The sequence below is a fragment of the Staurois parvus genome, unplaced genomic scaffold (assembly GCF_062004578.1).
Source record: "Staurois parvus isolate SC_StPar_1 unplaced genomic scaffold, SC_StPar_1.0 ptg000105l, whole genome shotgun sequence".
Lineage (NCBI taxonomy): Eukaryota > Metazoa > Chordata > Amphibia > Anura > Ranidae > Staurois > Staurois parvus.
In genome coordinates, this window is record NW_028317901.1 from 8,486 (window position 1) to 80,574 (window position 72,089).

Consider the following 72,089-nt stretch of genomic DNA (forward strand, 5'->3'; position numbering starts at 1 on the left):
GGACAGGGATGTCTCTTTGCTCAGCTGGGTCCAGAAAAGCGACATCCCAATCCAGCAAAGAGACAGCCCAGTCCAAGAAGGGACATCCCCACCCAGCAAAGAGACATTTCTGTCCAGCAAAGAGACATCCCGTCTCTGTGAATTGGGATGTCTCTTTGCTGGATGGGGATGTCTCTTTGCTTTATGGGGATGTCTCTTTGCTGGATTGGGCCATCTTTTTGAATATATAAGGGGCACTGTGATTAGATTTCTAGGGGCACTGTGATATAAAGGGGACTGCCCTGTGAAGTGCAGTCCACTTCATATTACAGTGCAGAGGACCGACTCTGTGAATATTCTCTCACCAACTGCCCCCACAAATGCCCTTGCACTGAGAAATTTATAGATGTTTCCCTTTTTAACTGTAAATTTGTTGGACTACATATCCATTTACATCTGTCTGCCCATAGACTAACATTGATCTTCCACTCAGATACAGCTATCAGTTTGTCTGGCAGATCTGATCAGACCGCCAATGTGAAAGGATCCTGTTCTGACTACCCTGTAAAGGAAAGATTTCTATACTTACCTATGCTGAGGGTGCTTTGGTATTGTCACATGACCTCTCCAGTGGCTGGTTTCAATGAAGAGGAAAGATTGCTGACAACGCCTGGGCAGTGACGTCACTCATTGGCTTACTATGGGGGCATCCATTGTCAGCTGTCTATCCTCAACACTGAAGCTGGCGCTGGGTCCTGAACATGTGATTGGATGGGGGCGCCCACAGAATGGATAAGTGTAGACTTCCTTCCTTTACATGGTAGATAGAATAGGCCTAGAATGGGGGTTGGGGTAGATTTAGGCTCAGTATTTGACTGGAATTCCACTTTAAGTCTACCTTACTTTGGAAAATTGAAGTTATTTCCCATTTTAACTGTGAATTGGGTTCCTGCTTCAAAGTGCATCTAAACACCAATTTTTATTCACTTTATGGGAGATACTAATCATTTATTTATGGTTATTTTGAAGTTTAGAAGATGTTTGTGCTATTAAAGTTGAACTAAGGGCTCATGTACACTGCAGCTGATAAACTGACGTTCAGGAGTTTTTCTGCATTTTTTTTTCAGCAGCCCCTGAACTCACCCTAATGTTTTCCTATGGGTCCATGTACACTATGTTGTGTACAGTCATTTACAGGCAGTTGAGTTTACAGTCATTTTTTTGAACGTACCAAACTTGCGTTTAGGAGTAGATTTTATCAGCGTTTCAAACGCCAAATGCTTGTAAACTTGGCTAACCGCATTTATAAGCGTTTGCGTTTAGAAGAATTTTTAACTGTTCCAGATGCTGTCCAGAGCCTTTTTTCATCAGAAATACATGCAAAGCATTTTCCATGTATTCAAATGGACCTAACACACCAGCACAGTCAGTTCCAGGTTTCACGTGAAGGAAAAAATGGTAGAACATGCCGCATTATGCTCATGATAGGATCCATAGTGAATACAACCAGAAAAGACAAGTCATTTCAACACATACTGATCTCTCTGCTTCTGCTCTCTCTATTTCTCTCAAAATGTCTCAAATAGTTAATTTTTTACTGTTTTCAGTGCATTCTGGGCATTTGGGAAGGTCTGCTGAGGTTATCTTAAAAAAAAATGCTTCTAGACGCAAATGTGCATAAATGCGGTATGTAAACGCGGCTAAACAGACTTTTTTTAACCTACATTTTCCAGCAGTCAGTTTCCATCGTTCAGAAGTGTTTTCCAAACGTCCCGAGTACACGGAGCCTAGCCCTTCTCTATCCTTTACAGCCAAGGAAGCTGCCATCTTGGCCTCTGTTTGATCCATAGTTGCCATGATGCTGCAGATGTGATCAGTTATGACAGCAGCCATGTAATAGCTTGACCCGTTCAGTTGAGAAAAAGCATTTGTGACCGTTATCACTCAAGGAATGCCTGGAATGTAACTGTTTGGGAAACAGTGAAATCAATAGGTTTAGTTCTGCTTTAAGCTGAGAATTTCTAAAAAGCCATTGCAGTGTTACAGTCCATTCGAAAATGATTGCAATGCAGATTGTTGCAGTTAACATAAAACTGTCTTTGTTCTTAAGCTCAATTACCTTTAATTTCATATAATCATGTACATAAAAGATCCTCTGCAGAGGGCCACTGGTATTGGTATTTGAATGATCATTGCTATTGATTCCAGCATGCGATACTCAAATTCTCCAGATTTGTCAGCACAGAAAAAAGTTCCATCCACAAGAGGGGTGTAGGGGTATCAAACCACCAAATCTGCCCATGTATGTACCCAGCTTTATTTACAATTGTTTCTACAATGTGCACTTTCGGATCTGTATCTTTTTGTTTTACTGGTAAAAAAGAAAACAAAATGCAACCTCAGGCATAGTGATTTTGGAGGAAGAGGCGGCAATACATGATGTTAATAAATTCTCATGATTCATGGATATTTCGAAAGAGTTGTTAAACTGGTTCTTAACCTAAAATGAATTCTGGTAGGCAGGCAAGGTAAACATATATATATATATATATATATATATATATATATATATATATATATATATATATATACACAGTATATATAAAAGTCTCCTGTTAAAATGCCCCTTTAGACAACTGCTTGCTCTGTTATACCTGGTACACATGGGTCGAATATCGGCCAGCATCAGCCAGTTCAACAGAAACTGGACAACATTCGGTCCATGTGTACAATACCCTGTTCAACAGAAGCCTTCTGAATGTCCGGCTTCTTCTGCTTTTGCAGGTTTGGCACAGTAAAAAAAAATTGTGCCTCCCTATTGAAATCAATAAAAAATGCACCTGCGGTGTGATTTTGAGTCATAGGTCCTGTAAAAATGCAGTAAAAATGTGGTAAAAGCAGCATAAATGCGGCAAAAACCCATATGCATTTTTCTTCAGTGAAAAATTTGAACATAGAGGAACCCTTGACATAACTTTCTGGTCTCGGGGAACCCCTGCTAAAAATGACTAGATCTTACAACTCATGATACATTAGTGTGATGGCCAGTGGGATCAACGCTCCTTACACTTGTGGTTATTGGGAAGAACGCTCCTTACACTTGTGGTCATTGGGAAGAATAACTTCCTTATAGATATCTAAAACGTTCAACGGTGTCAGAGGGAACTTATCTGAGAGGAAGAAATTGCTCATTGCTCAAGGAACCCTTAGCAACCTCTGGAGGAATCATAGGATTCCAGGGAACCCTTGTTGAGAAACCCTGGTGTAGACCCATTCACACCTAGCACACAGAACTATCTGAATCCAGCATCGATGTTCAGTTTATCTGAATCTTTGTTACCGAAGACATCTCATTACAATTTTCTTTCATTTTGATAATTTTTTTATTGAAGATTTTAAACGTACAATGTGGCAGTACCAACCAGTGATACAGAATTCAAGGCTTTTTATTGAGAATGGTTACAAAATCGTTTCAACTTGGAAACATTTATAGATGACCATTGATCGGGGCTTTTTTTAAGCCGGAACATGGCGGAACGCAGTTTTCTGGCTCTGGTCCCTTGCTCGCTGCTCACCACTGTCACTTGTAAATACAGAAGTGCAGCTGACAGGTGCAGGTGACAATGCTCCTCTCCTGGCAGCTCGAGCAGAAACCTCACTGCCCTGCATATCTCTGACAGCAGAGGAGGAAGGGGTAGCCCCTCTAATCCCAAATCAGTAGCTCCTCCTGAAGCCTGCGCAGCAACCTTCACTGATACTGTAAGCTGTACTCGCTCTTCTGCAATAGCTCCTGTCTCTGAAACTTTCTAAGTGGTAGAGAGAGGATTTGGGGAGGGAAGGAAGGGAGCTCTGGGTCGGGAGGGGGAGGGGAAAGGAGGGGGACTTTGTATTGGGGGTTGGGTTGGGGAGAATTTGGGGGTAAACCATTTTTGGTTTTAAACTAGCTTGTGAGATATGCACTCCTCAACCCTGCACTCTGTACATAGGGCACTCCTCAATCCTGCAGTCTGTATGCAGCAAACTCCTGAACCCTGCACTCTGTACATAGCGCAATCGCAAACCCTGCACGCTGTACATAGCGCACTCCCGAACCCTGCATTCTGTACATAGTGCAATCCCGAACCCTGCATTCTGTACGTAGCGCACTCCCGAACCCTGCACTCTGTATGTAGCGCACTCCCGAACCCTGCACTCTGTATGTAGCGCACTCCCGAACCCTGCACTCTGTATGTAGCGCACTCCCGAACCCTGCACTCTGTACGTAGCGCACTCCCGAACCCTGCACACTGTACGTAGCGCACTCCTGAACCCTGCACTCTGTACATAGCGCAATCCCAAACCCTGCACTCTGTACGTAACGCACTCCTGAACCCTGCACTCTGTATGTAGCACACTCCTGAACCCTGCACTCTGTACGTAGCGTACTCCCAAATCCTGCACTCTGTACGTAGCACACTCCCGAACCCTGCACTTTATTTATCAAGTGCAAAATTTCAGGAAAAAATACACTTTAATGAATTTTAGTGCACTGAAACACAATACCCATTTTTTGGTAAAATAATGTTACACCGAGCAAATAGATGACAAACATGTCAAGAATTTAAGTTGTGCATGCCTGTGAAATGGCAAAAAATTATGGTACCCCATAGGTGACACTTTAAAAGTATTTTCAGGTTATCAGTTTAGAATTAAAGTGGTTGTAAAGGCTTGAGGTTTTTTACCATCATGGATTCTATGTGCAGCAGTGCCTCCAGCCCCCTCAATACTTATCTGAGCCCCATTGAGATCCAGTGATGTGCAAGACAGCCTCAGCTGTCCCAGCTCTCTAGCTCTTCATTGACTGAGACAGCAAGCGGGAGCCATTGGCTCCCACTGCTGTCAATCACAGCCAGTCAGCCAATGAGGAGAGAGGGAGGGGGGCCAAGGCGCAGCTCCGCGTGTGAATAGAGCCTCCATAGTATGCTGCTTGCTGCAGGGGCACCAGACAGGAAGGAAGAGCCAGGAGAGCCTGTGGGGGACCCAAGAAGAGGAGGATCCAGGCTGCTTTGTGCAAAATCACTGTACACAGCAGGTAGGTATAAAATGTTTATTTTACAAAAAAAGCATGAGCGTTTAATATCGCTTTAATTGTGACTGATGGCCTTTGAATTATTGTCTCATTCAAACGTTTGTGGTGATACCTCACATATGTGGTGCAGTTGCCATTTACGTATGCGTGCTGGATCTACATGTGCATTTGCCTGTATGTGAAGTGGACAGGGGTGCGGATTTTTTATTGTATTTTTTTTCACTTAACTTTAATGCTATCACAAAGGGGCGAACAAGTCCCTTTGGGATAGTTTTGGGCAACAACATGTACTCGTCATGGAGACATCAGGGGTTTATAAGACCCCGATGTCTCCCCTGCCCTTCATAGCAGCTGATCAAGCACAGGCTGTGTTTGATCAACTGCTCCCTGCCTGCAACAGCCAGGAAATGACAGCTCTGAAAATGGAAGTCCTGAAATCCTTGTCACTTATGGGTTCATTTCACAGAGGAGATCAGGGAACAGATGTTTCTCCATCTCCTCTTCAGGCAGCTGTCTGGCCTGCCTATTGTGGAGTAAAAGAGATCGCTTTTACGTGAAAGTGATTGCCGGCTAAAAAAAAGCATGATGTCAGGATCCTGCAGCTGCAGCCATGATCTTAGTATAAGGCGCTGTTCACACTAGTGTGGGCCATGCCGCCTGACTTTGCTCAGGCACTGCAGCCCATTCATTTAAATGGGCTGCTGTGCCGCGTGTCCCGGACAAAAAAAGTTGCATGCGCTTTTTCAAAAATGTAACTGCAGGGAAACCACATGGTGTTTTTGACAATGCGGTTTACCTGTGATTCCCGTACCTGCGATTGCACTGCGGCTGAGATGCGTGGGGGTGCCTTCAGAAAGAGCAGTGCAATTCGGCTGCGGGTGTGGGAACAGGTGCGATTCCTGCACCCCAACCAGCCTGCAGCCTAGTGTGAACCCAGGGTAACGGCTTTCTGTGCAGGACGTTTATATACCCACGCTGGGCAGAAAATGGTTCGGGGGTGCTGCCATTTCCTCACGCAGGAGAAACCAATTCATTTTCTGTTTCCCTTGGCTGCTTATGGGGGGGTTGGTGATCACTGTGCTTTATCAAGACCCTGGTTGGCTATCATGAAAATGAATGTCAGTAGACCTACTTTTTGGTGCCACATACTGTATATGCGTCACACGGTCAGCAAGAGGTTAACACCCCGGTCGCACTGGGTGTGACTTGGCATGCGATTTGCAAATTGTATGCCAAGTCACATCCTACTGTCCGCAATTACAGCAGTCGTATTGGTGCGATTCTGACTTGGCCAGAGCCGCACCGATTTCTACAGTAGTACATGAATTACTTTTCATGTGATTTGTATAGACTTCCGCGTCAGATGTCTTGCAAATCGCACCTGAAATTGGTGTGTCCCCTGACTTTGAAATTGTGCGACTTCACCGTAAGGCGCGCAATTTCAAAGTAGGGCTTGATGTGACCGCATAACTAAAGGCAATATTTTTTTTCCTTCAAAGTTTGGATAGAGCAGAAAGGGATTAGAAGATCGGTCAGGTTTCACTGTCTGTGCCCAACCAAGTGAGATTCAACATTTCTGTTTGTCCTGTTTACTGGTATTGCTGAAAGTGGAAAAATCCCCATCTGTAGGTTGTCACCAGAAAAGGAATGGAGAGGAAATCTGCCAATGGGGACACTTGTTCCAGCGACTACCAAGAATAATGAAATCTCACCAATGGGACACCTATAGGGAAATAAAACCTGACCGAGATTCTAACACTCTTACTCTAAAAAAAAAAAAAGTGTTCTCTTTACTTCAGTTCCCAATCACTTTGTTCAGGAAAAATCACGATACTCCTGGAGGATGACCAGGTTAATCGGACTTGGCACACTACACCACCTTATTGGTGATGATGGCACTGTATATGTATGGAGATATTCTAATACACAAGACAGGACGGTGAGATCTCCGCTCCATGTACAGATGCTGCACCTTTCCTTTGTACTGGAGCTCTCCCCCCACTCTAAGTTGGAGCAGTCCCGATGGACAGCGGACAGAGAGCCCCGGATGCTCCATAACGGAAAATGTGGGGGGAGCCTGCGGCGGTGATCAGGGCGGGCACAGAGGGGTGTTCTCCGGAGTTGGGCTAGACTTCCACGTGGCCGCCTGTTAAATGCCACGCCCGGTGACAGGAGAGCTCAGAGCGCTGGTGAGACCGGAGGAGTTCCCATTACACCCGGCATAGTGCGGCACAGGAACAGGTAATACTAATCACACTCATCACTGGGACCAGCTGATACCATCCATGCTGATCACTGGGGCCAGATAGTACCACCCATACTACTCACTCATCACTGGGACCAGCTAATACCACCCATGCTGATCACGGGGACCAGCTAGTACCATCCATACTACTCACTCATCACTGGGACCAGCTAATACCACCCATACTGATCTCCGGGACCAGCTAGTACCACCCATACTACTCACTCATCACTGGGACCAGCTAATACCACCCATACTGATCACCGGGACCAGCTAGTACCACCCATACTACTCACTCATCACTGGGACCAGCTAATACCACCCATACTGATCACCGGGACCAGCTAATACCACCCATACTACTCACTCATCACTGGGACCAGCTAATACCACCCATACTGATCACCGGGACCAGCTAGTACCACCCATACTACTCACTCATCACTGGGACCAGCTAATACCACCCATACTGATCACTGGGACCAGCTAATACCACCCATACTACTCACTCATCACTGGGACCAGCTAATACCACCCATACTGATCACCGGGACCAGCTAGTACCACCCATACTACTCACCCATCACTGGGACCAGCTAACACCACTTATACTGATCACCTGGACCAGCTAATACCATCCATACTGATCACTGGGACCAGCTAATACCACCCATACTGATCACTGGGACCAGCTAATACCACCCATACTGATCACTGGGACCAGCTAATACCACCCATACTACTCACTGATCACTGGGACCAGCTATTACCACCCATGCTACTCACTGATCACTGGGACCAGATAATACCACCCATACTATTCACTGGACAGCCTGACCTGGGGGGAGATGTGGGGGTCTTGAAAAAAATCAATGTCACGGCGCTGTACACTATTTATCATTTCTAATGCTGTACGTGTGTGTCTGTTCATTGGTGGATGCTGCACCCTTCCTCCTCATCCCTGTCTGTTCTTCACATGTGTATACCTGTTGCAGTGCAGTGTTCTGTGTAGCCTGGTGACCCCAGGTCACTCCAGATTTGGGGTGCAGATTGCAGGAGGACAAGTGGTCCTGTGTGAATGGGGGGTGGGGGCTGTGACATATGAATCAGCAAATGTCTTCATCTAGTAGAAGGGATTGCCTTATTCACTCACCCCACCCTGATGTGTCCATTCATTTCTGTGTTCATTCATCAATCTCACATCTGGGGGCTCCAGAACTGTATAGTCTGCAGAGTTCAGTCCTGGAATGTGCAGAGAAAAGTTCACGGCAAATTGGGACTTTTATCAAATTTGAGAATATTGTACAAAATGATCTGATCCTCTAAAATATGCAGAAAACAGCGTTGGTGATTTATTACAAATATTTATAGCACCAGCAATGTACACATGCTGTCCATTCACATCATCACTAGCAGTGCCCATATCTAATAGACACTGGTCCTGGGCTGTCCTGCACATGCCTCGTCTCACCAGGGCTGGGTCATTCATTCTCATACTGGAAGTCCTACACCTTATACTGTCACCTTAAAAGCAAAGTGTGAATGATAATATGTGCCATGTACATTGTATGTGTCGGATTCTTGTCCCTTCATCTTTTATGGGTGCCCTCCATTAGTTTCATCAGGCTGCAATACCTCTGCAAAATAAATTGGGTGCCATCCCTACATATCCCTTTTTTTATTTTGGAAATTCTTTATTGTTTTTACTATATTATGTTATTATTTATTATTATTATTATCTGTCCTATTTGTATACAAGTTTTATACTGTTTACGTTATTATTATACAGGATTTTTATTTACTTGTATTTATACTATAGAAGTACATTTTATAAATAGATTTTTCCTGTATACATTTATGTAGGATACAGATGTGATGTCAGAAACCTGCTGATTACATGTATGCCAGTACAGAGATCTATGACCCATGCATGCAGGGAATGTTACCATGTTCAATAAATAACTCTATAATACATCACTGTTGATATGGTTTCTTGTACTTGAAATAGACACACCTCATTATCCATAGATCCAAGTGAGGTGGGGGGTGGAAAGTAGAGAAGATATTTAGGGAAAGAAAGAGGAAGCAAAAAATTATAAGGGAAGGGTCAAGGGAGAGTAGTACAAGTGCGGAAGGGAAGAGGGGAGGGGAGTAGGAAGTGGGGGTAGGGAAGGGTCAAGGAAGGATCAAGAGAAGGTGGTGGTAGTAGTAGTGGGGGGGGGGGGGGTGGGCGTTGGTTGAAGGGGTTGGGTGTTGAAAGGGATGGGGGATCTGTTTTCTGAGCTATTGTTAAGGGAGGGGTAAGCACTGTAATAGTACGCTGTGTTCATATGCCTGAGATCAGGAGCTGTATTCCTGGGAATGAACAAATTCCATCCAATAGAAACATGTCTGCATGTTATTATGATGGCCATACATGGTTTGAATTCCGAACAATTTTTAGTTCAAAAATCAGAAATGTTCACTCTGATTGGTGCCATCATTGATTTCGAAAATCGGCCGACCAAGTCATAAAGTTCACTCCATATAACATTCTTTTCGGAAAAATGATCGTACGATTTGACCATCATTGAGTTGAAAATCGGTCGTTTTTCACAAATTTTCCAACATGTCCGATCACCGAAAAGGGGAGGAACCATGAAAATCGGCTGGTGCCATTGACCCAGTAACAGAGCGAAAATCTGCCGATTTATTCTTAGGTCCGATTCTCGGATGAAAAATCAGTCGATCGACCCATGTATGGCCGGCCTTAATATATCATTAATTGCTATCTCTTTCATAGTAAAGCTGGCTATACACCGCTAGATTTCCCTCGTTCAGAAATCATAGTTTCCTCCATCCGTACTAAACTCTGTGTGAATGGAGGAATTTCCCTTGCCAGCTATTGTATTCAGACAACCACAGCTGTCTGAGTACCCAAAAATTGCCTGCATCTGATTGGTTGCAGTCACTGTTCTGCTGACTGATTTTACACCCTACTCCTTCAGTTTTATTTTCTTCACAATTGTTGAGCCAGGTGGTGCAGACAGGGCCACCCACAGCTCAAATTCTGCTCGATTCAGGAGGAATCTGCTGAAATTCAAGCTGTGTATGACCACCTTGTGTCCATCCATTAAAGTGTGGTCAGTGTACAATGCAGAGGACTTGCCTAGATATTTACATATATTGTCTCTTTCCCGGAAAGGAGGGGTGCACTGAATATCTTCGCATAGTCTGCCAGTGTTACAGAACCGCAGAGAAAAGTGGAGTGACTGAGCAGGATAGGTGTGGCAGAATGAGATACAAGCTGGCACTGTGCCTCCCATGAGCTTGCTTCACGTTCAACCATCGAGTGGGCGGTTTAACCGGCTCAAACCCAGAAAGATTTTCTGTAGATCTGATACCTTCGTTGATTATGCATAGGAGTTTATTACGTTGTGTTCTGAGCTTTTATACTGAATAATCATAAGGCGGGAACATTTTAACAAACAACATAAAAGTGCATGTATATAAAGTCTGCATCTCCTCCAAAATGTCTGCGTTTCGGCCTTCTGAAGACTTCTCTTTTTATTGCTGCTTTTGTGAAACTCTCTAGCAGCCCCCAGACTGCGGGACGTGAGCTCAGCTCGGCATGGATGGAGAAGAACAGACTATTATAGTAATGTCAGCCACACCCAAGTTACGAATTGGCACATTTTACCTCTCTGTATGAAGGGAGCTCACACATACATCATTTCCCATCGCAAGCGTTAACCCTCTTGGTAACATGCCCAGGCAGGATTCCAGCCACAGAATAGGAATATTTTAATGCAGAACTGTTCTAGAAGCTTCTAAACTTCGTGGATTTCTGGAAATGATTTGTGAGAAATCTGGAGCATTACAAATAGTTTCTGTGGGAGAATGATCGCTCAGCTGGTTTTCGGATGATTTGATTATGTGATGTTTGATATGTAGAAGGCAATGTACAGAGACACGGGGGCCTCTTCAAAAGCAGACTTACTACACTTACGGAAAAGAAAAAGAAAAAGAAAAAAGCCACCTAATTTGACACATATATCCATGTCATAGTGAGATCTCCGTCTCACTTACAATATAAATGTGGATTTATAAACTTATGATACTAAATAGAAAAAATGGCAGTATGACAAGTGCAGCACTGCCTACAAAAAGTGGTTAATTGAAAACCCATGCAGAGTAATGTAACTGCATAGATAATAGCTACAAAAATATTTTATTTGATCACATAAGACATTGACACAGTGAACAAATCATAATAAAATCAAAAATAAAATATTTTTGTAGCTATTATCTATGCAGCTACATTACTCCGCATGGGTTTTCATTTAACCACTTTTTGTAGGCAGTGCTGCACTTGTCATACTGCCATTTGTTCTATTTACTACACGTATGGCTTGCTCTTGCTTTGTATGAGTATAGATCAGCCCGGGCTGGCACTAAAGCCCGTTACTGCTGAATCGGCCCTAATCAAAGCAGTGGGTGGCCCTGTCCGCACCAGATATCTGGACATTGATCGCAGCCAGTCAGTGTTGGGGTATTCAGGTAGCCGCAGGTACTGGGGCTGTATGAATACAATCGCTAATAGAGGTGATTCCTCCATTCATGCTCTTTAGGAATCTTATATTCCATGTTATGTTAGTCCAGTCTGGGTGTATGGCTAGCCCACTGCAGCTATGATCTTCTAACCTAACGCCAACCATAGATTATGCAACTTTCTTTCCTTCAACCTCCCTGCCGTCAGAATACAATGATTTCTGCTGGCAGCTATAGCCACCGGCATTGATCGTGCAAAAATAAAAACCTGACAGGCTGGTTGTGCTGAAGTCAATTGGTAGATTGACTTCAGTGCAACCAGACTGAACATGGATGGAACCAAATTTGGCTGGTTCCTGCTGAACCTGCCTAGTTTCGATCTCTCTATGGCCAGCTTAGGACCTTGTATATCTGGGTATATGGGGGCTGTGTGAATTGCACAGGCTACATTGTATGGACCTTACTTCACACTCTGCATTACACGTGGATGCTCTCCGGCTACTCTATATCACATTTCTTTGGTCAAGCCCTCAATTCCCAATCTTTTGGGATGTTTTATTCACCACACTAGAGTCTACCCTCGGGTTTCTGGTCCCAGAACATTAGAAGTGTGCTTTCTTGGAATCCTGAATAACTCTGTCCAGCTGGATCATGAATGCATTATGTATCGGTTGATATGTTTTTCAAGCAAGGAAATTTATATTATTCAAAAGGGAAAATCTTTCCTTTTCATGTTTTAACATAGGTTTTCCGTATGATCAATGCAGAATTGCCAAAGTACAAAACAGAACATGCCCTAAAAAAAATTCATAAAATTTGGCTGGAATCATCCATGGCCTCTTGCTTAGATGTGCCCTCCTTAAAATATTGTCTCCTGCGGTGCTGCTCTATGTGTTTCTTTGTTTAAATCTTGGTCTGGAGGTAAAGGGGTGGGGATGTGTGTATGGTCATGTGTGTTGTGTATATCTGTGCCTTGTCTTTGTTCTTCCCTTTTTTTTTTTTGCCAATGCTGTATACGCCTTTTTTCTTTTTGCGTTTGTTCTGAACTCTCAGGCTCTCTTGTACTTTGTATCTGTGTGCTAATTTGCAGATTAATTAAATATAAATTATATAACTTTGTCTGCTGTACTGATTATGTGGGCAGCACAGTGACTAAATGGTTAGCACTTCTGCCTGGCAGTACTAGGGTCGTTGGTTCGAATCCCAGCCATGGCACCACCTGCCTGGAGCTTGCATGTTCTCCCTGTGCCTGCGTGGGTTTTCTCCGGGTACTCCAGTTTCCTCCCACACTCCAAAGACATGCTGGTAGGTTAATTGGATCCTGTCTAAATTGTCCCTAGTATATGTATGTATGAATGTAAGTTAGGGACCTTAGATTGTACACCCCTTGAGGGTTAGGGACTGACGTGAATGTACAATATATATGTGTAAAGCGCTGCGTAAATTGACGGCGCTATATAAGTGCCTGAAATAAATAAATTACGTTGGTAAACCAAGTATTTGTTGATTTCTCTCAATTATCCTCAAAAAGGTCTGGAATAAATCTCATAAATTTCATTTTTGGAAGGAGAGTGCAAAGGGTTTGGTAAAACTTGGTGGTCAGCTTAGTGTGATCTTCTGCAAACAAGGTCTGTTCCATAGCCAGGGGAGCCAAAGTAGGAATTGAGAAAGTTCCAAACTGGGCATGTAGAGCATTCTGTATAAGTGGATAATTGAAAATAAATATATTGGGGATATCTGTTCAAAAGAGAGGAAAGAGTTCCCAGCGTAGAGGTGCAAGATGTGAGTGACGCCCCCCCCCCCTTCCCCGGTAGTGGAAATCCGCCAAGAAAAGTCTGGATGGTCCAAAAGCTCTTAGTCAAGGGTTGTCCCCAAAGGGAAGTACAGGGGGAGATGCCCGCATATGTAGGTGAAAAAAAAATGTGATCGGCCGTAAGCCAAGCCAAAAAAAGAGATGTCCAGTGGGGATCTTCTGTTGCAGAAGTGGGTAGAAAAGCAAAGTAAACGGTCTATGAGGAGCTAGAGAGAACATTCTCAGTATTATTAAATAGCAATTCCAGGTTAACAAATGAAACCAAACGGTGAACTACAAATGCTACCCAGCAAACAATGCAGCTATGCTAAATTCATAAGTGAACTATTTACCTTCATTTAAGTTTCTGAGTCCAGAAAGGACCTCAAAGTCAATGAGGGTACACTTCCTAAACCAGTGCATCTCTTTCTGCATCCTGTACTAACAAGACACGTTCAGACTTTCAAAGCTGGTTTTACATATGTAAGGAAGTCCCCAGTGAGTGTTTGAGAATTGCTATTATGTATTGCAATTTACATTATCAGTCCATCCGATTATTCCCAGGGAGTTGGGCAGGTACACCAAAGCAATACTGGATTAAAAAACAAATTCTGTGATTAAACAAAAAGCAACCCTTTTGTTGGTGCCCCCACAGTGCAAGGGTTAAATGTTCATGAAAGGAGAACTTGACCCCCCAAAAGGGCGTTGGTTCTGTTTAAACACCCTCTTCCCTTCCCAGACAGAATTACACTTTTTTTGCCAGCAGCTAACCTAAGAGAACCAAGATGGCGGCACAGGACCCGGTATATGTCACCCAAACAGTGGATTTCAGTGGGACAATACTGGATTCTCCTGGTGTTGTTTCAAAAAATGTGTTTTCAAAAGACTGCAGTACTACAGGTAAGGGGGAATTTAAGTATGACGTGTGGTCTAGGGGAAGAGGAATAAGGTGTAATGCTTCTCGTATTCCTCGATCCAGCAGGCTCCCCTCATCTGTGTCAATAGTCCCTGATTTCTCTAAGGTGCTCTGGCCAGCAGTCACACGCTGATGTCATCAAGTACAATGCAGGACCAATAGCCCTGCATTGTACATCAGGACAGCAAGAGCCCACACCCTGGAACATTAGGTAAGCACCCAAAGCCCGCTGGAGCGAGGGAAAAGGCAAGTATTACAACTTATTCCTCTACCCCTAGACTTAATGAGGATATATCCCTGCAGTCTGGAACTTGCCCTACTATAAGGGTGTGTTCTGTGTAACTTCCACATTCAGCCTTAGGTCTGTTCACCGTTTTAGACCCAGTGCAGTCCCTAGACAAAGATGAGGCAATTTGCCCAGCAAATATCATTCTCTAAACATGATAAATCTGACCTGCAAAATTGTACAAAACCTTTCTATTTTAGTAGAAAAAATCAGAATGATCTCATATCCTGTCTATAGTCCAGTGTACTTACCCAGCAGATCTAGAAAGTGATAGTGAAGTGAGGGGGGGGGGGGGGGGGGTCTGGGTGCATTCCAAGTGATCAGTGATTTTATACTAAGGAAATCCATAATGGCTTTCCGGAATTCCTGAAGACAAATGATGATGTTGGGCCATCACATTAGTGCATAGCTCTTTAGTGCTGAATTTGCTCCACTCTGCTTTTGGTATGTCAGTTGAAGTAGTGAATGTACAGTATGTAAAAGCTCTGTGTAAACTGCCTACACTCTAGAAATGCCTGAAATAAATAAAATAGTATATTTCTTCATGTAGGGGCTCCCTGTTAGGGGTTTCTCCTTTATTGTCCATGCTATATCTGCCTCTATGCTGAACCGATCACTCTCTTTGTGTACAGCAAAGAATTGGCTATGATGGGAAAAGAAGTGTGTTGGGTGTATACACTGGACTTGTTCTGACAAATCCTTAATGAGAACAGCGCCCGTTCTGTCAAGGTCTGTCAATCATTTACTAATTGCACTGCATCCTGAACACTCTGGAGTTGATTTACTAAAAGTGTAGTGTGCTAAATCTGCATGGTAGCCAATCTGCTTCTAACTTCAGCTTGTTCAATTGATGGATAAGTTCACCTTTCATAACATGTTACACCCATATTCAGAGTACAACATGTTATGAAAGCACCTGCCCCCGTTCCCCACCAATCCCCCACTTTGACAACTAGTGGGGAATCTTCTCCTCCCCGCCAACTGTCATATTTTTAAAAAATATGGTTCTGTGAATGAATGAACTCCAATTTACGACCGCTTTAATTTGCACGGCGCTCATTGAATCTTCCTGTCGGTGTATCTGCTTGCCCATAGATCCCGTACAGGAAAGCAGATACACTGACCGATCTGCAGGAGACCTGTATGGCATCTGTGATCCGCTGATCGCCGGTGCAAGGCTTTCCTGGCTCCTGCAGCAAAAAATAATAAATGCACGTTTTTATTTTGTTTTTTTTACCTGCAAAAATATGTGCATTTATTATTTTTTATCAATATGTGAACTTATCCTTTTGAGCTTTGACAATAAAACCTGGAAGCTGATTGGTTTCTATGCAGAGTCGCACCACATTTTGCACTCTCCAGTTTTAGTAAATCCGTCCCTCTGTCTTCCTGATCACTGATTTCTGAATAGATTCTGATTGCTGAAATAAATATTTTATACCACGTGGGAAGGGTTTTGTAAACAGCCCTGTAGACTTTCTATACTATATAGACATTTTCACCCAACTATTGTAAAAAAAATAAGCAATGATTTGGTCTGCTTTATCATCTGCTAACATTGCTTATCATATGGCAGCATTATAAATAATGCTCACCACACACTGCAATCTGGTTGTACAATCTACTTTGGATTTACTAACAACTATGTACTGCAAGAGCCTGCCTGATTGTTCGGATAGTTTAGGTTGCTCCTCCATACGACATAGTTGTGGTAAATCTAAAGTTGATTTCATGTTCAAATTGTAACATGTATGATGGCTTAAAGCAACCCATAGATGTCATTGTATAAAAAAAAAAAAAATATATATAATTTTTTTTATTTTTTTCAACCAGCAGGTTGAATGAAAAAAAACAGACTCGATTTTCCCATCCACACACTTGATGTGGATGGGGGAATCCTCCTCACTGAGTTCATGCACTCTGACTCCTGGGATACTTCCTTGCCATCAGAATATTCTGATCAGTGCTGCTGGATATGGCTGCAGTGCTGATCAAGTGGAGAAAATCCAACAGGGTGGTTGTACAGAAGTTGATCAGTAGGTCAACTTCTGTACAACATCCCTGCCCATACATGAACCAAAATTTAGCCGGTCCTTGCTGAACCAGACACATTTTGATCCATGTATAGCCAGCTTCAATTAAAGCTGGATAATGGAGGGCAACCAATAACTTACAGTACAAAGCATTTGGCTGGGTTTGGAATGCTTTGCTATAGAAAGAAAAATCTCCTCCATGGCTGAGCTCTTAATCAAATTAGATGAAGTGGTGTTCATAGTCAAAGCTGAGGCCACGGTGGTGTTCCTAGTCACAGCTGAGGCCATGGTGGTGTTCCTAGTCACAGCTGAGGCCATGGTGGTGTTCCTAGTCACAGTTGAGGCCACGGTGTTGTTCCTAGTGTTCATAGTCACAGCTGAGGCCACGGTGGTGTTCCTAGTCACAGCTGAGGCCACGGTGGTGTTCCTAGTCACAGCTGAGGCCACGGTGGTGTTCCTAGTCACAGCTGAGGCCACGGTGGTGTTCCTAGTCACAGCTGAGGCCACAGTAGCTGTCTTGTATTTGGAATCCAGCTATAAGATATTCCCCAGAAAAAAAAATAGGAAAAAAAATCGTGCTTGTGCTGAATGGTCATCTGTGAATGTTTATTGTGAGGAATAGTGGTAAGACACTCGAGACACCACCAGTACTAATAATCTAGGGGAAAACAATATTGATCAGTCGCATTTTTCTATCCAATCATCATTTCCCCTGAAAGTGGTCTATGATGTGTCCTGAGGGTCCAGACAAAATGAGATTATCACCCACTCCAACCAAAATGTCTGGAGTAGATGACTATTGACCTCATTACTCTCGGTAATTGTAGTGAAGGCTCTATGTACAGTAGTGGTTTTTATCAGCTCAAAAAAAACCACTAGAAGGAAAAAGCTGGATGGAAAACACTGGTAATAGCGTTTTTGTGCCGGCTTGTAGTAGTGTTTAGGAGCGTTGTCCTAGTATTAGTGTTTTTACAGTACATGTAGAAAAATAAAAAGGTAGAAAAAAAGTTGTCCAGCATTTTTTTTTTTTTTTTAATTTTCTGCTGGAAAAACTCTCCCAAAAACAATACTAGTCTAAAATATTGAGCAAGGACATATAGGATAACACTGTTTAGCTTCAAGGAGCAGAAAAATAAATGCTGATAATTTCTAGGAGCTTAAAGAAACGCTAGTGTGCATGGAGCCATAATGTAGAAGTATGGGTAGTCATTAATCTTTGTTTTGCAGATGAGGCAAACCGCTGTAAGCTTTAATGGATTAACAGGTTAGCCTTGTAGTAGTATATGGTTGGGAGAGTGCTCATAAGGACACTTCCACATAGCAAACAAGTCCTGGCAGAACATAGGTGTCATATCCTACAATAGGTACTGATAAGGTCACACCATTCATAGGCACTGCAAGGCTTTGGTTGTGGTATTGGGCTCATTACATGTAGAGTATGTAGGGTCCTGGCAGATATTAACCACTTCAAGTCTGCACACTTTCACCCCCTTCCTGTCCAGGCCAATTTTCAGCTTTCAGTGCTATCACACTTTGAATGACAATTGCACGGTCATGCAACACCGTACCCATGTGTTTTTATTTTTTTTTTTTTTTAAACAGATACAACTTTATTTTGGTGGTATTTATTCACCACTGGGATTTTTTTGCTATATAAATGTAAAAGTCCAAAAATTTAGAAAAAAGTGTTTTTATTATAAAATTTTGCAAATAAATAGTCTTTCTTCATAAATCTTGGCCAAAATGTATTCATCTGTCTTTTTAGTAAAAAAAATAACCCAAATTTAGAACCAAAAATTATAATTTTTCAAAACATTTTTTTTAAATTTTTTTAAATGTTTTTATATTTTTTCTTAATACTGTCACCCTAGCAGTACAGTGTCACAATAGTGACACTGTACTACTTGTGGGTGATGAAGATTTTTTTTTTTCACACTGATTGCTTTTACACCCATAAAGGCTGTAAAAGCAATCATTTCTCCTTCTCTCTGGCTGCATTCCTGCATCCATTGAGAAATACTGTCATCACTGTGGTGTTATTCACCACTTGGATTTTTATATTTTTGCTATATAAATGAAAAGGTCCAAACATTTTGAGAAAAAAAAAGTGTTTTTCTTATAAAGTTTTGCAAATAAATAATCTATGTCACCATAATGACACTGTTCTACTTGTGGGGGGTGATGAAGATTTTTTTTTTTTTTTTTTACTACACTGATTGCTTTTACACCCATAAAAGCAATCATTTCTCCTTCTCTCTGGCTGCATTCTTGCAGCCATTGAGAAATACTGTCAGAGCTGTGATTGGTCACAGCTTGTCACATGGTACAAGACTGTTGTAAATAGCCTTGTACCATGTGACCTCTGTGATCATTCACAGATTTCACTAGTAGTAAGCAATGATGTCAGGAAGTGACATCTTGTTTACTACTATTCATGTGATCACTGACTGGTCAATCAGTGATCACATGAATCGGGATCTCACACAGAGGTCCCGTACAGCAATCTGTGTTCTGCTGTGTCTGGAGGACACAGTGGGAACCGATTGCGGTGCCGTGCGCTCCCAGGGTACGCGCCCAGGCATTAGAAACATCCACCCGCTTCGGCAGCGCTCCCGTCCTCCCGTTTATCTACATGGGCCAGACTGGAAGTGGGTAAAAAGGAAAATTTAATGTGGTTATGGATTTATTAAAACATTTATTTTTTTGCATACAGCCAGCAAGAATAATCTTGATGTTCGCTTCCTCTAACCTTCTATCAGTATATTTGTAAGCTGGTCAGGCTCTGGTATATAACACAGTGCAGCCCATCATACACAAGAGCTTCTGGAGAGGGATTAGTGATGATTTCTTACAGGATCATTGATAGTCCTATAACCATCCTAGACCAGGCTGTATTATTCAATGACAATGAAGTCTGTAGAGATCGGGAGTACCTGACCTTTCTGTGCTGAATGAATCACAAAACGTTCTGAACAGAATTACAAATTCTTTGACAGGTGAGGGAGTTTTAAAATGCATATTTCGCATGTAAATGTAACGGTTTGCCTGGAGTTCTGCTTTAAGACTAGGTTCTCACTATTGTGGGTGAGGGAATCACAGTTGTTCCTGCACCCGGAGCCAAAACGCATTGCTCTTTACAGATGCACAGGGCTGCCATTCAGTGTTAATGGCAACCACACACATCTAAAACATCAGTGCGTTTGTGGGTGCGGCGGGAACCATCAATGCAATTTCTTGGCCACTGTGGTTTAAAAATGGTGCAGGAGCCTTTTTCCTGCATGAAAACCAGGCCTGGCAGCCCATTCCATGAATAAGCTGTCATGCCCGAGCAAACGTGGCTCGCAGAGTTGCACCGTGTGAACGTAGCCTAATAATGGAAGGGATTTCCTTGTTGCTCACCTTTTCTATGGAGCTATTACCCTGAATATCATGAAGCACAGGATTCCAGCTTATTTTCCAAAACCATTTCTGTGAATGAAATGGGATCTATGAATGGAAGTCGGGGGGTGGGGGGTGAATGAAAGGTCTGCCTTTTCCATTCATAGAAGCAATATTTCAGCTTCTATGATTGAAGAAGGGGGGTGGAAAGGGCGGACATATCAATACTCTTGATGAGTGCCTGTCACAGTTCTGTCAGCTCTGTTAACTCCTGCAGCACCAAGATTATGATGGCAGAGGCAAAGGTTGAGATTGGAGGTGAAGATTTGAACTAATCTTACAGCCAGCAGCACAGGGGACACATCCTATTGACTGTAAGCAATGCCCCTTGTGCTGATTTTTGTTTTATTTGTGACTAAACTTCGGCTCGTGCAGCAACATAAAAAACATCTTGGCCAACCTTTTTCTTTATCAACATAGATCAAAGATCTCATTTATTAATGACTCATGCTTTATGACATGCAGCTTCTAATGACCACGTAATGTAAAATAATCCTGCAGAAAGGAAGTATAGATGAATTCTTGTTGCAGTGGGCTGGTCATAATTGGGCAGATGACTTAAAGTGTTACTAAACCCATGACCTTGCATTCACTATACTGGATCTGGTGTCTCAAAGAACATTGAAATGCAATTATTATAGTAAATATAAACTGCTAAATCCCTTTTTTTCAACAGCAGTGTATAACAGTCTTGTGACTTCTATCAGTGTCCAGCTGAACACTGGGTAAAGCTTGTAGGAGGAGCGTTCATTCTCCTCTGACTGTCCTATGAGGCTGCATAACCCCTGACACCCCCCCTTCCCTATCTGAACAGTGCTGATTGGCCCTGTGCTGATCACATGCACCCTCCCAAAGGAAAAAAAATGCTCTAGCAATACACACTAAACTGAGCATGTGCAGAATGCCTCCTAGATCTCTGTGCCATCAGCAGATGGATAGGGGACAGTGGAAGAAGGGGAGGATCAGAGAAGACAGGATCAAACAACCTTTTTACACAATGCAGAGGATTAACCCCTTAGGTTCCACAGTGAGTATAACAAGCATGCTTTACTGCATATACAGATGGATTTTACTGTTTAGTAACACTTTAATGCAGATGGCAGACAGACGCCCATGGTCTCCTCTCACGTGGGTACCCAACATGTTGATATGGCCCCTGTACAGTGTTTTTTCCATTTCTCAATGGGAATAAAATGTTTATCACCTAGTTGTGTAGAGTATTTGTAACTAGATGAATAACCTATGTACAATAGCCAGCATTCCCAGTGCTCAGAATCACTTGTTCTTCTACTGAAGCTCTATAAAGCCTGGGAGTTGCTAGCGATGCTGGAATTATTCTCCTCTTTTTCATGTTATTGGGGCATATATGTCTACTTTGTGTTTCATCCAGTTTATGTCCGTCAGCTGCTCCATCATGGCACCATAACTCATTCCCAGGGGAATAGCTGCCTAGTCTCAGCAGCAAACATTACTGGATTATCATGACAACTATCCAGATAACACAATACAATCAGATGCTTCCTTTTTCCTAAACCAATTATAAGGCAGTCGGCATCTGAGTGCGGCATTTCTTTTTTCTTTATTTCTGTTTTTATTATAATATGATTTTTTTTTTAAAAATCGCACCATTTATGCCAAGGTAATAAATATTATTTATTTGTACTTTTAATGTAGTATCTTCAGCAAATAGAAGAGAAAAAACCCACAAAAATGTGGACTGTAGCTACAACCACCGGTTATGTCTCATTCAGTGCAGGGAAGAGAAGTGCCTTCTTATATCAGACATTATCTACATGAGCACTGGGGGGGGGGGGGGGGGCATGATTTCCCTTTTGTATGGAGTGTATTTCACAAGAGGTGATTGCAAAAGAAGACAGAAGATCGGGATTTTATGTAAAGACTTTTGGTTTCGTTTGTATCTGCTCAATTCAACATTGTGTATTGGTTATGTGAGAGCACAGATTTTATGAAACAATTATTTATACTGATGCACAGATTTCAGAGAATTTTGCACAGATTGTACTGGAATTCCTTTGCTATATAGTTTTCATTGGTGTTTTAAAGCACTTTATTTGAGCAGCATCTGGTGTTTTACTATATATTGTTTGATAGCACAGACATTTTTATGTATTTTATTTATCTGCATGTCACATTTGAAAAACAAATCCAGAAAATAAGGGGGGTCATTCCTAATTTTGTGTGTGGAATCCTTCAGATAAATTCTGTACGTCCCTGGGCTAACTGTACATCAGAACATTTTACAGTATGACGCAACTGTTATATATTATAGAGCCCTTTACTCATAGTAATCTGTGTGGTTACACTTTCTCATCACACTGATCAGGCAATCAGCAGAACACTAAGGCAAGCCATAAATGATACAATTTTTTTCTTCCATGGGTGAAAGGAAAGAAAATAGCTAGATTCCCCCATCAACACAGTCAATGCTGTTGGGGAGAATGGGAATCCCTCCCTCAGCAATATTGTATTGAGACAGCAGGAGGTTTCTCTGCCACCACAATACAATGATCTCTGTTGGTGTCTATAGCCCCTGGCAGTGATCTTCGAAAAGAACCCGACAGGTTGGTTGTACTGAAGTTGATCGATGGATTACCTTCAGTACAACCAGCCTGCCCATAGATAATAGAAATTTGTCCGGTTCCTGCTGAACTGTGATCCATCTATGGCTGACCTAAGGCAAGCAATGCTCACATGGATTCTCTCATTCAGCCCACAGGCTGAGCAGAAGAAAATGTATTATTCCATCTAATCTAAGAAACTTGGATGGAGGAATCTCCACTTCTAAAACTTGCAGCTGCTTGATACCAAATCAGTGTTTTTGTTTTTTTATGGTTGGATGCAATGGCTGAAAATTGTCCTCTTCGATGCTTTAGTTGAAGTTTGTTGAGCTGGCAGTACCAGCAAGGGCACACCGAAGGCTCAAATCGTATGATGTAGTAGGAATCTGCCAGCATTTGAGCCATGTATGGCCAGCTTTGGAGGACTATCAAGTAGAATTATTCATGAAAACCTCTTGGGGTCTATTCACACCAGCAGCTACACTACAACACAGCTAGTGGTGTGTGATGTAGTGGAATCCCTGCAGTGCTGATGAGACAATTGCGGTGCATCACAATGTTCATTTTTTTTTTTTTTTCTTTAAGCAAGCGTTAGTGAAATGTCACACAGTTCTATCGGCCATGGTGCGGTATAAGGCAGTGGATTGCCTTGCACTACGATGGGAAAAAAGTACACCCTGCAGTACTTTTTTCAGTGCTCTCCACTGCAACACAGTCGGTGTGAACCGGCCAGCTAAGAAGACAAGGCAATATGCCATGTCTTGTGGGGGATTGTACTAGAATAGTCACCCAATTCAGTCCTGCACCTGGTGTGAATAGACCAGTAAGGACTATACATTGTCAAAATGGACCAGCTTTCTGTGAAAAAAGCTGGCCAAAGATGGTTTCAATCTTGGCTGGTTCAGCAGGGACTGGGCAAGATTAGAACTATCAATGAGCAAGGCTGATTGTACCCAAATTGGTTGTCTACAACTTTGGTACAACCAGCCTGTCAGATTTTTCATGCAATTATTGCCTCTAACAGTCACTGTGCTCTCCTGGCAGGGTCAGCATCCCCCATGGTTGCAGGAAAGAAAATAGCATCATCTATTACTGGCTTCAGAGCTGTCATTTAGCCTGGGTTCACTCCGGAATTTGCAGCGTTTTCTGTGCCAATTCCGCACTGCATCAGAATCGCACCCCGTTCATGTGATCAGCTGCAGGTGTGTATGTTAAGATAACAACACCCCGAAAACTGTCCACAAAACGCGGTGCGATGTGTAGAATTGGATAGCATAGGTGTGAATACCCATGCAATCTGATTCTAGTGTGGACCGAAAAAAGGGTCCTGCACATTTTTGGTGAGGCTGCAGTGTGATTAGAGCCATACAAAATGTATGGCTCCAGTTGCACCACACACAAATTGCATGTGATTTGCACAGGAATGCGGTACAGTTCCTGTGTCATCACATGCGATGTACCGGACCGCATGTATGTGAACCCAGGCTTACTCAGATCTGACATATTACGTCCTGTTGCACAACTAGGAGAACAGAACAATGTGGGTTTGAGAAATCTGGCCAGGCACCGCTACTATGATTGGGGTCTTAGACCTGTAATAGAATTTGTTAACATAAAACAAGTGGGTGTAGTGGAATATTTCTGCCAAAACTGATGATCACACCAACATTGATTTTGATGGCGCACACAGGCATTGTTTTAACAATAATATTCTCTATAGAGCTTTTGCACATACATTTTATTTGATTGGGTTTCTGTATAGCTTTGTGAAATCCTTTGATAAAAACAATAATTCTGTGGATGGATTCTACACTGTTCCATAAAGGGATATTTAGTGTGCATATTAGGCAATGGGTGGGGTGTGCCTGTTAATACTTGAATCCGTGTAAATGATGCTGTAATTTCTGGTGATCAGCAAGCAAGTCAGTGTGTAGTATTAACTCTCAGCCATGTGATTGAAGCATGCAGGTAGGGAGGGATGGCAGTTTTTACCATAATTACAATGTTCCATGTTGGGTGTGGTGGATTTGTTATTACCGTAGTGGAGATGTCAAGTTTCCTGTCTTTTATTTATTTTATTTTTTCTTTGTTCCAGAACCTGTAGCAATGTCTACTATTCATGAAATCCTAGGCAAGCTAAAACTGGAAGGAAATGTAAGTACCACGCTGTACAGCTTTATACTTCCTTTTTTTTTTTTTTATGAGGCCGTGTAAATCTGTGTACTACATTGAAATCTTTTCCGACTGATTTCTCTTTATCCATCTAATTCTGACATTCTAACTCCACCTGCAGCAATCCAGCTCCACCCAGCAAGCTCTTGGTACTGTCAGACCTTGCAGCAACTTTGATGCAGAGAAAGATGCTGCCGCCCTGGAAACTGCCATTAAGACTAAAGGTTGGTGTCCAGAGCTGATCTCGCACACACTGAGCAGTTAGTGACGCGTTTAACTCCGGGCCTGTGGCATGTAATAAAAGCATTTCTCCGACAGTGTGGAAAATGCAACCAAAACCTAATCAGCATTGGACTTTGTATTCAACTGTAGATAATGGATTGCTAAGAAAAAAATCCTAGTGTAACTTCAGCTGGCCATACATGCTTTAGATTTTCCTCCTTCAGCCCAGGGGAGAAAAACACTTGATTTCCTCATCCATGCTAAACAGCAAGATGGAGGAATCTGCGCTGCAATCTGGGTTTTCAGGCAGTCATGGATGTCGGCTGTCTGAATACAATAAACAGTGACCGCATCCGATAAGAGGCAGTCCCTGTTTGGTCGGCAATTTTCTACCCGGCTCAGATGATGATGATTTATTTTTTACTTTTGTTGAGTTGGGTAGAGCCAACAGGGCTAATTCTGCAGGAATTCAAGCTATGTATGGCTAGCACTAGGACTGATATGGCATTATGTGTCCTGACTACTGTGGTTACAAGACTCATTGTTGACATTACAAGAAACGCATGATTCATTGATAGCGATGTAGGTGACCAATACTGATTAAAGCATATGTAAGTCCAACATTTCATATTCCTGATATATGCCTGCTGTACCATGTACGTGTATGAAAAAGGATCCTGTTCTCTTTATATTGCTTCCTCTGTGTTAAACCCCTGGTGTTTCTGCCAGTCTTTCTGCTTTCCTAATAAAAACCCGACCACACTAGGCATGAGAGCACAGCATGGTCAGTTTTTGCTTTTTGTTTTCTAGCTAATCCAATGATCATGCTTGTGCTGATGTGCCCCTCCCCCTTGCACAGCCATTCACTGGGAAGATTAGTGTACTGCTGTTTCTCCAACCACACCTCTCTATGCAGCTGAGAAGAGAGGGTGTCATCCCTTTTTATATAGATGTAACTTTTTTTTCCTTTTTTTTTTTTTTCTAAATGTCTTGCCTTTCATTTATATTTTACACTGAATGGGATGTTTTACAAAGTGAGGGTTTACATATACTTTAACCACTAGTCTACAGGGCACTTACACCATGTTCTAAATTATTATGCAAATTATATTTTTCTCATTTACCTAAATAATTGATGTAAATAACAGTCAGCATAATTCTCATGTTATCAACTATTAAGAGTACAATTCACATTTTATTGAACAAACCTCCTAATGATAACAGGATTTTTGTTAAACATAAAAAACTTCCAATGCACTGTTCCAAATTATTACCACAGTAAGTTTCAAAACACTTTATAGGTTGTAAAGAACTGAAAATTGTCATTTGTTCTGTTTGCAGCATATTTACTGAAATCAAAAGCTATTTCAGTCAAACTTTTAACAACATTTTAACTTTTTAAACATTTTAACAGGTCATGTTACATTGTAACATAGGATTATTTGATAGCAGCTTCACAAGTCTTGCATCCATTGAACTTGTGGGTTTTTGGACAGTTTCTGCTTGAATTTCTTTGCAAGATGTCAGAATAGCCTCCCAGAGCTGCTGTTTGGATGTAAACTGCCTCCCACCCTCATAGATCTTTTGCTTGAGGATACTCTAAAGGTTCTCAATAGGATTGAGGTCAGGGGAGGATGGAGGCCACACCATGACTTTCTCTCCTTTTATCCCCATAACAGCCATTGATGCAGAGGTATTCTTTGCAGCATAAGATGGTGCATTGTTATGCATAAAGATGATTTTATTACGGAACGCATAGTTCTTCCTTCTGTACCAGGGAAGAAAGTGGTCAGTCATAAACTCCACATACTTTGCAGAGGTCATCTTTACACCTTCGGGGACCCTAAAGGGGCCGACCAGCTCTGTTCCCATGATTCCGGCCCAAAACATGACTCCACCACTGCCTTGCTGACGTCACAGCCTTGTTGGAACAGGGCGGCCGTTCACCAACCATCCACTACTCTATTCATCTGGACCATCCAGGGTTGCACGGACTGTTTGAAAATTAGTCTTCATGTATTTTTCTGCCCAATGCAGCCGTTTCTGCTTGTGACCATTAATTAGGGGTGGCCGAATGGAAGGTTTATGCACAGTTGCAAGACTCTGGAGGACTCTACACCTTGATGTCCGTGGGACTCCAGAGGCACCAGCAGCTTCAAATATCTGTTTGCTGCTATGTAATGGTATTTTTGCAGCTGCTCTCTTGATCCGATGCATGGATCTGGCAGAAATCTTTCTCAATGTGCCTTTATCTGCACAAACCCGTCTGTGCTCTGAATCAGCCACAAATCTCTTAATAGTGCGAGGATCACGCTTAAGTTTTCATGAAATATCTAATGTTTTCATACCTCGTCCAAGGCATTGAACTATTTCACTCTTTTCGGCAGCAGAGAGATCCTTTTTCTTCTCCATATTGCTTGAAAATGGTGCGCTGCTTAATAATGTGGAACACCCTCCTTTAGTAGTTTTTCCTTAAATTGGGCTCACCGGCCAATCGAATTATCACAGGTGTCTGAGATTGTTTTCAGTGATCAAAAGAGCCCTGACACACAATGCCATCCATGAGTTAAACTGAAAAACAAAATATTTCATCTTTGTGACACTTAAATAGAATTTGCATAATAATTTGGAACAGGGTGTATACCCCCTTCCTGCCCAGGCCAATTTCCAGCTTTCAGCGCTGTCACACTTTGAATGACAATTGCGCGGTCATGCAACACTGTACCCATGAAATTTTTATCATTTTTTTTGAGACAGATGGAGCTTTCTTTTGGTAGTATTTAATCACCTCTGGGATTTTTATTTTTTCTTAAACAAACCAAAAACCACAGAAAATTTTGAAAAAAAAAAAATGTTTTTTCTTAGTTTTTGTTATACAATCTTGTAAATAAAGTGATTTTTCTCCTTCACTGATGTGTGCTAATGAGGCTGCAGTGATGGGCACTGATAGGATGCGCTGATGGACACTGATAGGTGGCACTGATGAGGAGGCACTGGTAGGTTGCACTGATGGGCATTGACAGGCATCACTGATGGGCACTGAAAGGCAGCACTGATACATGACACTGATAGGCGGCACTGATAGGCGGCACTGACTGGCACTGATAGGCGGCACTGACTGGCACTGATAGGAGGCACTGATAGGCGACACTGACTGGCACTGATAGGTGGCACTGATGGGTGACATTGAAAGTCAGCTCAGATGGGCACTGATATGTGGCATTGATGTGCACTGGTATGCACTGATATGTGGCATTGATGTGGCACTGATGGACACTGGCACGTGGCACTGATGAGCACTGACAGGTGGCACTTTTGGGGCCACACTGATCATCAGGGCACACCGATCATCAGTGCCCTGATGATCAGTGTACATTTCCCCTCTGCGGAAAGCCGATTTACTGCGTGACAGCTCAAGAGGAGAGAAATGCCGATAACTGTCATTTCCGTGTTTACATGTGATCAGCTGTGATTGGACACAGCTGATCACATCACCGAGCCGACATCTTCGGCTCTTTCCGTGATCCGCTGTGTCCGAGGGACGCAGCGCACCGGCAATCGCCGCGCTGCGCGCTCCCTGAGCCGCACATGCGCAGTGAGAATGGTAGGACGTCATATGACGTCCTATCAGAACGAAAGAAACACCTTGCGCCCGTCCTTGTACTATAGGGCGGGCGGAAGGTGGTTAAAATACAATAGTTATTATACATAGTCTGGCTGAAAAAGACAAAAGTCTATCCAGTTCAACCATTAAAAAAAAGTTATAATCCTATACCCACAGTTGATCCAGAGGAAAGCAGAAAAACCCAGCAAAGCATGATCTAATTTGCTCCTACAGGGAAAATCATTCCTTCCTGATCCCCTGAGAGGCAATCGGATATTCCCTGGATCAACTTTACCATAGTTATGAAAATGTATTTCTGATTTGATTGCTGCTAATGATGCTGACTGCAATTGATCGCATGAAGCTCTTGACTGACTATTCTGCTATGTCTGGTTTGCTCTGTACAAAGTTCAGTGGACTGTGACCCCCATCCTCTGCATTATTGCTGCAGAAACCAGTTCAGGCGCCTGGACTTGTTATCAGATGTCAGGGTTAACCTTCCCACAAGTATAAGTAAATAAATTCCTGCTAGATGCAATACTTCTGGGAAATATCCCCAACCCAGTACTGGTGTCACTTTTCCTGAGGTTACAGTTAGGAGTTCTCACACGTCTGTGTTGATTTCTTCTAATATTTTATAATCTTTCTGATCTCAGTAGTGTGTCTTGTAAACCCCAGGAATTACCTATGGAAAACGAGCAACCAAGGTGCTGGATCAATGAAAAATGTCTAAAGTTTATTAAAGCAGCACTTGAGTGGCTTACACTGTGCCTTAGGGCATTGTTTGTTTTATTCTGGTTACCCAGGAATTGCCTGTTTGATACTGGAAAAATGCTTTATTTATTTATTAATCAGTGGAGCTTTGAATCATAAGTCCTCATGCACACTGCACATTTTTACAGCTGCTGTTTTTGGCTTTTGACTTTTTTTTTTTTTTCTTTTTTCTACAGCCAGTAAGCTCCCCAGCATGTTATCCTATGTGTCCATACACACATAGACTGTAATCAACGTTTTTCGGAAGGGGGTGTTTTTTGGCTGGAAATAAACCCAGAACTAGTGGGTTTCTAGAGGAGTTTTTTTTTTTTTTTTAGCTGTAAAATCGCTCGAATGCTGAAAAATGCGGTAAATTGCGGCAAACCACAGTTTTTGAATTTTTTTTTAGCAAAATTAAATATTATAATTAAAAAAAAAAAGCCAAAAAACCACAAACGCGGCTGAACGCTAATGCAAAATTGCTGACAAACTCGCATTTTTAACGTGACTTTAAACAGCTAACGTTACCGTGTGCATGGAGCCTAAAAATAACGGTCTAGGTGTGATCAATGGGCACATATTGAGGTGATTTGGGCTTTAGACATGGGTGTAGCCTCCTTCTTTTTTTTTTGTATGTTTTGTGCTCCATTCTCATACCTTCCTTTTTTGTCTATTCCTCATATTTGCTCTTGTTGGCCGCAGTCTGGTCCCCTCCTTCCTCTGCATTCCAGGTGTCCTCTATGATGGGAAATGACCGCAATTGTTAGAGGTCCTAAGAGAGCCATATCCAGAGCACTTGTGAGCGAGATGTGTACACAGAGGAGCCGCTGTACCTGGGCCAGGAAAACCATAATAAGCTCCAGGAATAGAGGAAACTGCTCAGATTTCCTCTTGGCGATGCTTTTACTTATTTATATCATAATGGAACAATCCTGAATAAATAAAAGTTTGATCTTCTTTACAACCAATAGAGCCCTGGCTGTGGTTCTGCTATGAAATGCTGCTAGACTTTCATTTTCTTCTATTTGCGGCTTGACGCATTCTGTACTGTCCTTGGATGGCATTAATGGCTGCAGTTTGAAACCTAATTAGAGAACTTGTTCCTGGATCTGCTGCAATCAGGGATGTTCAGTGCCTCGAGATAATTGTATTTATTTGTTTTCTTCAGAGACATGTGAGTGCAGAAAGTGCGCAGGCAATGTATTATTCAGATGGCTAAAAATAAAGCCCATTATATTGCAGGATATGAAGCCTGTACTTCACCCTAAGTGGTCTTCCACCAGTCTGACCTCACGTAGGGTCTGATACATCCATCCCACCTCCGGGATAAGCCGCCTATCATTGGACATCACTTTATTGCATTCATTTTCATTGTGTTTGCCCAATGTGCTTATGCCTAAGGCAAACACTTGAAGAGGGTTCTAACCCCTCTTTCTGTTTCAATGTCAATACTTTCCACCTGTGTTTTTTTTATTTTGGCTTCGTAAATAGTGTGGTAGAACATTGCAGACATACATTTGTAATCTGTGATCATGAATGCCTTTTCCATTTTCTATTTTTTTTTTTTTTGCTATTATTATTTATAATCATAAGCAACAGTGTATATATTGTTCCATAAAGTTCTGAGTTTTTCCATGTATTTCAACGAAACGGGGAGATGACAATCAGAGTGAGTAAATAACAGTGTTAAAATAACATACAGTAACAGTGGTAGGGGGTGTGCACCCCCCAAGGGGGGAGTTATTTGTCCACAGGGTTCCACAAACACTCCAAAGAATATGCAACTGTATTTTATGATGTCAGTGCAGGACTAATGCCATAACATTTCATTTCAGGCGTGGACGAACTAACAATCCTCAACATTCTAACAAACCGCACCAATGATCAGAGGCAGGACATCGCATTTGCCTACCAAAGGAGGACCAAGAAGGTAGCTCTTCATGAAATATTTAAAAATATCCTCTCTGAGTATATGAGGCTAGATTTACATTATTGTGGATTGGGAACGTATGCAAAATTTCGTGTACTCAACCCACAGGTAAACATGCTGTGACGTGTTTTTGCTTGTGCTGAACTGCAGCACCATGTGGGATAGTGCAGTATGGATTTTTTTTTTTTTTTTTGGAGGCAGGGACTTCTCTCTGTTTCTGTGGGAAGGCCAGCCTATTAAAATGAATGGGCTGCCTACAGTAAATGCAGATTGCACAGATCTGAACAGACCCTAAATCGCACACTAGCACTAGAAATGTTATTTTAATTTTATTACAAGACAGACTTTCAGGTTATTGGAAATGATATGTGAGCAATATGGTCTTAGGCTAAGTGTACACTTACAGCTGGAGGGGGGGCAGTAAAAACAGGTGGTTGAGACACTTTTTATTTATTTATTTTCTTTCTGTTGCCTCTAAAGGAAACCATATGGTGTTGTTTACTTGCTCCAGCGGGCCAAGAATTATAGCCACTGTCACATTTGGCAGATAGTGCCACCCACTGAAAACAAACCTCCAGTGAATGGGGCCAAGCCGCAACTACCCTGCAACTGCGTGCAATGCAAAATCGCTGCACTGCTGTGGTGCGGGCCTTTTGGGGTCAATACAGACAGTGAAGATGCAACATATCGCTTCCTCACCTCCTTCTATACACCTTCTGTAATGCGCTCACCGTGGATCACTTTGTTATTTAGCCTTTAGTGTTTCATCTGTCACCACCAGTCTAATTATAACACAACCATGATGATACATTGCTGCAAATGAAAATGAAACAATCTTTCTCTCTAGGATCTCCCCTCCGCACTAAAAGGTGCTCTCTCCGGACATCTAGAGACTCTGATCCTTGGATTGATGAAGACACCGTCACAGTATGATGCCTCAGAGCTGAAAGCTGCAATGAAGGCAAGTGAGCAGGGGTATACCTAACAGCATGATGGTGTCACTAGCTCCAGTTCCATTATGTTTTCTTTCCCCAGCAGATATTTCATATATATAAACTCAACACATAAAAGTAGATACTTCTGATTTTCCAAAGCATGAAGTATATTGCTGCTGCCTGTTGCTGTTAGTGTGCCCAGGACCTTTGTGGTCTGTTTTTATAAATGGAAGGCCTCTCCCTAATTTAAATGTCCAAACAACCCAAAAGTGACATTTCAGCTCCAGGCTTGGAGTCAGGTAAGTCGACTACTAACATCTTAAAAGCAGTTCAGTGAGGAAATCTTCCCACTGTAGCACCTGGCTCCTTCCTGACACTCGTCCTTTAATATCAAGAATAAAGTAAGTGGAGTGTGAGCACCCAGACATCTAAGATGAGTTCACCTTTTATTTAAAAAAAAAAAATAATAATAATAATACATGCACATCTTTTTGTAGGTAAAAAAAATTGCATTTATTATTTATACACTGGAACCTGATCGTGGGTGCAATGCCAGACTCCTGCAGAATCAGTACACAGTCTCCCGGGCAGGCAGTTGCTGAATTGCAGGAAGAATCAATGAATTACAGGAGCGCTCACCATGCCCTCCTAGTTCACTGAGAACTACAAGCTGTCGACCTCTATGGCCGACAGTAGTTGTAGTTCTTTCATTCACAGAACTCTGTGAATGAATGATGCAGCTGTGTGGGTGTAGCCCTGCACAGCCACACTATTTTTTTGAATTGTGAGAGTGGGTGTAGGGAGAAACTTCCCCACCCACTGTCACAGGGATGGGGGTATCGGGGGGGGGGGGGGGGCAGGAGGTGGAACATCATAACATTTTCCAAAGGTAAACTTGTCCTTTTTAACCACTTCCCATCCGGCCCATGCACATGAACGGCCGGACGGGAGCAGTTCAAGAGTGGGTTGCCATTTATAAACGGCGCCCGTATTCACAGCCTGTGCGCACTCCCTGTCCTCTGGACACAGCGGAACACCGATCGCTGTACAGGACCTCTGTGAGGTCCCAATCATATGATCACTGATTGTCCAATCAGTGATCACAGGAATAGTAATACGCAAGATGTCACTTGCTGACATTGCTTACTTGTAAAATGTGTGAATGATCACAGAGGTCACATGGTACAAGGCTATTCACAACAGCCTTGTACCATGTGATTAGCTGTGACCAATCACAGCCCACACAGTATTTCTCAATGGCTGCAAGAATGCAGCCAGAGATAAGGAGAAATGATTGTGTTTACACCCATAAAGGCTGTAAAAGCAATCGGTGTAAAAAAAAAAGAAAATCTTCATCATCCCCCACAAGTAGTACAGTGTCACTATGGTGACACTGTACTGCTAGGGTGACAGTATGTTAAAAAAAAAAAACAAATATAAATAATATAAAAAAAGAAAAGAAAATTGTAAAACAAATTATAATTTTTAGTTAATTAATTTGTGTTATTTTTGTTTTACTAAAAAAGATAACTGAATAAATTTTGGCAAAGATTTATGAAGAGGTTATTTATTTGCTAAATTCTATAAGAGAACTTTTTTTTTTTCAAAATTTGTGGACTTTTTTTCATTAATATAGCAAAAAAAAATTAAAAATCCCAGTGGTGAACAAATACCACCAAAATAAAGTTTTATCTGTTTCAAAAAAATGCTAAAAAAATTCAGGGTACAGTGTTGCATGACTATGCAATTGGCATTCAAAGTGTGATAGCACTGAAAGCTGAAAATTGGCCTGGGCAGGAAGGGGGTGAAAGTGTCCAGACTTGAAGTGGTTAAGAAATAAAAAACAAAAAATTAAAAAGTCCAACAGAGAAAGTGTTAGATGGTCATGGCAGGTGTAGGACTTCTAGCACAGATCTATACACCCAAGTCCCTGAGATGTAATTATATTTGTTACCTAGCCCTTTCAGATTTTCATGGACTTGGAGGGTTTTCTAAGACATGTCTACCAGTGCTGACATTTCACCTTCACTGGAACTGATGTAGTGAATGCTGGACATATGTTTGGCCTTCTCTGAGTAGCTTGCTTACTGTGTCACAAAGATAAAACATATTTTTACTGTTAAAGGATATTTTATATGTTAGTACAAGAAGATTAAACCGTGTTAGATGTAAGGATAAGCTGTAATATTTATTTGGAGAATTATTACACTTTTTTGAGATGAATTTGTCTTTGCAGTGATGGCATTATTCTGCAGTAATTCATCTGGGGCTGCTTGGCTTAAGGCCCATTCACACCATTGCGGTGCATTAGTCTATATGTGTGTTATGTTGTGCTTTTAATGCATATTGTATTCATTTGAATGGGCTGCATAATCAAATTAAAAGGCACCAAAAAGGGGCATGTACCATTTCTGGGAGCCCAGGGCAATGTTACCGCAACCCATTAGTGTGATTGGCCCTTCGGGAAGCCTTGGAGTTGTCTAATGCAACACCAGGTTTAATTTTATATCGTATTTTTAGTCTGTCTATAGTTTAATACATTTCTAATGAAATGCTGCCTTTTTTCATTTTTTTAGGGCTTGGGTACAGATGAAGACACACTTATTGAAATCATCTGCTCACGAGAAAACAATGAAATCCTGGCAATCCAGGCTGCATACAGAGAGTGTGAGTGCTGGCAAACTTCACTAACATCATTAAGACAGACATATGTTATAGAATTATTACAAACTGGAAGATACAAAGGTGAAAGCCGTGCCGATACATGCTATTCATTCCATCTGTCATCAATCCATTGCAGTTAATAAAATGAAAGTAAACATTTCAACTGTTTTCTTGTAATAATCCTGTCCTTATGACTTTCATCCCTTCCAATGCATCATATCAAGGATTAAGGTTGGATTAGTGTGACACCTAGTGGTATGTAGATAAAAGTACATTCTGTACATGTAGAACTGGGTCTCCAGCCTTTCTACACAAAGGGCCAGTTTACTGTTTTTCAGACATTAAGGGGGCTAGAGTGTGGCCAGTGGGAGTAGAAATTGTCCTGGCATCAGTGGGGGTGAATGATGCCCCATCTTTGGTATTGAGCGGGGGGGAATAGTGCCCCATCAGTGCCCGTGGGAGGAATAGTGCCCCATCAGTGTCCATGGGAGGAATAGTGCCCCATCAGTGCCCGTGGGAGGAATAGTGCCCCATCAGCGCCTGTGGGAGGAATAGTGCCCCATCAGCACCCGTGGGAGGAATAGTGCCCCTTCCGTGTCAGCGGGAGGAACAGTGCCCCTTCCGTGTCAGCAGGAGGAACAGTGCCCCTTCCGTGTCAGCGGGAGGAACAGTGCCCCTTCCGTGTCAGCGGGGGGAACAGTGCCCCTTCCGTTTCAGCGGGGGGAACAGTGCCCCTTCCGTGTCAGCGGGGGGAACAGTGCCCCTTCCGTGTCAGCGGGAGGAACAGTGCCCCTTCCGTGTCAGCGGGCGGAGCAGTGCCCCGTCAGCGGGCGGAACAGTGCCCCGTCAGCGGGCGGAACAGTGCCCCGTCAGCGGGCGGAACAGTGCCCCGTCAGCGAGCGGAACAGTGCCCCGTCAGCGGGCGGAACAGTGCCCCGTCAGCGTCAGCGGGAGGAACAGTGGCCCGTCAGCTGGCGGAACAGTGGCCCGTCAGCTGGCGGAACAGTGGCCCGTCAGCGGGAGGAACCGTGGCCCGTCAGTGTCAGCGGGAGGAACCGTGGCCCGTCAGTGTCAGCGGGAGGAACCGTGGCCCGTCAGTGTCAGTGGGAGGAATAGTGCCCCAAGGTGTGGATAAAGGCAAGCAAAGGGCCGCATCTGGCACCCTGACCACAGTTTGGAGACCCCTGATGTAGAATATAATTTAGCAATTGATTTCTTCCAAGTGTTTATATTGACCAGAATATTTGTTTTTTTTTTCTTCCAGTATTCAAGACAGAACTGGAGAAAGACATTGTTTCTGACACATCCGGGGACTTTAGGAAACTGATGGTGGCGCTTGCTAAGGTGAGTGGCACAAGTTGACCTACAGTAACACAATCTTTTTCATAAACCTAAAAATGGTATTTTAGTAAAAGGTAGACTTAATTAACTACTATTCTTCTAAAAAAAAATGTATATACATATATTCTGCACATGCTCAGTTTGGTGTGTATAGAGGAGTTTTTTTTTTCTTGGGAGGGTGCATGTGATTAACCCAGGGCCAATTAGCACTGTCCAAACAGAGGGTCAGGGCTCATGCAGGTTCATAGGACAGTCAGAGGAGAATGAAAATTCCTCCTACAAGCTTTAACCAGTGCTGGACTCTGATAGAAGTCAAAAGACCGCTATATAGTGTTGATGAGAAAAGTTTATATTTACTAAAATAATTGCATTTTCATGTTTTGTGCACTGTGGTAGACCAGATATAGTGAATGCAGGGTCCAGGGTTTAGTGACACTTTACGTCTATGTGAAACTGTCCCATTACTGGTAAAAGGCAGTGTGTAGAAATTCTGGAACACATTTAAACTAGGAGAATAGATTTGATTAAACAAACACATTTGTAGCAATCTGCCTACATGGGGTGTCCATTTTATGTCCTCCCCACACTGTCTTGTATGTGATTTTACAATGACTGATTCCTATGTGTCATTTGTATCTTATCTCATGGCTTTCCCTTTAGCAGAACTGAACAGAAGTAGGACATTTGATGTATTATTATTTTTTGTGTCATTCCTTCTTTGAAATATAACCCCAGAAAGTCACCAGTGATCTGGTATGCTTGTATGCAGGGTAAGAGGCAAGAGGACTGTTCAGTGGTGGATTATGAAAAGATTGACCAAGATGCCAGGGTAAGTCAATTTATACCAAGCAGCAGAGATTATACACAGAAACATTTGTTATTTATATTAAAGTGTAGCTTCCCAATGCCTCAGTAATTTATAATATTATTATTCAGGATTTATATAGCGCTGATAATTTTGCTTTACAACATGAGGGCAGACAGTACAGTTTCAATACAGGAGGAATTAGAGGGCCATGCTCATTAGAGCTTACAACCTAGGAGGGAGGGTCAAGTGATACAAAGGTAATGGCTGTGGGGGGTGAGCTGATGGAGAAAATAAAACTCCAGTTTTCAGGTGGGGGCAACATAGGTTTCTCTGAAGAGGAGGGTTTTCAGGGATTGTCTAAAAGCAAACAGTAGGAGATAGTTGGACAACTTGGGGTAGGGAGTTCCACAGTATGGGAGAGGCTTGGGAAAAGTTTTGGAGGCCAGCATGGCAGGAGGTGACTCAGAAGCTAGAGAGCAGGTGGTCTTGGGAGGAACGAAGAGAACAATTAGGTTGGTATTTGGAGACTAGGTTAGTGACGTAGCTGGGGGCAGAGTTGTGGATGGCTTTGTATGTTGTTGGGTGAGCAGAAGCCAGTGGAGGGAACGGGAGACAGGGGTAGCAGACACTGAGTGGCTGGTAAGGTGGATGAACCTGGCAGCAGTATTCATGATGGACTGAAGGGGGGCTAGCCCATGTAAAGGTAATGCCACGAGGAGAGCTTTGTAGTTGGCTCCCAGTTGCCTGCAGCCACATGAACAGCCTCATTATACTATTATACTGCCCATTGTAAAGCATGACTCTTCTGTTTTCATCACCTCTATCCAATGTACTAGTTAGTGAAACTTTGGATTGGATCTGCAATATTCAGATTTATTTATGGTTTATATTTAATTTTCAGTATGGGTTCGAAGATTTACAATGATATATTGACCTTCAGAGAGGATTAAAATATATAACAAGTTCTGCCCTGATCTACCAGGACACATTTTCTTGTTACTTCTAATATATCCACCTACCCACCCTTCCATAACATGAGACTGAGTACAGCCTCCCTAGAATCAGGATCTAATCCTTCTGTGATCTCCTATTGTGGCACAGGAACTATACGAGGCCGGAGTAAAGAGAAAGGGAACAGATGTAAGCAAATGGATTTCAATCATGACAGAAAGAAGCATTCCTCATCTACAGAAAGGTATGGCATTGTTGTAAAGCTGTACTGCAGGCTGCTGAACTTCAAGTATTAAACGTGGGGCAAACTGTTGACAAACAACTTCACACACAGTTACAATTCATTTATAAATATATTTTTATTTCTGGTTAGTGATTCCTATGATCCAGGCACCCCGGCCAGACAGAACAGTTAAGTCCTGTCCTTTCTGTAGTTTTACATTACATGTGAACAATACATTACATATGAACAATGCAGCCAGGACAAGGACCTGCCCCAGCCTGTGACTGGACAGTGGGGTAGCAATTCACTTACAGAGTTATTCCCAATGTTACATGAATGCTACTTTGCATCTATGACACTACTAGTACTGGTGGTTATCAGTGACTTATAGTGTGTCTGTGATAGTGCGGTGGGCAATCTGGCGCTAACTGAGACTGACTGGACACCGACATTGTTAGTGACACTGAAACAGTGACCATAAATAACACTGTCACTGTACTAATGACAGTAGCTAGGTGAAAGGGCAATCATACGGTTTTGCTGTGGAGGGCAATCAAGAGGTTAACTGTGCCTAACAAGTGTATGCAAGTGTATATGTGCTGCTTGTACTCACACAGAATCTGACTGGCTTCTCTCACTAAACAAAACGAGCTCAGGGAGGAAGTAACTGTGTGTTCTGTGTTGTGATTGTCCACAGATGATCAGCAGGTATACAGCCATAATATATTGACTGTAACCTTCTGACAAACACATGCTGTGTCCAATCACAGCAGGGGGCACAGGCAACCGGAACAAAGTAGCGACCATACAGGTGCATCGCCTAGCTTGCAGCATGGTAAATGTACTGTGGATGGCAAGTGGTTAAATGCCATTTAAATGTCACAGTTTAGACCAGTAGATGCCCATTGACTGGTGACTGGTGTACGAGGCATCCGAGTGTTTTCTTGAATTGTGGATTGAACCCTGAAGTCGGTAGGCGCTAGAAGGGACTACTTTATAGTGTCTTAAAGTGGAGTTCCAGTCAATCTGTAAAAAAAAAAAATCAGCAGCTACAAAAAAAAAACAAAAACAGCCACTCACTTGTCCCTCAATCCCCGTTCACAGACCGCCCTGTGTTCCCGGTGCTGGTATCTTCAGTGTGGGTCCCCGGCTGTAACCGCTTGCGGCTTCACAGCCGGGTGCCAATCATGCATGCGCGAGTAGCACTGTGCTTTGTGAATGGTCCCGTAGTCTTCTGGGACCTGTCACATGTCCCAGAAGACTATGGGGGGACAACTTTCGTTTCTGGTTGCCTAGGCCAGTGGTCTCCACACTGTGATGCGGCCCTTTGCTTGCCTTTATGTGGCCCTTGAGCAATATTCCTCTCATTGATACAAGGCATTATTTTCTCCTACTGACACTAATGATGGGGCATCATTCTTTCCACAAACACCAACAATGGGGCACTATTCTTCCCACTGATACCAACAATGTTGCACTAGTCCTCCTACTGACACCAAGGATAGGGCACTATTCCATCCACTGACACCAACAGTAGGGCACTATTCCATCCACTGACACCAACAGTGGGGCACTATTGCTTTGATTGATACCAACAATGGGGCACTATTCCTCCAACTGACACAAATGATGGAATTCTATTCTTTCCACTGATTTCAACAATTATTATTATTATTATACAGTATTTATAAAGCGCCAATAGTTCACTCAGCGCTGTACATTACAAAGGGGGACAGAACATGTGACAGAACAATACCAATACAATGCAAAACATGAGGGGATTGAGGGCCCTGCTCTTTCGAGCTTACAATCTAGGACATGGGGCATTATTCCTCCTTCTGACCACAAGTGCTATGCAATTTTTTTTCTCCCACTGAACAACAAGCCCAAGGCATTTTCTACACCTATGCCAGTGGCCCTCCTAAAGTCTGAAGGACAGTACACTCGCCTTTTGTTTAACTCCTTGGTGCCTCCCGGCCCTTTAAGGGTTTCAGGAGGCGGGGCGGGGTTTAGGGTCATGTGACCGCCATGACACGCTGTCACAGAGTATAAATATATTAAATACTCTAAATTTCCCTTACGAAAAGTATCACTCTCACCCTTGAAAGTGCAAACAAAATGTAAATAATATCTTTTCGATACTCCCTCACCTCCCACCAGTGCAAAACAAATACCAACAAATGTCCACATATAAGTCCAAAAAAATGAAAGTCCAAAAATACAGTGCTTTCCAATAAGTAGTGTTTTTCAAACGTTAAAGAACACTCCACTTTGCTGAATTCCAATCCAGGACCTCAAAATCAGGATACCCTCTTGCAATGCAGACCAAGCAGAATTCCTTCAAAGCAATCCAGAGTTTCCCCCTCTTCGGAAGCTTCTATTTGCTTCCAATCCACCTTCCCAGTTCCTCAAAAGGGGCAGATAGTACACAACTCAGTGAAGTATATATAAAAGGATTTCACAATTTATTAGTATCTTACATAAAAAACGCCAGCGTCCATCCTCTCCCACAGTCCATGTATCTGAATTCCAGTGTTCAAGATGGCCGTGCCGCTACTTCCGGTTTGAAATCGTATAGTACGTCCTTACGTCCTTGACGCGTTTCGTCACTTCCGACTTGTTCACAAGGGAACCCTTGTGAACAAGTCGGAAGTGACGAAACGCGTCAAGGACGTAAGGACGTACTATACGATTTCAAACCGGAAGTAGCGGCACGGCCATCTTGAACACTGGAATTCAGATACATGGACTGTGGGAGAGGATGGACGCTGGCGTTTTGTATGTAAGATACTAATAAATTGTGAAATCCTTTTATATATACTTCACTGAGTTGTGTACTATCTGCCCCTTTTGAGGAACTGGGAAGGTGGATTGGAAGCAAATAGAAGCTTCCGAAGAGGGGGAAACTCTGGATTGCTTTGAAGGAATTCTGCTTGGTCTGCATTGCAAGAGGGTATCCTGATTTTGAGGTCCTGGATTGGAATTCAGCAAAGTGGAGTGTTCTTTAACGTTTGAAAAACACTACTTATTGCACTGTATTTTTGGACTTTCATTTTTTTGGACTTATATGTGGACATTTGTTGGTATTTGTTTTGCACTGGTGGGAGGTGAGGGAGTATCGAAAAGATATTATTTACATTTACACGCTGTCACAGAGGTCACATGATTGGGAAAGGTCCTGATCGAAAGAGGAGATTGGGACCTTTCTGTGAGTACCGGACATGTGTGCTGGGGGCGCGCGCTCTCAGCACATATGTTTTTTTTAAATAGAGCGCAAATGTGCGGTCGCTCGGCGTCTAGGCCCAGAAAAAGTTTGGAGACCCCTGGTCTAGGCGATCGCAGTGGAAGTGAGAGCGAGTACTTGTCAATTTCTGGTACCTGCTTCGACACTGCCCCCCCCTACTCGGGGGACCAGTCCTTAAAGCAGAACTTCCCCAATTCTCAGTCAGCTCCGAGTGGAGAGCAGTGACTGTCGGTCCTCTAGCACTTGCTAGAGAGGGGGTGGGCCCATCTGGCTTCGGCTGTCAGCCATGCGCAGAGAACCAGAGCTCACTGTCAATCCAGACATTGGTGTGGATCCTGACGACATGGTTGGGATCTGTCCAGGGTCTGGAGCCCATAATTAGCTGACTCTGGGTCACAAGAGAACAAAAGTGCACTCCTGTGACCCAGAAGACAAGTACAGACAAAAACTGCTTTGGCCACACTTTACTTTTAGATTGGGAGCTGATCATTGTACATGGAGGTTGTAAAGCAGTGTAAATAGATGTCTTGCTGTCTCTGTTCACGGCTTTCAGTCAGGATGTGTACTTGAAAAGAGCAGAAAAGAATGCTTCTTCCAACACAAATACCATCTCCCTAGAGATCTGCTTGAGACTTCTTGTCTGCTTTTCACTCTGTGCTTTTCTCAGTAGACCAGATTATTATTGATTTATCATCTTGTATGCAGCATTGGCTGTTTAAAGCTGAACTCCGGGCATATACAAAAGACGCAGATTGGTATGGCGAAGTATTAATAATTAATTTAAAGTACATTTCTAAAGTGCAAAAGGTGTAAGTAACAGAATTTTGACTTGGTGTCTGTATTCTGCAATATCCTGTAAAACTGTGCAGTCTGTTGTGCTGCATTCAAATATGCTGGCAAAGAACAGACTGAGGACTGAGGACAGACTGAGGACTGAGCAGAGAGATCACCTGATCAGTCTGCAGGTCTGTCACTGTCCAATCACAGGGAGGACACTGTTGGATGAGCAGAAATATAAATACTGAAGAGATGCAATTATTAATGATGTGACTTCTCTGCAAATGTAGGCTTTCAAGAGTTTTTTTTTTTTTTCCGTTTTATAAAATGTTCCAAAGCTTTTTTTTTTTTGCTGTTCTTATATATTAATGTTGATTGTTTCATGTCTAGTGTTTGAAAGGTACAAGAGCTACAGTCCATATGACATGCAGGAGAGCATAAAGAAAGAGGTGAAAGGTGACCTGGAGAATGCATTCCTTAACCTTGGTAAGTGGTTTTCTCTGATATTAAACTGTGATCCTTAGTCCTTTAAAGAGTATGTAAACCCAACATCGCATATTCCTGATATGTGCCTGCTGTACCATGTACTTGTATGAAAAAGTATCCTGTTTTCTTTGTATTGCTTCCTTTTTGTATAAAATCCCTGGTGTCTCAGGGAGAGGACATATTTATCTTTTATGAGTTTTGTATCCTCTTAAAGTGGACTTTCAGATTGTTAACCACTTGCCCTCCTGTGGATTTACCCCCCCCTCCTGACCAGGCCATTTTTTGCATTATGGCGCTGCATTACTTTAACTGACAATTGCACGGTCATGCAATTCTGCATCCAAATGAAATTTATGTCCTTATTTTTTTTTTTCCCACAGATAGAGCTTTCTTTTGGTGGTATTTGATCGCCTGTACATTTTTTTTTTTTTCTTTAGTGCTATAAACAAAAAAATATTTAGAAATATGGAAAGTGCCACTAGGAACAATATTAAGAAGAATTTGTATGAAAATTATATCAGATGAGAAAGCTATATTCGGAAGAGCAGCTTATGTCACCTTTGAAGGACAAGGTGCATGTCAAACAATCACTAAAGACACGTTCCTCAAAAATAATAGATCTCTAAATATGCAAACTCAGCAGATTAATATTGGTGCACAAAATAAAATAATATAAAATAATACACTACATAATACCATACAGCGCATACTTGCTCTGTATGGTATTATGTAGTGTATTATTTAATATTGGTGCACAAAATAAAATAATATAATAAATAATTATCGAGACTGCGAATGGCGGCGCGCATAGGACTCGCTCCTTACCCGGAACTGCAAAATCACGTATATATACGCCAGAACAGAGAGCTGTAAATGACAGTCATGTGATGGTCATGTGATCACTAAGTCCTCACACTTAAAGCTGGCGAGGGACAGATGCAGCATTAGACCAATGCTGCATCAACCTAGGTAAGTATGATTTTAAAAAAAGAAGCAATCCCACGCTTCTCTTTTAATAAACCCTTGCACTAATTATTATTATAATACAGTGTTTATATAGCGCCAAAAAGTTTGCTCAGCGCTGTACAATATAGTGGGGGACAGTACATGAGACAATACAGTAACAAAACAATATACGAGAGGTTCGAGGGCCCTGCTCACTAATATTATGTGACATAAAAAATTGGAACAACCACCATTTTATTCCCTAGGGTCACTGCATTCAGAAATTATATTCTGTTTGGGGGTTTTGATTCATACTCAGGATCAAAATTATTCTAATGTGTGCAAAAAAAACCCCACAAAAACAGCTCGGACAACAAAAAGGTTAAGACAATCTGACAAGTTGAGAAAACAAATTAGAATATATGTGTAGGGCAGCGCTGCTAAATACCTAAACAAATCACATAAACCCCCCTACTTCTCAATCATACATAAAATGGTGCTAAATATCCATAACTTCAGTGATAAGAGGACACAATTGTAAATTAAATGCCATTAATCCCAAAAAGTGCATCAATATGTTAAAAAAAAAAAAAAGCGTAAATGGATAAGTAAATGACCACTAGCCCTTCAAATCAGATGGTACTCAATATAATAGACAACCCCACCCCCCAAAAAAATACAATGTAAATATACCAAAAATGACGTGAAAACACTCAGCTGACCACCAAACCCAACTATGACCACCAAACCCCTCAAATAAGCAAATCGTAAATGAATAAATATTGTAATAAAAAATAACAAGCAATCTCAGAATAAATCATGAGAATGTAAACACCAAGCTGACCATCAAATCCACAGTGGAAAATGTGCAGGATAAATGACCCAAAATGTGTAATAAAAATAAAGATCAGTCAATAGTGGAAGATTCAGAATAGTGTTGTAATCCCACTGTAGCAATATAAATCCTTAAAGTGACTCTTCAAAGAAATCTACCACGGTGTTCATTCCCCACCAGGCGTGCACGCTCACCTCCTCCTTCTCCTGACCTATATACTATACAGGTCAAAAAATGCTCACAGTATCCATGATCATTCCAACATGTTCAATAGTTTCCAATGGCAATAAGGAGTATGATCCCTCCAGATGACTCGCTTTAAATTAATGGATGGATAGTGAATGGATGCTCAGAAAATAGCAGACCGAAAGCTTCCCATAGTGTACAAGACTCTAACAATAAAATACAATAGAATAAAACTCACAAAGGCAGCGAGGTACAGGACATACATAGCTCCTCTCACAGACATTGGGTGTACCAATATGGCGACTTCCAGTGGTGTACCGGAAGTGACAGCACCATGTATTTCCACTTGTGTCCTCCCGTGAAGGAGGTCTGAACAAGCCCAACAATATTTTTTCTTTACAAATCAATTACCTGCAGACACCAGATTTTTGCAGCTGGATTGACAGGTATATGTGAATGTTGGCAGATGCTGATCCTGTATGAAGTAATGACAGATATGTCCAGGCTGGGACATCCATCCTAACTGCAGGTAACTGCTTGTTGTGCTGATACATGAGAACAGTGACAACTGCTGTCAACCTGTCATTACTTTGTACACACCACGGCTGTTCCTCCCATTTCAGCCACAATAATCTGCTCATTCTTGCTGCTGGAATCCAGTGTCTGCAGGGAATTGCCCACGTGACAGAGGCCTATTGTTAAAAACTGTATTATTTTTAATTATTTAAAAAAAATGATTTCATTTGTAGGTAATGTAGCTTTACACTGCTTTTGTAGCAGAATTCTAGGTGTCTATGGAAACAAAAAAAGGGATTTGCAAATGAGACAAACGCTCTTGTTTTGCCTAATGTGATTATTTCCTAGGATCGTTATGCCCTCTAGTGGTCAAAATGTGATCCCTCCTTTAGGAAAATGCAGCTTTGCTAGATGGCGCTGATGATTGAGGGAAATAAAGATTAGACGAAAAGGGAGACTTTTTGTTGCTTCTGTGCCAATATTTTTCCCTTTTTTTCTTTTTTATACTGTGTTTTTTTGTAAATCAACCCCCTAAACTTATATATTAGTGTCCTTTTTTAAAACAAGGCAAATTATGTAGTGAAACATACTTTTTATCTACAGTAACAAAATTAACCACTTCAAGTCTGGACAATTTCACCCCCTTTCAGTTCAGGCCAATTTTCAGCACTATCACAGTTTTGAGTGACAATTGTGCGGTTGAGCAACACTGTAACCATATGACATTTTTATAATTATTTTGAAACTGAGCTTTCATTTGGTGGTATTTGATCCCCACTGTGTTTGTTTTTTTTTTTTAAAAATACTGAAAATTTTGAAGAAATATTTTTGCTTAGTTTTTGTTGTAAAATTTTGCAAATAAATCTTTCTTTAGGCCAAAATGTATTCTGCTACATTTTGGGGGTAAAAATAACCCAAAAAAGTGTAGACTCTGTATATTATTTAGTCTGTGTGAAAGCTATATAAACTATGGGATATATATATTTGAAAATTAATCAGTTGAGACCCTAAAATGCTGGGATGATGTATGGCAGTGGTCAGGATGCTGGTATTTGGGTATGGCAGTGATCGGAATGCGGGTATGGTGGTGATCGGAAATTGCGGGTATGGTGGTGACCGGAATTGTGGGTATGGCGGTGATCGGAAATGAGGGTATGGCAGTGATTGGAATGTGGGTATGGCGGTGATTGGAACGCGGGTATGGCGGTGATTGGAACGCGGGTATGGCGGTGATCGGAAATGCGGGTATGGCAGTGATTGGAACGTGGGTATGGCGGTGATTGGAACGTGGGTATGGCGGTGATTGGAACGTGGGTATGGCGGTGATTGGAACGTGGGTATGGCGGTGATTGGAACGTGGGTATGGCGGTGATTGGAACGTGGGTATGGCGGTGATTGGAACGCGGGTATGGCGGTGATTGGAACGCGGGTATGGCGGTGATCGGAAATGCGGGTATGGCGGTGATTGGAACGTGGGTATGGTGGTGATTGGAACGCGGGTATGAGGTATGGTGGTGATTGGAACGCGGGTATGGGGTATGGCGGTGTTGTGTGCACTGGGACAGGTGACAGGGCTGGCTGTATTGTTTACTATATACTACAATGGGCAGTGATCAGGGACTCTGGGGTGGCTGGCACTGTAGTCTGAGTGTACATGCAGTCTGAAAGGCTGCTGTACACTCAAAAGCTGCTACTTCGCTTCTCTCTGCTGTCACAGTGAGAGGAGAGAGAACTGATCTTAACTGTCAGTTTCAATGTTTACAATGTCTGTGAGTCGCGCAGGAGCTGCTGATGCGGGCTGATGTACAGGTACGTTAGCCCGCATCGGCAAAGAGGTTAATGAATACTAATCAAATTAGTGCATTTTTTTTTAATTTTTCATGAATATTGGTCTGTTTGGATTAAAATAAAATAATTTTTGCAAGACGATATCCCACCATTGGGTCTCTGTGTCCCTTTTTTGTTCTCTGTATGTACGGTGCTTTGAGCGGCTGCATGTAACATTGTAGTTGCAACAGGGAGTGCGCACATAGTCGACTCCTGCAGGACTCCCTAGGTCCCAGTAAGCACTGGGAGAACAAACATAATGGGAGTCTGGCAGCGCAGACAGGGAAGAGTTTGAGAAATAACCTAAAAAAAAAAAACAGCAAGTCCATATAGGTTATGTTATTATCTAATTTTTTAAAATAAAATTACCTTATCGATTTAGTAAGTAATGATAAAGTTATTTCTGGATAAACTGGCCCATGGCAGAAATGTAAACAATTCTGTGGTCCAGGGTGTACAGGGGTGGGAGCTGAACTGGTTAAAAATGCCTTAAAGGGGAGAGGATCTCATCATGCAGCTTAAAGGACAACATTGGAAATACTCAACTCTAAAGGAATAATCACATGCTTGGGGTTGCCCTAAAGCTGCATGTGGTGTTATGAAACAGTACAGTGTTTGTCCTTTCAGAGTGACAGTTTTTTTTTTCTCTTTTTAAAATGTCTCTGTGTGAGGTATGCATCCTCCTGGGTGGCCATGAAAGGGCAGGTAGCGAATGTTTGCCCCCTTCCGTCTTCCTGCACCTGACCAGGCCACATGACTTTCAAAATTGGCCATCCTTGCAAAACATCTTGACCTGATCTTGAGGTACCCTATAAAGGATGTGGGAGTTATTTGGGTGGCACTTGTACAAGAAGCTGCCTTCTTAATAAGTGGACCCCCCCCCAGAGAACTGCCCCATCCCAGGGGAATGAGTTCAGCTGTACATTAGCAACCTTTACCCATTCCCACCAAGTGTACATTTGAGGACATTATTTTCAATTTACTTACAATGTAAATCACATCATCTAACCAGTCTCTAATTGACAGACCCCCGGCACGGCAGTAATTACCAGTGACAACATTGACCAAATATGGTAATGATGTCTCCTGGATCCCTGGCTGTTGTGGGTTTTTTTTTCCCATACTACAGCATCTGGTGATTCTAGCTGGCAAACTGACCAATTTGGGCCAGTTTCTTCGGTAGGTCCTCAAACCACAAACAGGCTGGGTTTAACTTGAATCTGAATCTTGTTCCCAATGGTTGATGGATTGTGATACATGAGATCCCACAATTTTACTACAGCTAGTGTACTGAATGTTTGAATCCCATAGAAACCAGTGTGGCCAGGTTGACATTTTAGGGTCATAACTTCTCCTTATTGTTTTCTTCCTACAGTGCAGTGTATTCAGAACAAGCCCCTGTATTTTGCGGACAGGCTGTATGACTCCATGAAGGTAAGATCAACATTCACAAATAATTTGAAACATTTTAACAGAGTATTTTGGTCTCTTCAGAAAAATGACAGGTCACCACATATCCTGGAAACTTAATAAATAAATGCAGGACCCATTTCCAGTCAATTATTTACACCATTTTCCATGTAAAATGTGAGAAACTTCACACTTGTACTTGACAAGTGTAAATGCAACATTTAATTGAAAATAGATAGTTCAGGAATACAGGGTCCCATATAGAAAACCAATGTGCAGAGAAATGTGTAGGCTGCCATTGCTTAGTTCCGGAAATGCTAAATGCTTGGCTCTTCTACTGATTTAAAGGCTTCAGTACTTGATCTAAAACAAGTATGCAGATCCAGAGCTCTGTCTTTGCTCCTATTTCAGTGACTGCATTCTTTTTCTGGGTAAGTGACTTACAGACTCTAAAGGTGACTAGATGGTTTCTCTGGTGAAAAGAACCCTGACCAACTTGGAATACAACCACTGACCAAATTTGGCACAATGACCAACAAACCAAGCCACAGCTGGATTTTAAAGAGGAATTGCAACTGCTGATCAGTGGGATCATTGAATGTAGGAAAGCCCTCCACCATTTCCCTGTTAAGCTGGGCCCACTGGCAGATCCACAATGGGTATAGACTACGGTTTGTGGTGTCCATGATACCCTTGGAAAGGATTTTGTCAAAGTGTTTGTAATCACTCTTCAAGGTCTTCCTATATGGGAATTGTGAAGGGAAGGTTTGGCAGCTGCAGAGACTCTGAAGCACCCAAGACTGGAAACAGCAGGAAGATCCTCCCAGATTTTTCTGAAACTGTCTTTTAGTTAAGAAGACGGTGACCCATCAAGGATAATCTTGGCAGGTAGAGGTTGAAGCATCTCAGAATCTGGGTAGATCAGCCATAGTCTTGTGTGACTGTAGTAAAAATCCTTACCAACAAGGCAGGGGAATTGGTCCTGCCTGGTAGAGCGAGAGAGAGAACTCCCAGTGATGAGTTTCTGTGATTTACTCTATAATCATAGGACGTAATTCCAGGCTTGCAGATGTTGCACCTTCAGAAGGCACAGAACAAACATGTTAGTGTGATGTAAGCTGGATTCAGAGGTGACAAGGTATGTTGGCTGCAGGAATGGATCCAAGATTACAGTTCCATGTTACTTTTTGCAAGGCAGGAGTAACAGCGGAGAGATGCTTCCTCAGTGCTGAATGGAGAAAAATATGCTCTCTCTTCAGCAGGCATATGATGTCAATGGCTTAGTTCCTCAGTGTTAACCCTTTTTCATGGTTGGAACAGGTGAGAAGAGAGAATTTTAAAGCTACCAGTTAGAAATCCCCTAAAAATGACTGAAGAGACTTACAGAAATTCAAGCCCAGGCCAGGGCTGCAGAAGATTTGTTTTTTTTTTTATTCTTAGCAAAGAGATGGATGGGTTTTGTGTGGATTGGAACACACATAGAAGCAGCAGGATATATGTACAAGTATAGAGCTTATATGACATACAAAAACTTTCCAGAGATCCTTTTAATGGTTAAACATTCTGATGTCTAAATTGGACAGAAACCCTCCCAACTCCCATTTGGTTCCTTGACCTATAATAGACAAGAGTGGCCTTATCATTCAAATAGATAAGGAATAAAATGGAAGCCAGGGACATCACAATCCCTAACAGCACCCAGTAATCCAAACAAATGAAGCAACGTCTGGTGTTCAGCCTGAACAGCCTATGCACAGACAGGGTGCTAGGATTCCTACCCGAAACTGTCAGGAGTGGCTTGTGCCATATTATCTAAGCAGGTATCTGTGCCACCTACAGCAATTTCTATTTCAAAGTGAAACAGAAACTAGTGCATGTCTGTCCCTAATTAACGGAATGCTGCAGTTTTCCATATAGAAACCTGTCGCTGATTCCCATCAGGTGCGACCTTGTCATAGAGGCATAGGCGACATTAGCTATCTGAATTCCTGTATCCTCCACTGGATGAGAATAAAAAAGAAAAGTTTAGTTTTAGATTTCTGAACAGAATGACTCTCATGAGTGTAGTTTTGTCCGTTTATGTAGGCTGTTTTTGGACTGAAAGGCAACTTGTCTTTTGTGAATCATCTGTCTGTATTCAATTGGGAATTAACCTGTTGTAACATTTTGTCTGCCAGGGAAAAGGCACCAGAGATAAAGTCTTGATCCGGATTATGTTGAGCCGCAGTGAGGTAGACCTGCTTAAAATCAAAGCAGAATTCAAGAAGAAATATGGCAAATCTTTGTCCTACTTCATTTCAGTAAGTGTGATGCAATATTGTATTTTTTTTTTTTTTTTTTTTGTACTGTAGCAGCCATACACATAGGTATTTTCATGTTATGTGCACACTGTAGGAGTAAGGGCAGCTGACAGACTGCAGGACTCTAATGGGTTGTTAGGCTTTAAAACTGGTTATTAGTATGTACCCAATGGATATACCCTGTATGTACTCCAATGGATATACCCTGTATGTACTCCCAATGGATATACCCTGTATGTACTCCCAATGGATATACCCTGTATGTACTCCAATGGATATACCCTGTATGTACTCCCATGGATATACCCTGTATGTACTCCCATGGATATACCCTGTATGTACTCCCATGGATATACCCTGTATGTACTCCCATGGATATACCCTGTATGTACTCCCAATGGATATACCCTGTATGTACTCCCAATGGATATACCCTGTATGTACTCCCAATGGATATACCCTGTATGTACTCCAATGGATATACCCTGTATGTACTCCCATGGATATACCCTGTATGTACTCCCATGGATATACCCTGTATGTACTCCCAATGGATATACCCTGTATGTACTCCCAATGGATATACCCTGTATGTACTCCAATGGATATACCCTGTATGTACTCCCATGGATATACCCTGTATGTACTCCCAATGGATATACCCTGTATGTACTCCCATGGATATACCCTGTATGTACTCCCATGGATATACCCTGTATGTACTCCCATGGATATACCCTGTATGTACTCCCAATGGATATACCCTGTATGTACTCCCATGGATATACCTTGTCAAAGTGCAGCCAAAATAACAATAATAGTAATGATAAAAAGAAAAATCAGCAAAGGGAACAAGACAAAGCTTGAGCTGCGCAGTATAGGAGAGAGGTCACGCTTTTTTGGAAAACTCCAACTCTGTAGGGGAGCGGTAGACTGCTGCTCACATACTGACAAGAGCGGTCCTTTATGCAGCACACCACCTTGCACTGATGTTTTCATGCTGCTGTGGCTTGTAACAATATCAGCTAAGGGCAGCAACACATTTAGCAATATACTGTATGTTTGCCTGCATTACCTAGGAGTTCCAACATAGGACTTCAGTTGCAGGCATCATTGTGTAAATGTCCTGGATCCTGTTGTAGATGTCAACTAAATTCCTATGTAGTTTGTTTGTGGGCATACAGATTATACTGACTATATGAACAGATTAAAAAATAAATGTAAATATATGGGTAATACACTGCAGGTGGGGGTCAGTGGGGGCTATAATTAAAGCATTTATAAGTACTTTGCATGTAGAATTTTTTTTTTACTTCATCATTACTTTGTCTTTTGCAGCAAGACACAAAAGGAGACTATCAACGTGCCCTGCTAAACCTATGTGCTGGAGATGACTGAGCTACATGTTATTCCTGCTCCCCTGATTTAAGATGCCTTACTGCTTGTCCTGACCATAGTCTACACAGAGCTCCTACCGACCGTCTATCCCAGTGTCACCTGGCTGCTCCTCTTTAATGTACTGACTAATACGCTACCATCTAAATATATGTATATTTTTTTTTCTGTAACCTGTCTTGTGTGTTTTGTTTTTTTTCTGTTTTGTTTTGACAATGCATCTAATTAGATTTTCATGACTATTCCAAATGAATAGTGCTGATCAAGACCATATTGTGCCTTGTGGTCAGTGCCAAGACAAGGTTATCTAGTGCCCAGGACAAAGATGTCAAACAGCGCCTGCCGAAAATGTATGGGCATTATGCGTCTCCTCCCTGTCCCCCCCCCAGAAAATGCAGGTAGTATAGAGGGGCTATAGGATTGCAGTATTGGGGCCCCACACTACTAGAGATGCCACTGGCTGTCAGATTGCCACTGTGCAGTGTTTTTTTTACCAGCCCCCATGGGGGGAGGGGGGGGGGGAGTAAAATACTGTACAGTGGCAATTGGGCAGTCTGAATCCAGGAGAGCTGCAGTAACAGGTGGAGTTGATGGGAAGAGACAGCACAACCCATCTCCCCTCCCAGCTCCCTCCTCCTTTCCAGATCTGGCTTGTCTCCTCCAGAGCTAAGCTGGCAGGAGTAGTGAAGCTACTACTCCTGTCAACTTGTAGGTAGAAACGTGGTGCCCCCACTACACTTCACATGATACCACTGCGCCCTGGGCAACTGACCTTGCTTTTGGTGGACAGACAACACTGCGCACATTATTAAAATCCTTTGGTGCAGCCATGAATGAACAATTGGATCATCCATCCTACTGTGGACACTGCAATTGCTCATTATGTAGGCCAGGGGTGTCCAACCTTTTTGTCTTTCCTGGGCCACATGGGAAGAAGAGGCTACACTAACAATAAGAGCTGATGAGCAGTAAAAGTAATACAGATCACAAGGTAACAATCACTGATATAAATAGTGTACCTATCGGAGTAATAAAACTTTTTTTTTATTGAAAAGGAGGGTAACATAAACTTAGTATGATTTTTGATATGAGCAATTCTCAAGGTACTCCTAAGCTATTTTGGTTAAAATTTTGCCCTTTTGTGTGCTTCATCCTTGAAAACATTTGGTCACAAATATTGGTGCTGCCGCAAAATGACATGAGTAAGGTGTGATTGTGATGAGTAGGATATTTTTCTTTGGGAAGATAACACTTCTAAAGTCCAGTAAAGAGACCATGTCAGTGCTTGCATTTTAAAAAATCTAACGTCTTTAAGTAAATTCACAATTTTGTGTTTGGCCGCATTCATAGCCCTCTTTGGGCTTACATAGAATTACATCACAGCATATGAAATGCAAAGAGATTAATTTTTTTGGTTGCAATTGCCCAGGGCAGGTTAGAAGGAAAACACTCAGCTGGATGAAGTTATCAACACTTTCTTGCTTTGCCTCAATTTATAAACATCAATACCTTTTTTTTTTTTTTTTTGTACATTTCAAAACCCACTTTAAAAGGAAAGTCCGCGAACATGAGTGCAAACAAATTAGTGCATTGAGTTTTTTTTGTTGCAAGATTGTCATTGGTATGAAGATCCCAGCATCTGGTAGCTCTCCGAATGGGATTTTGGGGGCCAAAAATATGGGGGGGGGGTTTACACTCTGATCACCTCTGTTTTGACCCGTCCAAACCCTAATAAATTTAGCATATACTTGTAATGTCTAGCTTGGATGCCTCCATTACTGACCACCTCTTCTAAAAGAAAACGATAGTTTCCATTGGATTAAATTACTTTGACTCCACTAATTCCAATAACTAGGAAGTTTGTGCAAGTTTACAGTGCGTATTGAAACTGCTGTCAAGTGTTCTAAAGTGTGAATGTAAAGCGTATTAAAGCCTAAAAAAAAAAAGTTCATCTTGCTTACATATAAAGTGTTTGGTTTTTTGGGGGTTTTTTTTAGGACACAGATTGTTGGGGACAATGTAGCAGTGCAGAAAGGGCAGGGAGCACAGGAATACTCTAAATACAGGGGGTATGTTACTAACCAGATCACCAGGTGAAACCAGAGGAGGGGAGCAAAGATGCAGCCACCACATCTAATGATTGGTTAGCTGCAATATATTACATTTTTGGTTTCAGGGTTATTACTGCTTTAATGATTTCAGAATACTAGCACTTTCTTACACTGGAAGTCGAGGCATTTTTTTCCTTTTCACATCACTGCCAAGGACTGTTGTGATCTGCCACCACAGATGTAAGATTCCAGTGGGCTTTTATAAATATTAATATTTTTGGTTTACTTGTAAAATCCTTTTCTTGGAGTACTTTGCAGGACATTAATATACATGACTACTTGGATTATACTGGTGAACAGATACTGGCCCAATAAAGGCATAACCCCTCCTAGCTCCACTAAGATGGGTTGTAGGGGAGGGATCTCTTTGTCCTATCTGATGTACTCAAAGAAAAAGATTGTACAAGCAAACCAAAATGCTAATTTCTTAATTGTATATTACTAAACACAAGGGAGTTAATATTTACTTCTACTTGGGATGTCCCTGAACATGGGGGGTGGGCAACACAGGTCTAAATATCTGCCTGGTAGAACTTAGTAAAAGTGTGAAGAAAAGACTAGGTTGCAGCCTTACAAATTTGAACAAATGTTTTATGCTGAATAGCCCAGGAAAGCACTTACACCTAGTGCAAAGAACCTTGATACCATAGGCTTGAGAATTGAGCTGACAAATCCACTTAGAGGTAGTTGGAGCATGCTGAAGTACACAGTGCGCATAAGTTTCTAAATGTCTACAGAATCAATATCTAAAAACCTCCAAACTTCATGTGGCCTTCAGATTAGCACAGCAACAGTGTGTAGAGAGCTTCATGGAATGGGTTGCCATAGCCAAGCAGCTTCATTGAAGCCTTGCATCACCAAGTGCAATGCAAAGCTTTGGATGCAGAGGTGTAAAGCACGCCGGAACTGGACTCTAGAGCAGCGGAGACGTGTTTGCTGGAGTGACGAATCACACTTCTCTGTCTGGCAATCTGATGGACATGTCTGGGTTTGGTGGTTGCCAGAACGATACTTGCCTGACTGCATTGGGTTAAGTTTGGTGAAGGGATTATGGTGTGGGGGTGTTGTTCAGGGGTTGGGCTTGGCCCCTTAGTTCCAGTGAAGGGAACTCTTAAGGTGTCAGCATACCAAGACAATTTCATGCTCCCAACGTTGTGGGAACAGTTTGGGGATGGCCCCTTCCTGTTCCAACATAACTGTACCAGTGCACAAAGAAAGGTTCATAAAGACACAGATGAGTGAGTTTGGGGTGGAGGAACTTGACTGGCCTGCACAGAGTCCTGACCCAACAGAACATCTTTGGGATGAATTAGAGCGGAGACTGCGAGCCAGGCCTTCTCGTCTGACATCAGTGCCTGACCTCACAAATGTGCTTCTGGAAGAATGGTCAAACATTCCCATAGACAAACTCCTAAACCTTGTGGACAGCCTTCCCAGAAGAGTTGAAGCTGTTATAGCTGCAAAGGGTGGACCAACTCAATATTGAACCCTACGGACTAAAATTGGGATGCTATTAAAGTTCAGTGCGTGTAAAGACAGGTGTCCCAACACTTTTGGCAATATAGTGTATTTCCAAACCAAGCAGGAGAAAAGCCAAAATGCACCTCATGGTATACTGTAGGGGCTGGAGTTTACAAGCCTCACACCAGGCTGAAAAGGTTTTCCATGTATGGTAATGCACCTTCCTGGAGGTCAACTTTCTCGCCCTAAGTAAGGTAGGGATTACAGAATCAGAAATACTGCTTTCTCTTTAAGAACGGCTTCAACAGCTATGCAGTCAAAACCTGCGGTCGTAAAGCAGAATGGTACCTGCAAAAGGAAATTGGAAGCAGCCACAACTCATCTGCCAAGAGATTTAAGATGTTTACATACTATGTTCTTGGCCAAGCAGGTGGGATCAGAATTGCCAAAATGCTCTCCACCTTTAGCCTATGCACTAGGCAAAGAAGCTGCAATGGAGGCTACGCATAGATCAGGAAAAACCAATTGCATGGAGTCACAGGTCATCTACAGCAAATGCCTTTGGTTCCCTGGTTCGAGACACAAAATCTACCAAAAGGAACTCTTCTTGGATTCTGACAGTGTCACTGGTTTCTGTCCTTTCACTTTTGCTGCCTTCTTAAGGGGGAGGAGCATGCTGTTCCCCACAATATCATTGGTAGACTGTCAGGGACAGCAAGGCCTTCTATGCTGGCCCAAACATTGTCAGAATCACTGACTTACATTTTAATATATTTATCCATGAATGTGTATTAAATTATTCCCAATAGTCTATTCTCTTAATCTTAGCTTTTCTCTTGGTTGTGCTGCTTCCTGTAGTGTATATTGTCAGAGCTTTTATCCAATCATATTCCAGCCATCATCAAAGAAATCAGTCAACAGTGTGGGCGCCTGTAGCTTAAAATAAATGGCAATGAAACTGTTGCTTTAACTGATCAGATTTCAAGTTGGGGACACTGGAGCCATCGAGCAGGCATACTGCATTTTAACATCCTTTGATTGAACAGACAGAGCATACTAGGCAGAGTTAGCAAACCACATACAGGTGAAACTCAAAAAATTAGAATATCGTGCAAAAGTTCATTTATTTCAGTATTGCAACTTAAAAGGTGAAACTAATATATGAGATAGATTCATTACATGCAAAGCAAGATAGTTCAAGCCGTGATTTGTCATAATTGTGATGATTATCCTCTCCAGGCTGCGGTCATCCCTGCTGCTTGTGCACCTTTTTCTTCCACACTGTTCCCTTCCACATAACTTTCTATTAATGTGCTTTGATACAGCACTTTGGAAACATCCAACTTCTTTTGCAATTACCTTTTGAGGCTTTCCCTCCTTATGGAGGGTGTCAATGATGGTTTTCTGCACAACTGTCAGATCAGCAGTCTTTCCCATGATTGTGATTCCTACTGAACCAGACTGAGAGACCATTTAAAGGCTCAGAAACCCTTTGCAGGTGTTATGGCTTAATTAGCTGATTAGAGTGGGACACATTGAGCCAAGAATATTGCACCTTTTCACAATATTCTAATTTTCTGAGATTGTGGATTTGGGGTTTTCATGAGCTGTAAGCCATAATCATCACAGTTGTGACAAATCATGGCTTGAACTAACTTGCTTTGCATGTAATGAGTCTATCTCATATATTAGTTTCACCTTTTAAGTTGCATTACTGAAATAAATGAACTTTTGCACGATATTCTAATTTTTCAAGCTTTACCTGTATGTGGTGAATTGCACAAACTAAAATATATTCCTGTAGATTTACTTATGTACATGAGGTCTCGCTGTACCTGGCCACTGTGGGTGGCCCTGATACCATGTAATTCCTGATTGGTCAATCACAAGCACAGTGTTAAACAAGATGTCATTTCCTGGCATCATTGTTTACTACTCTTATCGATTACATGGTACAAGGCCATTCGCAGCAGACTCACAGCAGATCTTACAGTATTTCTCATTGGGTGCAGGAATGCAGCCGGAGAAAGTTAGAAATTATTGCTTTTATAGCCATCATGGCTGTAAAAGCAATTTCAGTATTAAAAAACAAAATCCTGATCACTTGCTTCCTCCCCAGTTACAGTGTCTGATCACAATGCCAGTTACAGTCTCCATGATTACTACTACAGCAGTTACAGTGTCCGTGATAATCACAACACTAGTCACAGTATCCCTGATCACCACCACGCCACTCAAAATGTCCATGATCACCTCCCCTACAAAAATATTGTCCCTGATCACCCGTTAACCACTTGCCTCCAACTCTATTCTCACACTTCTCATGCATGTTAAAAAAAAAAAAAAGGGGTTGATTTTTTTTTTTTTTTAACTAGATAAATACTTAGAGCCCCCAACTTTATATGTTTTCTGAAAGCAAAGGCCCAGGGAAAAAAAATGTTCATTGTTGCAATTTTTTATGTCACCTGATACTTGTGCAGCAGTTTTGTAAACACAAATTTTTGGGAAAAATTGCACTTTTGAGTTTTACTGCAAACAATATATTGTTTCTTAAAATATAAAAGATGATGCTATGCTAAGTAAATAGATACCTTTACAAGTTACCAGTTTAGTTACACAGGAGGTCTAGTACTAGAATTTTTGGGCTCATGCTGATATTCACAGCGATACCTCACAGGTGGTGCAATTGCTGCTTACACAGTGAAGAAAATAAGCATTTGATCCCCTGCCGATTTTGAATGTTTGCCCACTCACAAAGAAATGATCAGTCTAAAAATCAAATGTTAGGTGTCTGAGAGACAGAATAGCAACACAAAATTCAAAAGAAATGCACATCTAACAAATTATGCACTGATTTGCATGTTCATGAGGGAAATAAGTATTTGATTCCCTATCATTCAGCAGGATTTCTGGCTACCAGGTGTCTTTCATACAGGTAACAAGCCGAGATTAAAAGCAGTCTCTTAAAGGGAGTGCTTCTAATCTCATTTTGTTACCTGTATAAAAGACACCTATCCACAGGAGCAATCAAACAATCAGATTCCAAACTCTCCACCATGTCAAAGCCCAAAGAGCTGTCCAAGGATGTCAGAGACAAGATTGTAGACCTACACAAGGCTGGACTGGGCTACCAAACTATCGCCAAGCAGCTTGGTGAGAAGGTGACAACAGTTGGTACAATCATTCGCAAATGGAAGAAACACAAAACAACTGTCAGTCTCCATAGGTCGTGTGCACCATGCAAGATCTCATCTCGTGGAGTGTCAATGATCATGAGAACAGTGTGAATCATCCCAGAACTACACGTGAGGATCTTGTCAATGATCTCCAGGCAGCTGGGACCACAGTCACCAAGTAAACAATTGGTAAAACACTACGCCGGCAAGGAATGAAATCCTGCAGTGCCCGCAAGGTCCCTCTGCTCAAGAAAGCACATGTCCAGGCTCGTCTGAAGTTTGCCACTGAACATCTGAATGAAGTCCACCAAACCTTCAGAGGAGGACTGGTTAAAAGTGTTGTGGTCAGATAAGACCAAAATCAAGCTCTTTGGCATCAACTCAACTCTCCGTGTTTGAAGGAAGAGCAGGAATGCTGCCTATGACCCCAAGAACACCATCCCAACTATCAAACACGGTGGTGAAAACATTCTGCTTTGGAGGTGTTTTTCTGCTAAGAAGACAGGATAACTGCACCGCATCAAAGGGACGTTGGACGGGGCAATGCACCATCAAATCTTGGGTGAGAACCTTCTTCCCTCAGCCAGGGCATTGAAAATGGGTCGTGGAAAGGTGTTCCAGCATGACAATGACCCAAAACACACGGTCAACAAAGGCGTGGCTCAAGAAGACGCACATTAATTTTCTGGAGTGGCCTAGCCAGTCTCCAGACCTTAATCCGATTGAAAAATCTGTGGAGGGAGCTGAAAGTTCAAGTTGCCAAACGTCAGCCACCAAACCTAAATGAGTTGGAGAAGATCTGCTAAGAGAAGTGGGCCAAAATCCCTATAAGATGTGTGCAAAGCTGGTGGCCAACTACTGGAAACGTCTGACCTCAGTACTTGCTGGCAAATCCTTTGTTGGCAATCACAAAGTCAGGTTTTGTGAAGGGGATCAAATACTTATTTCCCTCATGAACATGCAAATCAGTGCATCGTTTGAGAGACAAAAAAGCAACAAAAAATTCAAAAGAAATGCATGTCTAACAAACGATGCACTGATTTGCATGTTCATGAGGGAAATAAGTATTTGATCCCCTGCTGATTTTGAATGTTTGCCCACTCACGAAAAAATGATCAGTCTAAAAATCGAATGGTAGGCGAATTGTAACACAGAGACAAAATAGCAACAAAAAATTCAAAAGAAATGCATGTCTAACAGTGTTACAATTTACCTACCATTCGATTTTTAGACTGATCATTTTTTCACGAGTGGGCAAACATTCAAAATCAGCAGGGGATCAAATACTTATTTCCTTCACTGTATATGTGAGCGGGACCAATGTACGCGTTTACTGTTGTGCATGAGCACTGTGGGACGGGGACGCTTAAATAAATAAAAAAATTTTTTTTAATTTTATGTAAATGTCTTTGTTTACGCTCTTTTTATTAACTTTATTGCTGTCGCAAAGGATGAAGAACATCCTTTGTATTAGCTATAAGCATGACAGGTCCTCTTTATGGAGATATCTGGGGTCTACCAGATCCGGGACTCTCCTCTGCCCTCAAAAGCATCTGATCAGAGATTGGTTTGATCAAATGCTTTCACAACCAGTAACGGCTTGTAAACAACAAACTGAAACTGGAAGGGACAAAATGCTTGATTAGGAAACTTCCACGTACAAGTAGGCTAGGCTGGCTTGGCTTATAGAAACTGGGGCTGCTATAGGTGATGCTACACCAAGTTATATTCCCTGACTACTCCTATAAAAGGTGACCATTACAGTACATTGGTTTTTAACACAATTGTTTGATTTATGTTATCCACAAGATGCAATGGGGTTGATTTACTGAAGGCAAATAAGTCTGTTCACTGCAAGTGCAATTGCTCTAGATCTGAGGGGAACATGCAAGGGAAATAATAAAACAGCATTTATGCTTGCACATGGTTGGGTAACAAAAATTAGCAGAGCTTTTCCTCATTTCAGAGAACCACCTCAGATCTAGGGCAACTGCACTTGTAGTACCATTACAGTGCACAAACTATTTGCCTTTGGTAAATAAACCCCTACTGTCTAGTGTATACATCAGTCCAGACACTGTCAGGGAGAAATGCCTCAGGACTCAGCTATACCAGAGGCACTTAAAAGTCCATAGATGCAGCTGTTAGCAGGCCCAACCTTCATCCAATCTTGGCGAGTGTGCCCTGCAGGGCCTTACTACCACCCCTCTCCAAGGGAATCACTACCCTGGACCTGTAGAGCACCCTGCCAGTGAAGTCACTAGGATCCACCTTTCCCCAGAGATACACAGTCATCACCTAAGGACACAAACCTGATTCCTGCTTTTTTTGGCCAATGTCCATTTACCTGAGCCTGACCCAGCATAACCCACGTAGTCATGAATAATAACTGCTCTGTGTCCGGTGACGTACAATTAGGAAATGCGATTTTTAATGCAGGACAGAATTAGGTTTATATTTAGGATTAAGGGATTTCTATCTAAAACAAGCTTGATAAAGATTGGTAGTGTTCATAGGAAATGGAACTTCACCATCTCTCCATCCACCTATGGAGGCTGACAGACAGCATAGTACTTTTGCTGTGTCAGGGAGGCATTTCTCAATTTTGTTGCACTGGAAGGCAATGATAAACAGGAGCAGTGAAAATTTTGCTGTAAAAATGCAGTTTTATTCTACTTAGGAATTCTTGACTCTGCTGCTGTAAAGTAGCACTGTAACAATATAAAATCTGCACCTGATCACTTATGTGTGTACTTTTAGCCCCCAGTTCACATTAATGCAGCTTTAAAGTCGTGCAACTTTAACTTCCTACTATGCTGTGCGACTTCATTCATAGATGTCAATGCAAGTCACACAAAAATAGTGCAGGAATATTTCTTGAATCGCATTAATTAGAACGGGGTCATAGATATAGGATGCAACTTGTCATGCGTTTTTGAACTTGCAAGTCACACTGGTGTGAACGAGTATTCAGTATTCAGCTCACAGTGCTAAATTTGTAGCAGACATTTGCAAAACTGTCAAAATTGGCAGTTCAGGACTGCAGGCACAGGGATTGCAAATACAAATACTGTGACATGCTGTCACTCATTTAGATGGAGCATATATTTTGAGCATGAGACGTGCATCCAATCTTGGTTCTAATTTGTTTGAGTAATGTCCCTCTAAGTGTTTTGCTGAGCATATCACCTTGCCTATATCCCATTACTAGCTTGACCCTCTGTGCCAACACCATCCTCCTAGGCCAGGGGTCGACAATCCATCAAGTAGGTGACAGGTAGATGGCATTTGATTCCTTGCCTTGCAAACCCTCAGCCTAAAGTGCTCCTCACCCACCTACTGAGCTGCGCAAAGAAGTGATATGCCTTAGTGCAATCCCCGCCTGCCCTCCCCTCAAGTCCATCCCAACTGATGGTGTGACATCACGTGGGATGGAGCGGGGGGCCTGGCGCACAGCCCAGGTAGCAGTCGGTCACAGCAGCTTCCCTACACTGCTTCCGCATTATAGACTAATCACCACCAATACTCTGCCCAACACCCTACATACTACTCAACACTGGCTAGAACTCAGTCAGCCTGAAACTAGTCAAGCAAGGCAGCCTGCAGTAGCAGCTCTTCTTTCATGATGTACTGCTTCAGGCTTGTGGGGGTGATAAATTACTAGCCAGACATAATCAAACTGAATGAATGTGAATGTCAAGGTTCTCACGGATTTTAGGGAAGCATTAGTTAACATTTTTACAGTGACATTTGTTTTAATATATTTTTTGCATGCAGTTCTTCCTTACATTTTATTTGGGCCTTGCTAGTCAATAAAAAAAATAAAAAAAGGGGGGGGTGTTGGCATCACCCACCATCATCTTCCCCTCCCAAATAGTGCCTACCCCTGCCCTAGACTGTATCTTTTGAAATAGCACAGCAGCATCATGTAAACTGATTTTTTTCTTTGGCACCTTCACAATTTATTGTTATTGGCACACGGTTTCAGGATTCTGTACTGAGAATTGATGCAGACTGCCAATGCTCACCTCTGCCTACACTAGTTTACTGGTTGTCATGATGATCTTATAGGTTTAAGACTTTAACAATGAAGACGGTTAACCTGATGGAGCACGGCCTAAAGTACTTTCATGGTATATTGCACTACAACCCCTAGGTTATCCAATGACTTTGTAATAATAGGTCATAAAATGTCATAAAAAACTGATCAACCCTCGTTGCGTATCGCTTGTTTAGACAATTATGTCAAAACATTTGTTTAGAAACCATGCGCACTCTTCATAAGTAGCAGGTGTAAGATCTACATAAACATGCAAAGGAAATAGCCTGCCAAGGTGATACTTTAGTTTTGGGTAGGTAAGAGTGGATCAAATCACAAACTCCCCTTCACCAAGTTGCAGATAATGGATCTGGAGCCTTCTTTTTTTTTTCTGTTACCAAAGATGTAGCAGGTCTGACACTTCTTAGCAGGGCATTGTAATAGTGACAGTAGGAAAGTAAAGCTGGAAAATCCTGCAAGGAAGTCACCATTGATACCCTATATGCACTACTTAAAAACCAAAACAAAAAAAAACCCTGTGTTCACCTTGTGCATAATTGATATGTTAGGGGAGAAGCAATAATAATTTATAAGTACTATAAAAACAAAGCATAATCTATGACATGGTCATATGACCTTGTATTAAAGCCAAATCTAACTTTGGTTTAGTTTTGCATATTTGGATTACCAGATCCTTAGTTCTGTCGGTACTATCAGTAACCAGCGAGATCATTCAATGCTGCTGGAATAGTAGTCATCATTAGCTTCCATCAGAAACTTAATAATACCAAACCTTTTCTTTATTTACACTGTGTTTAAAAAAGGGGGCAGAAGAAAGGATAGGAGAATAGAAGATAAAATGTAACACTCACACTGACGGAAATACAGCAAAGAGGGGCTGGGACGGGGTGATTAGACATATATACTGTAATTCTATATATATATAAACCACACTCTCAATAGACTCCCTTTGGTAGAAACAGTAATAAAGGAGGTTGTGGTTTTTAGATGTCCCCTCCCCCCATCACTATGTTACAAAGATAGGTAACAGAACATTAAACTAGACAGTGCTTGCTATAAAATAAGAAATGGGTACAAGAGATGTATAGGACGACCTTTGTTGACATTATTTACACGCTTGTATTTACACACCAGGAATAAGAGGAGGTCTGCTAAGACTAACTGGTGGGGCAGTTGGCAGATTTTCAGTAACGAAACCCCCAGGAGCACAGCACCTCCTCTGGCAGAATAGATTACTTCATCCTCCAATGAGAGGTAGGCACAAACGTGCCTCTGCCAATGATTCTTCTCTTTTAGGCAAAATACCATGTCCTTCAGAAAAGCCTGGATTACTTCAGTCAGTTCAGGGATGGAAGGATGCTTGTTGTATGTGTTTACGGTGTTTTAAAAGGTGGTCCATATTTTACTCGATACTTGTTGATGTCCACAAAGTGTAGGGTCTCTGAGTCCCTGGTAGTTGCACAAGGCACCATACCTTCCACCCCCTCCCCCAATAGCCATTTTCTGGTCTCAGCTGCCATCTCCCGGCTCACATGCTCCATATTCCACTTGTTCAGCCATGTTTGGAAGCGTTGGTGCAATCGTTTGCTGACTCGCTCATGAGACTAAAGAAAACACAATACAAAAGATTCTTTGTTATTTCACACCATGAAAGAAAACCCAATAAAAACAAACTAAAAAGGTATTAGAACAGTAAAATAATGGATGTGTGCAAGCTTCCACTAAGGATAGTCGAGTCCACTGACAGACCCAGAGATTATTTTAACTGTGTTTAGCATTCTCTCAGCGCAAAGTTCAGTTCAGGCGTAAAGCTGCTGGAATGGTTATGGAATTATTTCCCCACCATAAATACTTTATTATTTATTGGGTCTCTTTTTATTACAACTTGGAAAAGGCACTTCCAACAAAGTAGAACAACTGCAACCATCTCAGGAAATGCTAATAATTTTGGCTTCGGTTTTGAGGATTCCTACGGGAGTATACCACTTATAAAACTAGAGCAATTTTTACTATGGGCAATACATTGCTATTAGCTTTATTGATTTGTTGATGTCATAATATAAAATAAAGAGACACACACACTTCTTGGCATAATTGACATGATTCCATTTTCTTAAAAAATAAAAACAATTAAAAATATACACAAATAAAATATATTATCTAAGGCTCCTCCAAATCCCATTTTTTGTTTTGTTTTGGCTGATGTGATCCAGCTTCCTATTAGAAGGCAACTTACATTCATCTTTCATGGCCACACTGTAAGTAGGAACACAGCCACCTTCTTTTGCTCACTGAGATGAGCTAAGGGATTTGTAGTATGCATAGGGCATTCCACCTGACCACAGCTAACATGCTCAGCTTGTTCCAAACATGGACGTATGGCAGAAAGAGGTTCAGAAGTTTAAAGAGAACATTCCAAAAAAGGAAAAAAACGAAAAGAAAAAAAAACAGTATGTATGTATGGAATGATTGTTGGAGACTAAAAGTATCTTTTTTTTTTTTTCCTGGGGTGGGTGTGACTGTGCCCCACTGAAGACTCAAAGACAATAGGACTTGTTGAACACATCTTGACTGCAGTCCAAATAAAGGGGTGGACATGCCCAAAGAACACAAGCAACCAGCCCACATATATGATTTAAAAAAAAAAAAAAAAAAAAGGGACAATGAAGAGGCTCTGATTGAAAATGGCATATGGGAAGACCTAACAAGACCACCTAATTTATACAAAAAAAAATTGGAGACCAGGTCCCAGCTGTATAGATGTGAGACACAGAGGTAGAGGTCTGATGACAAAAAGCACCAAGTCCGAGAAGAGTGAGCTTTACCGACATAAACCAGCACTAAAAGTTTATAAAATGCTATGGAGCATGCCGACAGGTAAATAAGTTCTGCACTCCACACTCTCCAAAGCCGTTTCAGAGCAATAAGGATGACTGGAAAGCCCTTAGCATTGATCCTTTGATGAAAAAAAAAAAAAATCCTCTAGTTTCCACCTTTAAACATCTCATCCACAAAGAAGAAGTTTTTTATTTATATATATATATATATATATATATATATATATATATATATATATATATATATATATATATATATATATATATATATATATACACACACACACACACATATATATATATATATATATATATATATATATATATATATATATATATATATATATATATATATATATATATATATATATATATACACATACACATATATATACGCTATACATCTGAAAGCACCTGGAAAGTATTAAACACACTATCTCAAAAGTTTTCATTTTAAACAAATTGAAAAATTCATCTCCACAAGAAGGAAGAGAGAAGAAGGACTACTTAGACTAAAACAACAGTTAGCAACAGTAAGATCTCATGAAATGGGCCCTGCATCAGTATACATTCCTGTATAAGAACAAAGAAAGTCCGATCGGCTGCGCTCCAAACAATCCACTTTATTGAACCAAGATAAAACCAATACAGACAGTGGAAATACAGTAGTGGACTGGTAGGTAAAAGTGCTTCACACTAAAGACAGCACTTATTCATTACCAGTTATGAATAAGCGCTGTCTTTAGGGTGAAACACATTTACTTGCCAGTCCCCCACTGTTTTGGTTTTATCTTGGTTCAATAAAGTGGATTGTTTGGAGTGCAGTCGATCGGACTTCCTTTGTTCTCATCTAAGCGGCACACGAGTTTGGATAGCACCTACAGGAGGAGTTGTGCTTGGAGATTGGGAGTCTCTCCACCTTGAGCAGCAGTAAACGTATACATTCCTGTATGTTGTCCACCTTATACTATATGTATGATTGTTCACTACTAGGCAATAAAATATTGTCCTAAAAAGGCCCAGCACTTAGTATCCTAAATAAAATGAGGATGTCCTAATAAAAGTGTTGTTTTTGTCATACGTACCATTATATATTAAAACTATTTGTGCACTATAAAAAACAATACACCTTATGAAAACATGCAGAATATTAAAACTAAAATGTTTTTGTTCTTTTTTAAATACAAAAAGGACCTAGAAATCCAATAAAGATTCCCTTCTAAAAAAAAAAAGAGTGCTCTTTATGAGAAAGTAAATTTGGGATGAAGTGTCTTTGCTTCCTTTGTGAGAAACAGCAAACCATCTCCCTATAATAAACAAAACCAAAGAGCAAATAAAAACCTAAGATAAAAGCCTTCCCGCTCATTTTTGAGACACTAAACCACCAAGGTTCCTCCAGAGGTTACCATGGGTTCCTTGAGCAATTTTTGCCTCTTAGATAAGTTCTCAATGATCCCATTCATCTTTTTAGCTATCCATAAGGGGGTAATTCTGTCCAGTGACCACAAGTGTAAGGAGCATTCTTCCCACTGACCATTGCACTTATGTATCATGAGTTGTAGATATAGTTATTTTTGGCAGGGGTTCCCGAGACTGAAAAGTTGTTTCAAGGGTTCCTCTGTGATGACAAAGTTGAGAAAGTCTGCAATAAAACGGATATCCAATGCCATTTTATTATGCATGGAGAAGTATTTCTATATGTGAACTATTTTCACATGAAAAAGCCATGTTCTGTTTATTAGAATTATATGGATACCAATACATAGGATGCATATATTCCATCGTCTGTAGTATATCTATTCTTCACTGAGAACGTTCATTATTACAGCACTTTCAACTGGCTGAGACACTACATGTGGAATTTATTCTGAGCGAACACACAGAAAGCATAGTGAAAAGTTCCTCCTGGGTGAAGCATATACTTGTGGAATCTACCCATAAGCAGTGTTCTAATGAAGAAAATTTCATACACAGAAATTATTGCAACACTCATCATTGAGTAGGTTTACAGCAAATTCGTATTATACAACAATTATGCAGTGCTTTACAATATACATTGAGACAGCACAGTTATAATACAGTTCAAGGCAGGAAGGTTAGGAGAACCCTGCTCCTGTGAGCTTACAATCTAAAATATTACATGTGAATATGTAAGTGCTAAGTGAAACAATTTCTGCAGTATGTTTTGTGCCAAGAATTTAGATTCAACAGTTTAGCCTTCAGGAAAATTTAGAAAACATCTGTGGAATTACATTTCTCTTTGAGATTACATGTGCAGAGGGTCTACTTTATTGATGCAGGGTTGCTATCAGTTTATCAGGCACAAACTATACAAACATTTTTATATACAAATGCTGACCTACTCCGCTCAAAACTGTATTAGGTAGGAGTGCCCAAATAGTTGTTCCTGTTATAAAGACTTTCCTTGCCCAGGTGTTGACCATTTTATAAATTAATACTTATGTTTCTTTTAAAGTGGTAATAAACACAAAACCAAAAATGTGATATATTGCAGCTCATCTATCATTAGATGTGGTGGCTGCATCAGTTTATTTTTAGGCTGGTGATCTGGCCACCAACATACCTCCTGTATTAAGAGAGCCTCCACTCTGGATGAAGGAGCACAAGGGGGCACCTTTGGGCAGGAGCATTGTCAGTCGGGGGGGGGAAGAGTATTAGATGAAGTAGCAGATTTGGATACACTAACAAACTGAAGCCAAACTCCAGCTCACAAATAGCTACAACAGTTTTTCCCCCCTTTTGAGATAAAGGTTTAACATGAGTACATAAAGCCGATCATTGTAAGCACGCCCTTGGAGGTGGTAAATGGTTTGTCAATTTGCAGGAGAGCTTATTCTGTTGAAAAACAAATGTACTGGGTGGATCAACAGATGAAAATAAAAGGAAAGAAATCCTAAAAAGAAAAAAACTAATGCAGCCATCACATCTAGGAATTGGTCAGCTGCAATATAATAAAATGTTTGCTTTTGGGTTTAGTACTGCGTTAAAAACAGTATACCTCATTATTATTCTAAAATATTTTTCTAGCTTGACAGGGTTTACAATGTTTGTGTGTATTCATTATTATTGCTGATGTGGGGCCCTGCATAATTTTTTTTAAATTACTTCACAGGTGGTTTCAGATTTATATCTATTGTTATACATTTTCCTTCACAAATGAAGTGTTTAAAAGTAGAGTCCCGAGTAATTTTTTTTCATCTTACAAGATGGAAAATACAGCTGACACAAAAGAAATACTGATCCATAATATTCCCTCCTTATCCAAATTGGCAGTGGTCTCCTTGATGGTGCCGACACAGAGCTGAGTATGCCGATCCTAGGGTGCCACCATAGCACTTACTGCAGCTTGAAGCAGGACAGACTTGTCTCCGTTGAACATAAAAGCTAGCAGCTAGCAAGTCCACAGCTGGAGTTCTCCAATGCAGATTTTTTGCCCCAAAACACTTTTTGATGAAGAGAGCATTTTTCCAGGTATAGATATCTGCTGAGAAAATCTGCTTGCCACCTCTCAGCCCTGGGAAGTGTGCTCGGCAGAGATAACTGAAAAATAAAACCGTGCCAAGGACAGGATACTCCTACCTCCGTCTGAACTGCAACACATCTTGTGCCCCCCAATGACTGATATAAGCCATGGCAGTGGCATAGTCTGATTAAACGCAGACTGGGAGACAGGTCAGAAGGGGGGGAGAAGTGGAATAATGGCAGAATAAATTTCTGGTAACTGCGGCTCCCCATGGGAGTACTAATGCCAGGATTAAAGTTGCAGAACCTGACTGAAACTTTGAAAAATTCTCCTGGGGCAGGAAGACCTAGGCTTGAAGGATTCCAGGAAGAAGCCCAAGTATTCAAGTGCTGTGATGGAATCAGACAGGACTTATTGAAATTTAGTATGCATCTGAAGTCAGTAAAGTTCTAAAGCATGAGTGATGCATAAGAGAGTTCAAGGTCAGGGAAGTCTAATCTCACAGCAACAGATCATCCAGATATCTGATGAATGGAATACCGTCAAGACAAGGAAGGCCGGCCAACCAACTGGCACAAGGGCCGGAGCAAGTAAAGAGGAAGAGCAACAAACTGACAGTAGTTGACAGTTGATAGATAGCAATGTGAAAATACACAACAACCCTTATGAAAACCAAGAAGTGTCTGCAACAGAGACAAAATAACTGACCAAATTAATTCCATCCAAAACTTTGGAAGCTGTACAAAGTGGTTGGGGAAGTCCAAGATGTGACAAAAGCATACTATGGGTTTTATAACTGAAAACAGGTTCGAAAAAACAAAAGTCTTTCTTTAAAAACAAAAATTGCAAACAGGCAGGCTTTTAATTGCAGAAGCGACATGCAATGTCTCTTTGAAAGCATGCATGTAGGTTTACTTGATTGCAAGACTTCATTAAAATGCACACTGATCTGAGCATGTGCAGCTCCGTATACATTCCAACACAGTGCCTATGTGCAGGGATGACTAAACGTGTGCAGGTATGTGACTTGCGTCATCCCGCAATGGCCAATCAAGATGGTTGAAGTCCGGAACGTGGGTGAAGGTGCCGACATGGGATCTTGTGGGCGTTGGGAGAGGACTTGCTGTACGGGAGCATATAAAACACAAGGAGGTGCCAAGCCTTTTGCTTTCTTACTGTCTGAAAGCCTAGTGGCGTGACATATACCTTAGAGGGCTACTGTACTCCCCCAAACTATAAAGGATATGCCTGGATCATAATCTGCCTTTTTTTCCCCCTTAGCAATTGCTGAGGGGTTTAAAGACAATTTGCTATGTCCACACCTACCTGTTGTGCCCTCAGCAAGGCAGTGCGACGGTACATGTAGTCCTCAGATTTTATGACATACACCATCTTGTAAGAGTTGAGCTTGAATTTGCACTGCAGCTTGTCTAGACTCTCTAGGTTCTCCAGGTTCCGCTTTCCATTGCCTTCCTTCTCTTGCTGTTCGCGTCCCCTCTGGCATTTCCGGATTCTGCGCAGGTTCCTGTTGCACATAAGATTGTAGGCCGGGAAGGGGGGTAAAAAAGAGGAAGAAGCAAATGTACAGAAATTGCTTTATAAATGTTTTGTTTTCTATAATCATGGAATAATGCTTCAATGTTTAATGCAAAACATGTGCATGGTCAAAAAACAAACTCCAACTTCTGTACATTAAAAGTTCACATTACGGAACTTTTTCCAACACACCTTACTTCTATCCAAAGTTTTCTTAAAAAAATATATATATATATTTGGAATATATGCAACTCTTGAAAATATTTTATGTGAATTAAATCCAGTACAAAATTACTGTCTGGTTTAACCCATCTCATACTGAAGACATGGGTAACTTTCAAGACATGCAGTCTGCCTGTCACGCCTATGGAATCCAAACACACTTCACAGCATCAGACACTTGTGTTACAGAAGAAGCTTGTACAATTATTGGAGAACACTTATCATACTAAAAATTTTGGAAGTCTCAATCGTTTGTTAGGACTTGGTTCTATACAGTAAAATGTACAGTTTTTTTGTAGTTACATAGAATGAAAATTTTTCCCTCTGAATATATAAATCAGAATCTAGGACATTTAAGGCTTATTGTTATGTATACTACATATTTTATTTCCTTTGCTCCCAGTTATTAGTTCAAATGGTTTTACTATTTTAAACAGTGGAGTATGATAAAGTAGTTTCCTTTAGACTAAAGCCAGGGGTAGGCAATCTTTGAGAGATGGAGATAGATCTACCTGAACAACATGAAAGATATCAAAAGGTCACAGAGATTTGCGGTTTAACTCCCAAAGCAGAATTAAAATAGTAAGGAATATTTAGAAAAATATATTAAAACAAAGGTCACTGTAAAAATGTAAACATGGCCTACCTTAAAAGTGGACAGTGTCAGTCAGTAGAGCAGTGGATGGTGTCAGTGGCCAGTGTCAGGTCAGTGGACGTTGAGAGTAATAATTTGTTTTAGATTTTTCAAATTTTTAAACTTTTTTTTTTTTTTTTTTAAATGTTGCTGTGTCCATATAGATACTATCGTACCC

The 72,089-nt window shown here is 41.6% G+C and overlaps 2 protein-coding genes across 5 annotated transcripts in view; one reads left to right on the forward strand and one right to left on the reverse strand.

Moving 5' to 3' along the window:
- Positions 1-7,168: 7,168 nt before the first annotated feature.
- ANXA2 (annexin A2) lies at positions 7,169-52,563 on the forward strand. The gene is made up of 13 exons (XM_089671346.1): positions 7,169-7,288; positions 24,962-25,020; positions 25,160-25,262; positions 31,453-31,547; positions 32,395-32,508; positions 35,059-35,149; positions 36,411-36,490; positions 37,257-37,316; positions 38,397-38,490; positions 42,881-42,976; positions 48,661-48,719; positions 50,873-50,995; positions 52,334-52,563. The coding sequence occupies exons 2-13, from the start codon at positions 24,973-24,975 to the stop codon at positions 52,391-52,393; spliced, it is 1,023 nt and encodes a 340-aa protein (XP_089527472.1). The 5' UTR covers positions 7,169-7,288; positions 24,962-24,972; the 3' UTR covers positions 52,394-52,563.
- An 11,396-nt stretch (positions 52,564-63,959) lies between these two features.
- SIN3A (SIN3 transcription regulator family member A) overlaps positions 63,960-72,089 on the reverse strand; it is a 73,584-nt gene continuing 65,454 nt past the window's right edge. For all 4 annotated transcript variants that reach the window (XM_089671349.1, XM_089671351.1, XM_089671350.1 and 1 more), the window contains 2 exons: positions 70,846-71,044; positions 63,960-64,802 (listed from right to left, as the gene is read on the reverse strand). In XM_089671349.1, coding sequence (XP_089527475.1) covers positions 64,572-64,802; positions 70,846-71,044 — 430 coding nt within the window. In that variant the 3' untranslated portion in view covers positions 63,960-64,571. The remainder of the gene's footprint in view (positions 64,803-70,845; positions 71,045-72,089) is intronic.

Excerpts from the sequence above, each read along its gene's own strand:
- ANXA2 (XM_089671346.1), top strand. The coding sequence starts at position 24,973 with ATGTCTACTATTCATGAAATCCTAGGCAAGCTAAAACTGGAAGGAAAT. Across the intron at positions 37,317-38,396 it reads AGATTGACCAAGATGCCAGG|GAACTATACGAGGCCGGAGT; the intron begins GTAAGTCAATTT and ends ATTGTGGCACAG. Across the intron at positions 42,977-48,660 it reads GAATGCATTCCTTAACCTTG|TGCAGTGTATTCAGAACAAG; the intron begins GTAAGTGGTTTT and ends TTCTTCCTACAG.